This window comes from Hermetia illucens, chromosome 1, assembly GCF_905115235.1.
Source record: "Hermetia illucens chromosome 1, iHerIll2.2.curated.20191125, whole genome shotgun sequence".
Classification (NCBI taxonomy): Eukaryota; Metazoa; Arthropoda; class Insecta; order Diptera; family Stratiomyidae; genus Hermetia; species Hermetia illucens.
The window spans coordinates 185,593,708-185,665,796 of record NC_051849.1 but is presented as its reverse complement, the minus strand read 5'-3'; the positions used below and the strand labels follow the sequence as shown (position 1 = coordinate 185,665,796).

The following is a 72,089-nucleotide window of genomic DNA, read 5'->3' as shown; positions in this document are numbered from 1 at the left end:
TATTTCTTTCATAAAGAGATTTGAGTGTGCATTTGTCCCTAGCTAATAGTTAGCACGTAATATATGCATATATATCCACTTTGAAGTGATATTGACATTCAAAGTCTTGAATTTGCAGAGAAGCGACAGCTTTGACCTAGTATAACTTTGTTAGTAATAGTGCGATTTTCACTAATGTACTATTAGTAACTTTGTTTGAACAGGTATCGATATGGAGGGTATTTCGGAGCCTAGGCACCATATAGTGGCAGCCCCTGAATTTTTTCAAATTTTTCGGTTTGGTAGTTTCTGAGAATGGGTTCGTTACAAAAATGATCACTTTCAACACTATAGCACTCCCCAACTTTTCAACAAATGTCAAAACTAAGACCGGCTTCGAAAAGTATTAACAGAGACATGACCCCACATGACTATATTTGATGGAAAAAATATTTACACCCCCTTTTTGTATGTATGGGGACCCCCTCCCTTAAATTCGTCGTAAAAGGATGTAACACACTACATGCGTGAGCGTTCACAGTTCCCACCTTTCTACCAAATTTGGTCCAATCGCTATAACGGCCTCCGAGAAAAATGCGTGTGACGGACAGACAGACAGACAGACAGACGGACAGACAGACAGTAAACCGATTTTAATAAGGTTTTGTGTTTACACAAAACCTTAAAAAGAGCAACTGGACTGAAAATTATGGACGATACGAAAAGCCATGCTAGTACTCTATTGTCCCCTTATGTTATTAAAGTCTTCTTTCGAAGCCTCTGCAAAAATCCCGGCCCAATCAAAGTGTCCTGAAATACGTGACCTCCTATGGAGAAGAAGCTGTAGCGATGGTGTTTCCACCTTCGACAACAGATCAAAGTGTATGATCGTGACCAGCCTATTTATCGTGAAAAAAGTTGTGCAACTCAGATTTTCTGGTTTCGGTCAAGTAAGATTGAAGCTATCCACGCTGCCTAAGTAACTGGATTAGCTAATAATCAATCATCACGCCTCCTGCTAAACTACTGTCACTAAGTTGTGCGGTGCATCCAGTTCTTTATCCATTCTCTCAAGACTGCTGACATGCTCTTAGAGTAGGAACACTCCCTGAATAGTCTAGAGGATGAATATTATTTTTCAACATTGCAAGTACGTAGGTCATCTCATAAAACCACATTCCTTAGGTCAAATGTTATGAGGAACCCGGCTCCATCTCCAAACTTCGAAAGGGAGGGAAAAATGCCTGCTGCCAAACATATATTAGCCGTGCTGTGTAGCGTGTGTGACTTTTAGTTCTTTATTGATGACGCCTTCTTCTAGTTCCTCTAGTCTAAAGAGATAACAGTCTGTTGTACATCCCTTCTTCAATATCGTCAGCTGGGATGGAGTGGAGAGACAAAAACGTGTGCATCCTTCATCTTAGCTTCGATGGAACACGGTAATAGGTGAGCTGCGAGAATTTAGGTGGCTAACGCATATCCAATCCCTTATGGAGGCGTTGCAATGTGGAGTTGATTAGCTCAACCGCCTGAGTGGCTCGGCTACCCGTTAGTAGCACTTTGACAGCCACGAGGCCGCGGAGCAACAGAGAGAGAGATTAGTTTGCCGTGAGAAATAAGAACGACGAATTTCATTCTTTTCAAATTCAATGTTTTGTAAATTAAACTAATTAAGAAGTAAAATAGAACAGAAACGAATTAGTATAAATAAATGATTTGTTATTAAATCTAAACTAAAATGGTGACGCGGGCAGTTTGGATAGCAAGACAGACGTATTGAGTTCAACGCGGCAGAAGCAAAAAGGTTCCGGGGTCGCCGTTCCATAGATCCCGGTTAGTGCCTTGCAGCAACGCGTTTTGATTTCCATGCGGAGTTCAATCTTTGTGGCTTAGTATTGTCCAGATTTAAGGGTTCCTAAATATCTCGCACGCCAACCGATCCACCAAAATCTGGAGCAATTCTCTACAAATCGGAAATTTCTGTCGTCCCTTAGTACATAGACGACTTCCAATACAGAGATCTCCTCTTAGGCAACAAAATATCGCAGCAAGCTATTGTGATAACGGTCCTTTATTCGCTTCTGAGTCTAATGTCTTCGCTATTCCTTTCGAGATAGGTTCGTTGGGAGCTCCGGTGGCGGCTACCCAAAACGCAGCTTCACGCTGCTTAAAAATATATGATCCCTTTAGCAAGCGGCATTACTTAATCGACACAGTTGCAGACGTCTCAGTTTTCTCAGTATCGCGGAATCACAAACTGATTTCGTATCAACACAAACTAGCGGCGGCAAATTACTTAACTATACACAATTACGGCTACTAGCAGTAGACGTAAGTCTGGGACTTCAACGAACGTTTTCATGGTGTTTTGTTGTAGCAGATATTAGCAGTCCCATATTAGGAGCAAACTTTTTAGGCCACTATGGATTGCTAGTGGACCTGCAAAATATGTCTCTTATAGATCCCTTAAGATCGCTCAAATCCTCAGGAAAACTTGCCACCTGCTCTACTGTCAGTCTTTCAATCATTTTTGACGAAATAGCTAACCCTTGCATTCGTGCTTCTTCAAAAATACAGCAACATAACTACCGCATATAGTACTTCCATATCTTTTCGAAGGTGCATCCATTACCACCCAAAAACTGTTGCTAAGACAGAATTGGACACACTTTCAAAGCAGGGTACTTGCAAACCATCAAATAGCTGCTGGGCTTCTCCATTACATATGGTCTCAAAACCCAACGGTGAATGGAGACCATGTGGCGATTACAGACATATGGATTCTCAGACCATTCCAGACCGCTTTTGCATACCACTCATCCACGACTTTGCGCACAACCTCGCTAACTACTGTGTTCTCATGACCTTGGACTTAGCCAAGGCGTACCATCAAATCCCTGTAGCTCCAGAAGATATTTCGAAAACGGCAATATGCACACACATCGGACTCTTCGAGTTCATATGGATGTGGTGTGAACTTTTCAGAGGTTCATCCACCCTGTGCTGCGAAACCTTAACTTTTATTTCGTGAACTTGGAAAATGTTTCGGTCGCCTCTTCCTCTGAGTCTAAGCATTTAGATTATATCGAATGCATTTTTCAATGTCTCCTTGAGGCTTGTCTTGTACTTAACGGTGAAAAATGCAAGCCTCTTATCTTCGCTTTTAAGCAGAAGTCCGACGAAGCGTTGCCTCGCCAACTCTGGCAACTGAGCTTCATAAGCCAGTTTACTTCGGACATCCAGCACGTGTCCGTCAAGGATAATGTAGTTGCAGACGCTTCGTCACGCGTTTCAGAGGTTAAAATCCCAGCCATGGTCGATTTTTCGGCAATCGCCGAGGCACAGAAGGATGCCGTAGTGCTTCAGAGCCTCAAGGACAACTCCAAATACAAATTTTGAATGTTTCCCCTTTTCGGTTCAACTTCCGAAATGTTCTGCGAGACCTCTAAAAAGAGACCTTGGCCAGTGAATCGGGTACCAGAAGTGTAAATTCACCAAGCAGACTCCTGGGCTTCAAACGTCACTGAACGAGTGCGTATCACCCGCAATCCAATGGGATGCTGGAACGTTGGCATAAGGCACTGAAGGCCGTTTTAATGGCACAAGATGATTCCTCGTGGTCGCAAATGCTGACCTTCGTTTTTCTTGGCCTATGTAGGCCATCGTGAAGAGTTTGCTCCACCGAGTTAGTACACGGTGAGAATTTGAGACTCCCCAGCGATCCAGTGTTGGATACCAGGTCAGACCTTTCACCACTGGGCTTTTTCCTTTGCTCCGGGACCAAATTCAAATCACCCCCGCCATCCCGTCATTCTTCGACGGAGGCCAACACCCTCAAGCACTCAGATGTCATCTTAATTCGCGGGGATACTTCCCTGAAGTCCTTGCAGTCACCATATGAGGGCCCATATGAAGTGTTGAACAAAGAAGAGCACTCTCCGTGTCCAGGCTAAAGTCTTTTGTCCCCGGGGCTGATGTTTCAGGGAAGAAGGGTACACGACGCGTGAGATTCGATATATTCCCCTAAAATTAACGAACCAGGAACCGGGTTCTTTCGCTGTAACCCAGTATCAGCTGGATGTGGGATAATGTCTAGGGGTTGCAACATGGAGCCGATTAGCCGAGATTCGTCCGAGTTCCACACCAAAAAAGCGCAACTCAACACGAATCATAACTCACCCGCCAGTTAAATTTTAACTGAAATGGAATATTGAAAATATGATGAGATGGAAAGGAAAAATCTGAATTCGAAATGGAAAATTCCGAAATTTTCTTGGAAAAATCTGCAAGTAATGCAACAACTTTTATCTTATGTTGTATAGAGTGCCCAGATGCTCATGAGAAAATCAGGACCTTTTCAAATATCATAGTAGACCTATAAAATCCTGTCCCATTCTGATACTATAAACATATGAGCCGGTGACTGACCTGATCTATGTATATGGATTCTATCTACAAAAGAAATTTAGTCAATATTGACGTCTCAATACATTTAATTCAACCTAATGATGAATCTCCAGGCATACTTACCATCCCACTGTCACTTTTCACACCTCTGACAGATTTATTGCCTCCACTTCGGAAATCCCGACGAAAATCAATTACAGCCTAAGATGCAGTAACCCCTGTCGAATACTTGAATACTTGAGGTATTGAATTGAAATGAACGAACAAACATGCATTTTTCATATGAACACCCAATCTCGTCATGATGGATTAGCTATGCGGTTTCAAGAGATTATTTTCAGATTTTCCTGGATTTCGGAATGCCGCTATTTGGAAAATCGTACAATTGTATGTTGAGCATGTTTTCTATTCTCCTAAGGGTTAATAAGCTAAGTCAAGTCAAGCATTTCACGTAGCTGCTGGTTGTGGTATTGATAAGTTCCAGAGAATAGTTTCTTAAGTGATTTGCATTCTCCGGAATTTTACGACAACAGCTAACGAACCCAAGACATTCTTCCTGGATTTAATTAACTAAATGAAGTGAATCCAACTTAAAATGAACATGTGCAAGAAAGTTGAACTGAAATATAATTGAACCAAGTGGGGAACTACTTGGAAGGACATTTATTCTGGAATATGTTCACTGTTCCTAACTAAACTTATTAGCATCTAATGAATTACTGAATAGAAATTAAATGAGGGACCTGAACGCAAAATAAGCCAAAACGATGCCGGACGCAATTTCAATCAAAGCTCCTTTTTTCTATAGAAAGTAACCTAGGTTCCCGCGGTACTAAGGCAATAACACCGTGGCAAATATTATCTATGAAGACATTTAGCGATTTTACGATGGCTTTCCTATAATTTATGGTACTTCACTTTTCTCCTATGTCTTTACCTTCAAACGCTACTTAGTATGAAGGATAGAATGTATCTGGTAAACAGCTCGAATACTGTTAGGCGAACTTGACCACCCAGTAATGACGCATTTGCTCCCGCACGTAGTTAAGTATTTGAAATCATTCAAAGTTAGCCCTACTTCCTAGAGCAATCTGCGAACATACAGGATAGGGATTTCAATTTAAGTCTCTACATACCATCATTTACCATCCAAGCACTTCTTGAGCTCCTTCTCCTATCTCCACCGGAGGTAATTACCTAGCGTTTAAAGATCTTCAACCGTCCAATTCAGCAGGAGTAATAGCATTCAATTTCGATTTATTTAGAAAATTCCTCAACCAGGCTATTGCCTGTGAGCACGCATCTTGCGAAGAATGGTAGCTCGTTGTCTTCTTAAATGTTGGGGGAAGACCATGCAGCCTCCAAAGAGATTAACGGATAGAAAATTGCAAAGCGGTGTAACCGTTTAAGGTCCAAATCGATTATTTTGTTAGATAGTTAATTCAGCACGATATCGTTCTAGAGCGGGGCATTAATTTCGTTAAGTAGAGGAAAATCACACACGCCACAGCCGGAAGAAGAACATAAGTTGAGTGCACGCCTTGTCTTGGAAGCAATGTTACAATAATTAAGTGCTTCTCTTTAACGAATACCTGTTGAATGTTCTGCTCAACAGAGCCAAGTGCGGCAATAAAATATTTAAGATGATTATGAGCTACTACAATTCAATGAGCAATCAAAAGTGGATGCTTAGGGCAAACAATCTGATTTACTCTTGCATTTGAGGGGGAGCGTTCGTATTTTCAGGACGAATGCCTGGGATACTTTCCAGGTAGTTGTTACACGAAAATAGCAGAGGCGTACCTGGTGGGTTTTCCCCAAAACGTTGAGCAACTCATATTATTGAATAGAAATATTTCAAATATCCATAATTTGACAGCCGCTTGAAAAGCAAAAATTTGAACAAATTGACAGACCGGCAATCTACAGGAAAATATGATCGCGGTATATAAAAAGTTCCGCGCTCCTCAAAATAATAATTTAGAAAATATTATACAACTTCTTCTTCTTCTTTTTCTTCAGCCTTTGTCCCGTTCACAAGCGGGGTCGGCTCGTCGTGATCGGTTTCGTCATTTGGCTCTATCGAATGCCTGATCTGGGTGCAATCTCGAGGCTTTCAAATCCCATCTAGCGTATTAAGCCACCGTTGTTTAGGTCTGCCTTTTGGTCGTTTACCATCGACTTTGATGTTCAGACCAATCTTGGCAAGTGAATTCTCGTTAGCACGAATTGCGTGACCATACCATCGAAGACGCCTCTTTCGGAACTTTTCCACGATCCGTGCAACCCCATAACGATCGCGGATACCCTGATTTCGGATGTGATCTAAACGTGTGACGCCACTAGTTCAACGTAGCATCTTCGTCTCCATTACCGCAAGACGCCGTTCATTGAAAATACAACTATATTATGTTTTTTTTTGTCCGGGCACGGAGATGGAAAATCTTAGAAAGACACGTTCGATTCAGCTCCGTCGCACAGATGACACACGTGTGGATTCGCACACAAGAAAAAACACTCCTGATCTTTTCAGGGCTCGCTTTCCTTCTCAGTGCTCGGTTTAGCCTCCTCCTCTCCGTTGCGAACATTGGGCAGTGAAACATTACATGCTCTGCATCCTACGGTGTTCCACTGCACGCAAGACAATTCGGCGAATAAGCCATCACAAAGCAGTGTAGATGCCTGTAGCAACCACCGTGTTCCGTGAGGAACACGTTTCCGGTCAAACCATACTTTAATGTTGCGAATAAGCGTATGCGTCCTGGGATTCTTCATAAACTCGTCCCGTCTGCGTTGCCGGATATCAGGCAACGCTTACCTTGCTGTTTCCCGCCTTCCGTGTTGCCCTCCATACATCTTGCATGGTATAGCACACTCATTTCATTCGCCAGAATATCGACTGATCATGCCTGCCACCACCAGTACTATCTCAACCATCGAAGCTATCAGCTAATAAACTAAGTTCACCTGCTTCTGTCTTTGAGAATTTATGAGCCCCTCTACCAATACGGTGACGCGAAAAGCAGTATGGATCGCACCACTTCGGTTAAAAGCAGCCTTCTACCGTGCTTGCAACTACCGTGTTGGCGTTAGCTGCTTTTTGACATAAATTCTCTAGGTGCTCCTTAAAACTCAGGTCGGTGTCAATTATCACTCCCAGGTACTTCATAGCCGGCTTAGAGATGACCATATATCCACCGATTTCCGACATCGCTGTTTTTTCTACGATTCGATATTGAGACCGCTTCTGTTTTTTCATCTACCTCGGCCAATCTGTCCTTTTCTAGCCAGGTCTTTACCGCTCTAAACCTCCATATCTTCTGGGGGTTTTGCTGCAACAACAACATGACATCCCATAGTAAGGAACTCCCCCCTCGTCTCGTCAACTGAAAATGACGGACCCACACTGCCACCGCCAAGCATGGAAGGAACAGTCCGTGCAATTCATCGGTTTAATAAACCTAAGTCGGCAGGAGCCGATAGAATTACTGCCAAATTGGTGAAACACGGAGGCGACCAACTACACCAAGCGGTTCATCAACTTATTCTCAAGGTGTGGTACGACGAATTAAGCCTGATGACTGGCAATCAGGCATTATGTGTCCAATGCATAAAAAGGGGGGTATCACGATATTCATCAATTATAGAGGTATTTCGTTACTGAGTACCATCTATAAGATATTCTCCGCTATCTTGCTAGGCCGGATCGCCCGTTACGCCTAGAACATTGTCGGCCTATACCAAATAGGCTTCACTCTAGGCAAATCAGTCACAGGTCAGATTTTCTCTGTGCGGCAAGTGATGGAAAACTGTTGGAATATGGAGATCAGTTGCATCATCTTCTCATTAACTACAAAGCCACATATAATAGCATAGCCAGGATAAAACTGCACACGGTCTTGAGAGAATTCGGTATCTCGACGAAATTGATAAGACCCTGACCAATGTGCAAGGCCAGATAAAAGCAGCACGATCACTCTCAAGACCATTGAACATCAACAAAGGTCTAAGTCGACGAAATGCCTTATCATCATGCGGTCCCTTTAACCTGACCCTGAGGCACCATCCTTTTCATGTCCACTCAACTACTGGCATATGCTGATGATGTTGATATTATGGCGATGGCGTAGGTCGGGGCACCAGACAGCTTTCAAGGATATCGAATTGGTGGACCTCGGCGCAAAACCGGAATGTCTGGAGTTCCTTACTAAGGCAGGCCTAGACCGGATACCAGTTGTTCGGCCGTTGATGCTAATGATGAATTGCGTATATACATATGTGTATGCGTTACTTCCAAGAATATATTATATATCAGCATCTACTGAGGATGCATCGGCTTCAGAGAAAGCAGAAAGGGTATTTTCGAAATAGCAAGAACAGGATCTGAGGGCCACTCAATGGCACAGGAGTGTTCAGTTGCTTTAACCAGACACGTTTGCATTCAAAACTGCATAATAGTATGTATTATAATTCACGGTAAAAGTTTATCATTTCCAAAAAAAGCATTTTTACTGAAAAATGCACTACCAATGTTCTAGATATTCAAATTCTCCTAAGGCAGTGACTAGAATATCCGAAAAGTTGTGAAAATTGCTGATTTCGGAATGCCTTGGAGGGCATCAAGGATTTGATGGGAGACAGAAGACAGTCGCCACTTTATTAAGTTTCGCGCAAAGTCATACATAAAAGGTAATGGGTAGCGACATAAAATAATGGGAGCATTTAGTTTACGGTAGTCGTCGCAAAGTCTTTACTATCCATATGTAAAGCCAAAGAAAGACAGCTATTAGAAGGATGGTAAATGTCCTGTTGGAGTAAAAAATCAAATTCTTTCCGCACAACAGAACAGTTTTTCAGGGTATTAAAGGCCACAAATCATAATAAAATTGGAGGACCTGAATTCAATGACTGACTACGTTCAGTTGTAATAGTGCCTACTTCCGAAGAAATAAGTAAACCTTCATATTGAGGACAGCCTTAAATGTAGTGGAAAAAGCACTCTTTTGCAGGATAAAGCTTTCCTTGATGATTTCAATGTCTCTCAAGAAAAATAGTAGCACCAAAATATTTACAGCTGTTATGATGTCTACGACTGTGAGCTTCCTAAAAAATGTCGACTCAATCCTAAATCTAGTGATACCAGCTACATCTGTAATACCAGTTATCGTCGAGTTTGATACCTGTAGTGACTTGTTGACATTGGCCGATGGTGAAGAGCCATTCGAGTCGACTAGGAGGACAAAGCTACCCCAAAAGTCTAAAATGATAGCGCAATCGACCATAAAGGTCCGTCTGGAAATATCCAGGGAACTGCCCGGTCGACACACTCACGCACATCTCTGCGATAGCCAGGCTCGATAATGTAGAAGGTTTTTTTTTATATTTTGTGTCATTTTACTAGCCATCATGTGCCGTTTAATCGATCCGAAAAACCGCACTGGAGCCTGAAGGACAAACATTGGAATATCGTTGCGGCTTAAGCTAAAAATAAAAAAAATAGCGGCCCGACGGCGCAGGAAGAAGTCTCAACCAAATTTCCTGCGAACCGGTTTCTACATACATACATAACGTTTTGCATTGGTCGGAGACAAACGCGAAAAGTATATTTGGTAATATGCAACATGATCGAGCATACGTCCGAGCCAGACAATGCATGGGAAAAATAACAACAAAAAACCCGGTGAAGACCCCTTTTGAGTATTGGAAAATATCAGTGTTCCAATCCAAAACATTTAAGTGGATTTTATGATTTCCGAAAATGTAAAACTTCTGTTGTTTTAGAGTAGAAGAAAAAGGGAGACATTCACATTAGCTGGATTTAGAACTTTGTGAAATCCTTTAGAAGCTTCGAAATCATATAAGGGTATGCGATCCATAGGTTAGCCCAAGAATTTATGATGATATCAGCATATTGTTAGCTTCTCAAAAGCCTAGTGCAACTTTCTTGCAGAATGAAACTTCCATGATTCAGGCCAGGCTCGCCTTCTAATTCAAGTATTAGATCTCAACCTAGTCAATTTTTCAATTGACACATCTATGACCACAATTTTCTGTTTAAGTTACGCTGGTTCCCTGGTTACTACCGAAACCATCGCATCGAGATTTGTTAACAACTAAAATTGCATACCAGTATGCATAAGGACCTCAGTAAATTCACGTACGTATCAGCACCTGGTTGGCTAATTTCGCGTGATAGATGGAATTGTTATTGATCGTCCGAGAATAGATTTTCAACATATGATTGAATTTAGTTGACACACTTAATACCACTTGACTCTCGATGACACTCTCCTCTAGTCGCGAGTATGAATTCGTATCAAGTACATTTTCCGCAATTTTGGGCGTTCCCTGATCTAGGCCAGTCCCTGCGTGGCTGAGGCAGGTGATTCTTGGACAATACTCACAATCACATTCAGGCTTTTTCACCTAGGCAGTCGGGTTTGAGCGCCGTTTCAAGGCCTGAGTCAGTCAAAACAGAACCACATTTTTGTATTTGAATTAAGGAAGCCATGAGTTCACTTGATCGCGAACTAAGCCAATTGGGAAAGAACTTCCTCCCCCTCCGCTTTGAGCTAGCGCTTAATTTTTAAAAAGGAAGGTTTTCCCTCAGTTTTTCCGGTCCGACATCAAGTAAGTGATGGAAAGTTATATCCGGAGTTATTCGACGCATCCTAGTCAAAGAATTGGCAAAAAAGAAGATTGGGTAGATTAAGTATACCAACTTATACCTTTTCCGAACAACTATAATTTTCACAATTACATATGTAAGTCAGTTTTCTACCGGGATCATCATTTTATGATTTTGAAGATTCAAAATTCCCTACTGCGCCCGTTAATCGAAATTAGATATAATTTGCAAGAATTCTCTGCAACATTGTTCTAGTGACGAGTAAATTCCCCAAAATGTTACATTTCACAAGGGATCCAATTACCTCAGATTAGCCGCAGGCGCACATGCGTCACGCCCTAATTACGAAATCCACTTCATGCTGAGAATATGTACAATAGGTCATTATCATCACCTCACATGTTTGAATTTATCAGGCAAACACGGAAAAGTGGTGTAAGGAAACGCACCTACTGAGGAATAGTCAAAAATTTCCTGTATTTATAGTTTTGTGCCCCATAGAAGCAGGCTTGACGAAGGCGATGGAAAGAGGGCTTCCCCGGGCTCGAAGTTTTCTCCGGGGCCCAGAATAGAAATTTCAATGAAGAAGGGCTAATAAGGGGCCCGCATAATTTTCACCTCAAGCCCCTATTTTCTCTCAACGGCCCTATACTCCACAACTCCATACAATTTGCTGGTAGTATCTGCAGATCAGATTTAGTAAACAATTATAATGTCCTTATCATTTATCAACCCAAATTACGTCAAGCAACCCTACTCTCCCGTACAGGTCAAGCATAGCTGACCAAATCACTTCATGAGTCATCTCCAAACAGGATGTAAAATATTCTCATGCATATTGTTGTTGGCAATGTCCACCATCATCACGTCGTTACACTATACCCATATTGACCATCTTCAGTCAGTAATTGTTTTTCTTTTGCTCAGTTCCTTAAATAACTGTCAGAACTCGAGAGTTCTTCACGATTTCCATGTTTTTTCCCACTTGTTTTCCTAATACCCGTTGGGGACACGACAGTCAGCTCCTCCTCATGCAGTCTCGTTCAGACTCAACTTCAGATTCAGTTGTGCATATGAAATGAGGGAATGGTCAGAGCAGAGATGGCTTCACAGTTTTTAGTAGTTTATTTGATTTTCACGATAAGTGATTCAATTCACGCAATCAAGTGACAACATATGTGACTTCGGAACCGGAGTCATACAGCTGTGATTTAATATTTTGCCTGAGAAATGATGGGTTTCAGTTTAATGCCATTGTTTCAACACCTTCGTTTTACTGCACATAAACGCTGGATTTATAGTCTTTTATGTCTGTAAAAAAAGCGATTAAACCCTTTTCAACCTAAAAGCGAGAAAACTATCTATATTGTAAATAATTGTAATTCTAATCATCTTCAGTCCATACCATGTATATAGTTCTGTGGGATGAATACGGGAAACAACTCAAACATGGATGGCAAAATATGCTTTTCCGTCAATTTCAAAGCGCCTCTTCATCCAAGAATCCATTAAGAATAACTGCCAGTAATTACCGCTTTTGCCCTAAGTATTCTTAAAGAATCTCTCATCATCTACATATATTTTTACGACCCGTACATGTCAAGAGAAAGAAGTTATTATGTGGACAATGTAGAAGTTCCAGAAAAATTACAGCGTTGATAATCAGAACCGAGAGATTGTCCCGAGGAGAAAATTATGCTCTCCTCCAGATTATCCTCTTCCTTTATTTTAATTACATCTCGACAAAATTTTGGGCGTTGCCTACCTTCTCCGGATTAACCTAGACTTCATAGAGAGAAGGAGAAAATCATGTATCACAGAGACGACGCACACTCCATAATAACTACGCGAAATTTTTTACCCAGAAGTGATTGAAGAACATCGAACATGCGTGATGTTTTTCTTCCACCATACAAATTCAAGCAATTTGCCGACGAATCTGAATATGTATCTTTTTGAGTTAGACCCGTTAAGGCCGGTCCAAATGCGACGTTTTGTCTGCGCAGTCGTAAAACGTTGCAAATACGCCAGCATCCAGATGGTACAAATCGAATTTTTTGCCAGTTTTGGTAGCATCGACAATGGAAGAAGAACTCCTCTGCTCAATTTTTGCATGTTGTCTTGCAAAGAGGATAAAAGAACTGGAACGTTTGAAAAATACCCGGCGCTCAAAGTGGTCGAGAAACTGGCTTCTAAAAAGATAACACTTCGCGCTACTACTTGAGAATGGGCATAGAGACATATACTCATTTATTGGAATTAGTGAAACCGGACATAAAAAAGAAAATACTTTTATGAGAAAAGCAGTATCAGCACATGACAGGCTGACGGCAACTCTAGGATTCCTATCTAGCAATTGGCAGAAGCTATAAAGACCTAAAATTCTCAACACTTATTTCCAAATAATCATTAACTTAAATCATTCCAGAAATATGTGAAGCTATCTATAGGGTGCTGAAAAAAGAATATTTGAAGGTAAGCAACAACACTGTTTGGAGGTCAAAGGGTTGTATAGGTCCCAGGGCAAAACGTGGATTGGTACACACGATAGAGCATAAAACCTGGGAAATGCCTGCTGAACCAGCACTAACCGCTCTACTACCAAACCCTATCTCTACCTCCGCGTGGTGACCGCTGGGAGCTCTTTCTAAAAGAAAGTTTACAGACAGAGAAAGATAAAGGCGAGTCTCCCGTGCCTAAAAACGGGGCAAATTGTACCAACTGGTCAACCCTACCCAACCATAACCTGGAGGGTTGGGAAACCGACGTTACAAAGCCACAGAAGGAGCCTCAGATAGGGTAGACTTTACAACGACGAAACCGGCAACGATAACGGAATACCTATTTGCGTATTTTCTCATGCAAAATGATTCCTGTACAGAGATGGGGCTGCCAAGCATCTAGCCGATACCTTGTCTCAATATAGAGCTGATGTAACAGCGGTGCAGGAAATGCGTTGGACAGGGACCGGTTTTCTGGAAAAGAACCGCTACACCATATATTATAGTGGCCATCCAGTAAACCATGTGTTTGGAATAGGTTCCTTAATTAACCAAAAAATGAAACTCTTATGGGCTTTGAAAGTTTAAGCAAAAAGCTCTGCACTTGCGAGGCAAATTTAGAAATATAAGCCTTATAAACGTTCACGGCACTACAGAGGAGAAGGATACCTTCTACGAGGCAGTTGAGTGGACCCTGGAAGCCTGTTCCAAGTTTGATAACAAAATCATACTTGGAGATTTCAACAGTCAAGTAGGGACGGAGCCCGTATTCAGGCGATACACCGGCTGGTGTGAGAGGTGAGAGTGAATCCTGAAGCCATTCACAACACAGTCCTCCGTAACAAATGGATGCCGCTATAACCGCAGCTAACAAATGCCCTGGAGACGAAGCATCAACAAATGATCTTGACAATCACCTGAAGAGCGTTATCAATGATATGCCCACAAACATACGTGTCCCCAGCCCAGAAAATACGGAACGGCTGGTTCGGCGATGAATGTAAGCTAGCAATGGAACGGAAGAATGCTGCATACCAAGTAATGTTGCATTCTCAAAGAACGCACAGAGACCTACCAAGAACTCCGTTGAGCGGAAAAGCGACTTAACAGACGAAAGAAGGAAGCCTGGGAGAACCAACAGGTCTGTGAGCTTGAAAAGTAAAGGAAGCAACCGCACCAGCTGCGCAAGTTTTACCAACAAGTCAGCAAAATGAAGCCTTATACACCTCAATGCTCATCCCGCCGAGACAAAGAGGGAAATCTGATTTTCGACCGAATGGGCATATTGGAGCGATGGGTTGAGTATGTTGACTGCTCAACAACTAAAATATATTTTTCAATAATGTTGTAACTCCAGATGCTTTCGTGGCTAAACTTTCAAGATGTGGCAGATATTTTAGCGTAGGTTGCGAGTGTATGGTTTGTTCGCCAATCCTAATCTTCATCATCGTTTGCTTTCTATGTTTGGCCCAGACGTTGAAAAATTTGTCTGTCTGTCTGTAACATGTACTTTTCTCAGAAAACGCTATACCGATTATCACGAAATGAAATCTAAGAAAAAATCATGAAGCTGCCTCTATATGGTGTCCACTACATAGCATACTCCATATCAATATCTACTCAAATGACCCCCCCTTAAATTTATTCTAGATTTAAAAATTTTGCAGTAATATAGACTATAGTATGAGGCGTAATATTCCTAAGTTTGGTCGAAATCATACTATCACTGATAAAGTTACAGTAGCTCAAAGTTGTCTTTTCCGTGGAAATTTATTGCAACTCAAAATACTAAATATCAATATCACACTAAAGTGAGTAGTTTGACATGCTAAATACATATATATATTACAGGCTACGTACAAATGGGATATTTCTGCACTCAAATATACTTACAGAATTCACTTGCCAAAATTGGTCTGAACAACGAAGTCAAAATGCAGGCTGAAGCAACGGTGGTTTGATACGCTGGATGGGGATTTAAAAGCCTCGAGCTTGCTCCCAGATCAGTCATTCGATAGATAGATAGAATAGATAGATGGAATGGCGAAACCGATAGCGACGAGCCGGCCCCGGACAAAGGCAAGGACAAAGGCTGAAGAAAAAGAAGAAGAAATATACTTACAGAAGAAATAAACAAAACCTTTCATACCTGAAGCGTCAAGGTTCCTGTTTCTCGTCTTGTTAAAAAAATGCATTAAATTTGCTATTGCTTTTCTCTGGTCTTCATGAATACCTATAAATTTTCCATTGTGGAACTCTGCCTTAGAAGATCTACTATTATCTGAATAGCATACAAGTCCAAAGCCTAGGTAATGGAAGAACGAGGCAACGTACATGGTACAATCCTCAGTAATAAACAGCGGTGATCGGGGAAAGTGAGAAGAGAAGTAGAGCTGTTTTTGGGATAACTCCACCATACTACATCCTATCTTCGTCAAGGGGTCCTACTTTCGTTAAGGGGTCTAAAGCAATTGACCTGGTTCTCCAAGTTAGGGGTTTGGAACGATAGGCTAACTACCCGTCATCCACAAAAAAAAATCACGACCATGTTCAGAAATAGGATGAACAGCCTCGGAAACAGCCACTCAAAACAAATGACTGGCTACGTTCTTGGATCCTTTAATGATAGATCGCTAAAAAAAATCTCATGTTCCCACAGACCTTTTACAACAGACTCACGCTTCTAGCAGTGCAGAAAATGAACTGAAATGGTTGAAAGATAACTGACATGAGGTCCCACAAAATCTTCCAAAGTATCAGGGAAACGTGGGGTTGGAGTCGTTTTCATCGTAGATCGGGACTTTGAACCAATTTTTTTAAACTTCAGATCTATGTATACACGCAAGAGTATGTGAGCTTCGCATTAAAGCTAAGTTTTCAATATATTGCTTGTCAGCACACATGCCCAAACTGAAGAAAAAGCTAGTTTTACGATAGCCTGAAAAGATTATACAAATCATTGCCTCCCAATGTCAAGATATTGTACGGTGAATTCAACGCCAAAGTTGAGGAGGAGGAGGCACATCGAGGAACGACGGGGAGTACGGTTTCCGTGACATATTAAATGACAATCGCTAACATCTCATTGACATTGCAAATATCAGAAATGTAATTATAAAATCGATATGCTTCCCACTCAATTGCTTTTGCAAGAAGACAAGAGCCCCTTTAGATGGCATTACATCGTCGACGTGAGATCATATCGAGGGACAAACTGCGACTACTATATACTAAAAAGCGTTTATGGAGCACCTGGATGAAAGCTTCATCAGAGCAAAGGCGAAAGGAATTCATTTCTCAAACTACTATGGTCCACCCAGGCTTACAATGCCGAGTATGCTCTGGTTTCGGATGCAAAAGTACGTTAGCCGACCATCGTAGCAGATGATTTTAATGCGTGCGCTCATGAATGGGGCAGCGGACAACGAATATGAGAGAACGTATTCTCCTCGAAGCATTCGCGGAGCTAGATGTGGTACTCGTGAAGGCTGGGACCTCCTACACTTTCAGGGAAAGGTCGTGGGGTCTATAGTGGACCCGACATACGTAAGTGCGCTTTAGTCAGTAGTCGTTTGACAAGTCAGCGAGGAATACGCTCACAGTGACAACCAGGCAATCGACACAAATCGAGCTCGAAGAAGAGCTCTCGCAGAATAGCAGGTGGTTTGCTTGGTTGGACAGCGGAAGCTTTTAAGGGGGGACAGCGGGTCTCAAACCCGGCATATCCCTGGACTGTACGGGTGGAGAAAATGTCACCCAAGTCACCCGATGGGTGACGGAAGCATGTGATGCTACTATGACCCGGAAGATCCCAGTAGCCCGCCCAGGTACTGGTGGAAAACCAAAATCACTGCATGTTTCCGGACAAGGAGGCTGTACCAGAGGCTCACGCAAAAAAAAAGCCGGTAGCGACGGACGAGAGAAGATATACAGGCAACTGCGCGGCCGCTTAAGAGAAGTCATTTGGAGGGGTAAAATGAACTGCTTCAAGCAGCTGTGTGACTATGCCGATGTAAACTCTTGGGCGAGGATTACAGGATGGAAAATAAAAGGCTGCAAAGATTACCCCAGGTGACGTATCCGCGCCTGCAGTAAGAGATTGTTACCACTCCGTTTCGTAATGACGAAAATAACGGAAGGTAAACGGTTGTCCAGTTCAACGGGGGCATAATATAACAAGGCGGCAGGTTCGGATGCATCCCTAACCGAAGTTTGATGCTGGCAGTGTAGACTAAGCCCGACCTTTTTGCAAACACCTTCAAGGTCTAAAAGAAGGAATACTCCCTGTCCAATGGAAAAAGCAAAAGTTGGTGTTGCTTCACAAACCCAGCAAGCTACCTGGAGACCCAGCATCATATCACGTGATCTCTCTGTTGAATAAAATGGAGAAAATAATCCACAACAGACTCCTACCCATAATTGAAAACAACAATGTCTTGTCACAGCGCCAGTTTGGTCTCCGTCATGCTAACTCTACGATAGATACAATAAGCACGGTCATGAACCTGGCAGAAGGCGCACTCCCGGGTATTTTATCGAATCTGGTGGAAAATTACCTCTCAAAAAGGCCTCTCTTGTGCAGGACGGATGAAGGCCCTAAAGAGTACATTTTCAGAGCCAGGGTACAACGGAAATCGGTATTGGGTCCTCTCAATAACGAACCCCAGGAAAAAAAAACACTGTGAAAATGGAAGTCAGTAGATATACGGTCGTGTCGAAGCGTGCATTAAATACCTGGGGATGATAAATGACACCAAACTGAGCTTAAGGGAACACTCTCAGAATGCATGCCAAAAGGCAGCCAGTGCTACCACGGCACTTGTAAAAACTTTGCCGAATATTGATGGGTCAAAACATTGGAGGAGGTTGCTTCTAGCAGTGGTGAGTGGTGCGACCCACCCTGCTTTACTCGTCACCTGTGTGAACAGAGGTGCGTGCAATCTCACAGAAACGGAAGCAGGTGAGTTTGGTTTGCTCTCTGGTAACGCAGATCCAACGAGTTTATGAAGGGTCGGTGGACGCACAGACGCAGGGCTCATTTCCAGCATTAGGGAGTGGCTTGAGCGGAAACATGAGGACACCAACTACCACATTACCCACTTTCTCGCGGAACACGTTGGTTGTAACAGGCAGTACCTGTACCGCCGAAGGATCCAATGAATTTCACTTCCCAAGGATCGCAATGAAGAGGAGGACTCTAAGCCAAGGGTAGGGCAGGAACGTGAGCCCGGAGAACTTATTTACAGAGATGCTGACGACGAAGGAGAACTGGTTCACGGTTTCCTCCACAATGGTGAAAATATAGGAGGACTTGCTGAAGAAGAAAAGCTGAAAGGAGAGGGACGAGTGCTAAAAGTAAACCCATCCCGCAAAGTAACATCAACATGGTGGTCCTCTGGGGCTGCTGCTGAAGAGACTGGGAGTGGTTTTTAGTGGGTGCAAATGCCCGTTCTACCTCCGGTGCTGGTACTTTGGAGCTAGAGCGAACATTTTTTCTAAGCTTTTCCACCTCCGTGTACGCAAAAAAAAAATTATCATTAACCAACATTGACTGCTACTTGTACACTCCCATTTTGTTTAGCTTTTCAAGATGTTTGAACAGAACCGGTAAATTTAGAAATGTGATAATTTTAATAACAGAAGAAATACGCAGTAAAATGACGAGCATTTCTCGCCACTATTCTATAATAGTATTATAGAAATGGAACTCCAGAAAAATATGTGACCGTACCCCAATGTGGGCTAGATTTATTTTTTGCGACTATTAAATTAATATATTCTATATATATTTATTAAATAGCAAAAAAATATTAAATTTTGAACTTGGAACCGAAAGAACCCAGACTTACTGTCCCAGTTTCATCTGCTCCTCAGCAACAAACATTGCTTACTTCAAAACAGAATCAAAAGTAACATGTCATCTTAGGACAATGCTCCGAACAAAATCTATTCTTGGGGCTCTAGGCAGTGCAATTATGTAGTTATCGCAGTCCTTAGTTACTGAAGCTATTAGTTCAAATGCACATATATGAACATGCATACTATATATGGGTACATGTGTGCCATATTTTTAGAATCCCTTAAACGGATCTGAAGATAGCTCGAAACTGTTTTCGCATTGAGCAATTATTTTAATGAGATATTAGACGGAGATTTTACGATAATCATTTCTGCAAAATTTATGGGAAACTTGAAGGCAATAAAATTAGGACCTGCACGTAATCATCATCTGCAAACATGTATGTAAATTGAGGCAGCGAACAATCAACTGAGGCTTCCCTAATTGCTTTGCTCCTATAATGTTTAAATTAAAACTCCTTCTAATCACTGGTTAGGATTGTTATGAGGCAATAAAGATTAATAGAGAAAATGTTATATTTATCTGGAATTCTCACACATCTAACGCCCTCTTTTAAAGTTAGGTAACGTTATATTCCGGAAATATCTACGCAGGAATTAAGAGCATCCACATTTGCAGTGGGAAGGCTCCTTTTGAAGTTTAACGACTATATTAATATCTGGTTGAGACATGAAGCAAATCTGTGCCTGCATTTTTATCTAAATTTAATACGTTAACGGAAACCAGTTTCAAAGGTTAGTCTCTATTAATTGCTTGAATAAGCAAATCTTGAATGTCATGAGATCAGAAGAGATCACACCACTGTCAATGTTATTATTTACTCATTTCCCAGAGGTTTGTGCTCCATTAAATGAAATGCATGTAGATCCTTTTTGCTCATACAAGAATAATGGAAAATCAACCCAAAAACCATCTTTTGCGTCCTCATTTCTTTTGTAATCATTCAAGGTTTTGTCGGGACTTTTTTTTAATTTTCCTAATGTTCTTCACATATTGAGCATAAAATTCGCGCCCTTTGATGCATCTGCCTCTTCGCTCCGTTTGTTTGTTTCTATTTCTATTTGCATGCGACGAACGTGACAAACAAACACAAAACATATCATAAAGTTCTAAAAGATATTTTTTTTTTATTTTATAACATGAGCATGTCCACTGAAGGAGATATGAAGAAAAACAATAAAGTCAAAGGATAAAAGAAAATGTATACATAAGTCAAATATCTGAGTGTGTCGATGAATAGGAAGAGTCAACAACACCTTCTTTTTGGTGTGTAGACATTAAAAGATTTTTAGAAAGGAGGAAAATTTCGTTCTAAATATTTATGTTTGCGTTTTTGTAGAATATTTTCAAACAAGTGTTTAGAATACGCAGCCTGTTAAAGTAGCGAAAGCCGCGATTTGCCGGTGTACTACATTCGACTAGTCGGTGGATGGTGCATTTTGTATATTTATTGAAATTTTTCAAATTTTTCGAAAATGAAATAGGAGTATCTGGTAAAAAACGTTATATGAAGATATACTTTGATCACATCAGGGTATAAGTTATTGCAACATAATAATTGAAATATATGCACATGTGTATAGAAGGGAATATGTATTTACTATTAGATATCCCTTCATCACAAAATATGGACATCAAAGTCTTTGTGTCAGTGCGAAAAGTGAAATACCATTTCATCCTGATTGCATTCGGTACGTACATAGACAAAACTTAAATGTAAAAAAATCCATTTGGAAAACCTTTTCCAAAATGCTAGTGAGTACACGTGACCAAGTCTCGATAGCCCCTTCCTGATCATGTTGACGGTTTTGTGAATCTTCCATCATTATATGATCTATAGTGGATTATTGGAATGGAGCCCCGCACGTTTGGTATATCCCAATGATTCAACTGGTTTCACCTAAGATAAACATGAAGCCAAGCTGTTTTGTCATTATATACGAATTATCTGACACTGTACTGATCTAAGAATGATATCTTGGCTTAACTATTCATCACCATCATTAACGGTGCATCAACGACCGGTGTTCAGTCTAGACCTGCTTAAGTAAGGAACTCCAGACATACTCGCTTTGAGCCATGGTCCACTAATTCTACATCCGTAATAGATGTCTATCATCCTGACCCACCGTATAACTCTATCTGAGGTAGACAACCTATTGAACCAGACGACCATAACCGTTTGGTCGTTCGGCTCGCTCAATAACTTCATCATTATATAGGCTTCGGAATCATTCATCCCGCTGGCGGGGATCAAAAGTTGTTAGGAAGACTTTTCTCCGAGCACGAAAATAGGTCGCGATTTTTCTTGCTAAGAACCCAAGAGTCTGAAAAACGCATGACGACTGACAAGATAATTGATACACTAGATGCAGTAAGAGCTTTGACTAGATAGCGGGACGTTTCGAGCGAAACAGTTCTTGTAAAGCGATTCCTAGACGATCAATATATTACGCAATATTTTGCACATTAGTATTACTTGGCCAACTAACACGATGCAACCCTGCGACCATTACCTACCTTGTCTCGGTAAGGGAGCTTAGAGGTGACATCTGAAGCTAAGCGGTAATCAAAATCCCAAGCCAAGGTGTGATGACCGTGTCAAGTGCTGAATGGTCGCAGGAGTTAAGATGTGGCCGTGAACGGTGAACTCTGGGTACTACGCTACCCCCAGTTTCCACTAGCCTTGTCTCGACAAAAAGGGGCTCTACCGAGATTATTTTCCGCGGTAAAACAAAGGCTATGGTAGCCAATTATGACGAAACTAAAGACAAAAGAAATCAACAGCACTTTGATCACGACGATCCAATCCTGAGCGAAGAGCCAACCTTGAGCTCTTTGATGAAGAACCTAAGTCTAGATTCAGTTTTTCCACGTATGTAAGTGGGAATCGGCCATATTGCGACCCAGTCCTTAAGGGACGAGTCGAAGCAATCCCTTTCTGTCAGCATTCCTGACTCCGGGCTCCAATCGGCACAACCTGCTGAGGCTAAAGTCTTACCGACAGGCAAGCATCTGTCTTCAAACAGCAACCAGCCTCGGGCAAAACAATACCTCCGGGCAAAGTGCCTTCGGGTAAACCGTCTCCGGGCAAACTGCCTCTGGGCAAACCGGCTCTGGGCAAACCGGCTCCGGGAAGACCGCCTTCGGGCAAAAGACAACCCCCGGGTTGGGCCAATGTTGAAGGGAAATGATCGTCCCGACTCTCCTGCTCAAATGGCTATACAGAAGGCTAGACCGGCAACGGCTAAGTCTTCATTTGCAGCCAAGGTTATCGAAACCGATGGAGGGGGCTTGGACAACGACACCAATCCTTCCGGTTGCGAGTGTGAGCAGCTTGGGAGGAAACTCCTCCCAGCTGTAAGGACTGCATTCTTGTAAAGGATTACACTACGCTTTGTGTCGGTAGGTACATGCCATAAAATCTTACGAATAAACTTTGCCGATGAAAGCACGAACCAGTAGCTTACACAGTACTGCTCCTCCTTCAACGATGTGTCATACGGTGCGAAACTAACCCTGATGAGGGTTTTCGAGCTACCATCGTTTAGAAAGTACTTTCTCTGGCTTTTAGAAGAGGAACGTAATGGTGCTGTGATTCTGGAACAACTTGGAATCCAGAATAACCTCAACACCTCCATCTGAATGCAAAAAGGTAGCAAAGCAGGGAGAAGAGCCAACAGGCCGGGAACTTTCCTCACTATCCACGATCTTGAACTGGATATTAAGAAGGTTCGGGAACAAACGGGCTATCGGCTCTACTACAGGCATGGGATCGTCACATTACAAGTGTCTGCTCTTAAAACCATCGAGGGGGACGTGCAGCCTACGGCATCTTCATCTGAACCGTAGATCAGGTGCCATACCTCTCAGATAAATTTGCAGCATTGTAAAGAGGAGACTGCACTTATCAGTCGTCGGATCATTAGCTGCAACATATGTATATACCTCATACAAGAACCATTGGGTTTTGGTGGGGAGATTAGAGGCTTAAATTTCCGACATGCTGACTTGCTGTATGCCGATGAAAGTTATAGACCCCGCTCCTGCATGGTGCTTTCAAAAGACCTCCAACGTTAGTTAACGACGTATGTGATGGCGATACCACAAAGATCAAATTGACCATATAAAAGCCAACTAGGAGATAAGGAGATTCAATGGTGCTTTGGTTATTTTCCTTATGACGTAGACGAAGTTCCCATTGGAACATTCATCAAAGCTAACCAATATGCCAAAAATAAAGGCATAGGAATAATGGCAGGATGTGATGGTAACACCCACCATATATACTGTGGAGGTTCCAACTTCAACGCGAGAGAATCGAGACTACTGGAGTATCTGGTAGAAAACGAATTGCATCAATTTCTCCACTTTCTTCAACGTGGTCAGGCAGGTGGTTCTCACGGTGTTGCTTCGAGAGCACAGCGTGTATTGCGTCAGTAGCTCCGTACAACTTAAACCCATTGCTTCACCTTTACAAGTAAATTTTCTTTTTTTGCAAATAAGTACTTATTTCGGGAGCTACTCCATTCTTCTGTGTTTAGTTACTAATTCTCTGGCAAGAGTTTTTAGGCTTTTACAGAAAAATTGTAAGTGTAAAATAATAATAAGTAGGTAGGATCATTCGAGCCTAAACGCTTGGCACTTAGTGCTAGTATTAGGTAAGATCCGGCATTCGCTGAGATTGTGATAACTCGGAAAAACTTGATGTATCTTATATGTATCAAGTTTTTTCCGAGTTATCACCATCTCAGCGAATGCCAGATTTTACCTAATACTAGTACTAAGTGCCAAGCATTTAGGCTCGGATGATCCCACTTACTTAAAAATAAACGGGGCGCTAGTGGTGGTGACCGGTGGCAGGTTGGTGAGAGAATCGGTCGTGAACTCTCCACACCATTGAACACGCAAGCAGAATGATGTATTTCCGCATGGTTCGAACCACATTGTATTAGAATTTCAGGACATCAAGCGAGGGATTCTGGTACAACATCTGTAGCTGACAATGTTATCGGAACTACAACTACTTTCTCAAAACGTCAAATTTCTTTGATTTTCCGAGTCAGTGACTCGTAGTTCACCTTCTTCTAAAGGTATTTTCGTTCAATGTAGCAATTATGGGGGATAGCAATAATATACGGGCAGCGATCCGCCTTGTCAACTAACAGCACGTCAGGCTTGTTGTATGGTGTATAGTGACAGCTAGAACTCCGGTCCGGTCCCAAAACATGCTGCAAACAGAACAATCAAGTACTGCTTGCGGCTCATACCGGTAAACCGGAAATGTTCCCGTGATCAGCCCATGCTTGTATCCAAGATTTTGGTGAATCGCTTTCCATGCAGCGTTATGCTTGTTTGTGTATTACACCGGTGCCATTACAGTGGAGCCGGAAATGAGATGGTCCAACGTTTCTAACGCCGGATCACACATTCTGCACTGGTTCTCCACTCGCTCTTTCAATATGATTCAGCAAAGTGCTCCCCTGCACACAGCCATCTGTTCGTTAAATGCAAATGACCGTCAAAGACAATTCACGTGCTCACCGTGCATTGCGTACGACTTGCATTCATCGATCCGCTCTTGGTCTGACTTCTCCCCACTCAGCGGATTGAAAGTTGGATCCTTCAAGTTAGGTGGAGTGAGCCCGCGTCTGCCTTACAAACAACGGCATGCAAGGCACTCGCCTGCTCTTTGTTGTAGTGCCACTTATTAAGGGGGGTTCGTAAAAGAAAAATGCAAAACTTTTTTTTTTCACCGAATATGTCCATGCTTTGTATTACATGAAAGGTCTCTTAATAGATATTAGTTTTGACACCAGCTGCGAAGGGGAGAAATGCGAGGTACGAAGAAGATCAATTACCTCAAGAACACGTTCTGAGAAATAACCCAACCCTAGGGCTCTTGAAAAAAATTATGGCGGTCGGTGTGCATGTATCTAGGTAAAATACTCCCTGGTACGATGTTACGACATCCGCTCAAATAAAGTTAATTATAATATATTATTTTATTTTGAAAATTTACTGCGAACGCCTTTTAAGTTTTAGATCTTTGCAGTAAGCTAGACCTTGATAGGAAGAATCATACTGGAGAGTTTTGTGGAAATCCTATAGTATATATATATATAATTAACAATGTTGGCAGTAAAATGCCATCCCCAAGACTGCTATGGACCCCTTTGGCGATAGATGATAAATTGGTAAATCTGAATTGCACACTATTAGAATGCTTTGAAGAATCTTGTAAGGTGGGTAGTTGATAGGATCGAAATCTGCAAACTCAACCAGAGGACCTGTAGAGTGAGATGGTAAAAGCAACAAATGTGAAAACTGATTCAACTTTAGGCACTCACAGCGCCAGGCGGTGCAAAGTGCTTAAAGAGGATGAGTCGGCGGAGTTGGACTCTCTTAGGTAAGCCGATGGAAGTTTCACAAACTACAGAGTTGAGTCCGTGCAGATTTTCTTAGAAGTATACCATTTGGATGAACAAGTGACAAAAGTATGGGGAGTCAGTTGGCGGTTTCTGCAAATCTTTGAGGGAAAAGGAATTTCGATGCTGCAAAAGTGATCTTTACCAATGAAAAAGCGAGAGCTTCTGCACTGTTTTTGAACACTTCGAATCACCGTGCATAGATGGCATCTTTCCAAAGAGGGCGTAGAGTACCCAGAGCGAATACTAAGATATTTTTTTCTAGCATGAATTTTTGGCAAAAATAATTCCACTGCCATCAAAGAAGCCTTGACCATTATTGGATTGAAGGGATATCTTAGACATTGGATAGTATTCATGCTAGAAGCAAGATAATCCAGACGGATCTAGGAGGCCACTGGACCAGAACTGTAAACAGAGAACGTTGTAACGTGCAGTGCTGTCTGGCTACGTGAGTCCGGATGCTGGACAGCGAAGCCCTATGCCCATGCTTCCATGCTGTAAGACTACGGGCACTAGGTAAACCATTCTTTGAGGACCTCAGAGAGATGTATAGCTGCAGGGTAGGAGAGCTGCTTTCCTTCGTGCTACGGGCTGGCTCTGAAGATCTGAGGCGGCTTGACTTTGCCTCTTTGCGCTCGTAACATTAGTCATGGTCTCGAGAATTTGTGGTATCAAAACGGCACACCACAGCGCTAATTGGACTCCTCAGAGCGGCCACAGATACCTACCCACCCATGCATTTACTTCAATGGTTTGAGGTTGCATTCTAAGTACTTGATGCCTTTTTCGAAGAACTTAATAGGCCGTCCTTAATGCTGCTGGTAAAATCAGCTTCATGATGTCTCCCGCACTGGACCAATCTGTGCTATGAAATGACATACATATATACGAGTACATCTATGCTTCCGGGTCACTATTATTAAGTTTTTATTGAATTCCAAACTCTATTTTATGGTGAATGATTTCCTCAGATAATTAATATACTGCGTTGCTCATCTCATTCTCAACTTCCAATAATTATCATTTCATCTATTATTTCGATAAATTTTGAATAAGTCTTAACGCATTCATTCTTTTATTAGACTTACATTCATTGCGCAAATATTCATTTGGTCTATTCGTTAAAAGTACAATCCGTGAGATGAAAAGGAATGTTTTTCAGCATCGTCGGCCAAGAATTGTATATTGCCTATTAACACGGCACATTCACGCTCCAAGCATTATTTTTGAGATTTGGCCAAGTAGCAATTATTTTGAAATATTTGCGGATGTTGAAGAGTTGTTTGTTGTCAATAGGAAATATGCTCTAAGGGTGGTACACTCTAATAATTTTAGAAGTGCTATTAATAAGATATTTTGACGGCGAAATAATGATATTGATTAAAATAATTATTTATAGAAGGGTTGTAAGAAATAATTGTGATTTATTATGTGGATTAGATATGATTAAGCTGTATTTCTCATTCGGGTGGAAATGTCCGCATATGCATGTATCTAACATGAAATTATGCTGCTACTTATAAACGGAAATTAGTGAGTTCTGCTGTTAGTAAAACTAAACAAGATTGCGAAGACAAACTAAATCTCACAATTTTTCTTATTTAAACAGCTAAATCTAATTCTCTACCTTGCAGAAACCTAATCAATGAAATCATGTTTGTTTCTTGTTTTATTTTAAAGCAAACATTGTCAGTGCACGCTACAATATTCAAATGAGTTGTATGATTGCATTAACACTCGCGCTTCAGTATCTCTTTCCCTGCCATAAGCGCGGACCCCTTCCAGAAAATATGCACTTACTATATATCCTTGTACAGTCATTGCACCGCACACTTTACATTTCCACAATTTGAAAGTTTGTGGTTCTGAAATAATCGAATCAATAACCCCTAAATTCAGGATTTCCAATAAATTTGCAGACCGCCATTGTCAAGCCCCCAGAATAATAAAAATGCAGCGAATTGTTGTGCGCGTATAATATCGGAAGTGGAAAGCGAGGGTAACTGCGTCTAACACCCATTTAAGAAGGAACAAGTGTTCAAATTCGGAATTGCACAGAATTCGCGACATATGGGCCAATAGTTCCGTACACGTCGACCGTACCAATGTAATTTGTCATTTGACTTTCATCCCTAATCCCTTGATGATTGCACACCCCATTTTTTCGATCACTCTTCCTATAGATTATATGCAGCCGTGGTGGTTTTTCGCTGTCTCAATGTTAACCTTTGAATGGTAGCGAATTTGCCTTTCATAGTGACTATCCTGAATTTACGAATTTCTGGGAATATATAATTCCGTATTTTATTTGCCACATATTTATTATATTATTATTATATATTATTAATAGTATAATAGGTTACTAAACAAATTTTAGAAAATTAATAAAATTAGCAAGGATTATAATATTTTAAGAAATATTTTACATCTCTTTCTCAGCTGCTCCCCAACAGACAATCCAGCTACTGGTGAAACAAAGATATCACAAACCTGGCAAGCAAGGAATTGCAAGCCCAGTGAAAAGAGGTAATTCGAAGAAGCAGAAGAAACTGCTTCAAACACATCTGCGAGGATGAGGACGTTGTGTCGACGTTGATAGGTTGGTAATAAAAAGGATGCGATGATAAAAATCACCACTGGTAACCTGACTTCTCAAAGAAATAGTTAGTACTTTGATTTGACGAGTGTACGATGCTTCCGTTGTTATAAAACCGGCCAAAATAACAAGAGAGTTAACAGAGACTAATTTCGACCCAGGAACAACTTCTTCGAGGCGTACCTAGAAGAAGGCATGTTTCCTACACAGTCGAAAATCAAATATTCGTATTTGTGCTTAAACCCAATAAGCCAACGATCTACCTGCCAAATACAATGGGGAGGGCGGCAGAGAGAATATTTCTAAAGGAAAGCACTCAGCTATGGATGACTACGCAACGGAGACAGTGGAAGTGGTGAAATAGAGCTAGTGAAGCCTGGGCTGACCTTGGTTGATGAAAAAGCGGGAATGGACCATCGAAAATCGATGAACATCTAGTCGTCTCTATGCCGGCTATCAAGTACTTGGAAGTGGTGACCGACGCCAAAATTAATCTTTAGGCACATATCAAAAGCAGCCAGCTGATGCCACCGCAGCACTTGCCAAATGTGGACGGTCCTGTTTGTTCTAGCTGGAGTCCAGTACACGCCACTTGTGTAAGCGAAGGTACTTTCAAACTGGTAAAAGCGAAACTAGCTTAGTTAGGTTTACCTCCTGATGACTTTGAGCAGCACCTATAGAACCACATCAAATGGGGCAGCACGACAACTCGGAGTCATAACTAGCGTAATTTCTCCTTTTTTACGCATTTAACGCATTGCGGAGCCCCGGCAGAGCCGTATTTCTAAAATTGCATATTTAAAAAAAAAAATGCTGAATTGAAAACAATTGTTACCAAGCGACGGAAGTGGCCTCGGACTGCATTGACTGCACAAGAAGAGACCCAGGGAAGAAAACGGAGAAATAATTTACGGATTTTTTTCATGGAACGTGCGCTGCTATGCAACTATCTGACACCCTGTCACATCGTTACAAGAGATGTGCTGAGACCGGTTTTCTGAGAAAGAGCCATTATACCATGTATTATCGTGACCACCCAGTAAATAATGTGCACGGGATAAATTGTCTAGTTGTCAAAAGTGAAAGATGCTTTTATCGGCTTTCAAAACTTAAGGAACACAACACCTATACATTTTGCTTTTCCAAAGCAAATTTCAAAATTTACGACCCTTTAACGTTAACCTCCCTATAGATCTACAGAGTTGTAGGGAGAGTTCTACGAGGCAGTGGAACGAAGTCTGCCCTTAGTATGATACCAAAATTATACTTGACGATTTTTAACAGGCGGTCAAAGGGTAACATAGGTCCCAGGGCGAAACGTGAATTGGTACATAAAACCTGGGACACGCCTGCTGAACCAACACCAATAGCTCTCTTACCAAACCCTACCTCCACCTCCAAGTGGTGATCGCTTGGAGCTCTTTCTTAACGAAAAGCTACAGTCGAAGAAGGATGAAGGAGAGTCTCCCGCGCCTAAAACGGGACAAATTGTACCAATTGTACCTCCAGGTTGGGGGTTGGGTAGAGCTGGCAACCCTATACGGAAAACAGCTTGATACGAACCCACAACAGCACCCCAGGACTGGACGGATAACACAAAGACGAACCCGGCAACGACAAAGGAATAACGATTTGCCCATTTTCTCAAGAAACGTGCGCTCTATGTACAGATATGAAGCTGCCAAGCAGCTAGCCGCTACCCCGTTCCAATATAGAGCTGATGTAACAGCGTTACAGGACATACGTTGGACAGGGACCGGTTTCCTGGAAAAGAGTCGCTACACCATATATTATAGCGGCCATCCAGTAAATCATGTGCTCGGAGTACCTGCTGTGATCGGCTTTGAAAACATAAGCGAATGGGTATGCAGAAATATAAGCCTCATAAGCGTTCACACCCCTACAGAGGAGACCGCAGAGTCGGAGAAGGATACCTTCTGCGAGGCAGTTGAGCGGACCCTCGAAGCCTGTCCCAAGTGTGATATCAAAATCATACTTGGGGATATTAACAGTCAAGTAGGGAAGGAGCCCGTATTCAGGCGATACGTCGGCTCCCATCGTTTATATAGGGATACCAATGATAACGGGCTGCAGATCATTCAGTTAGCAGTAACGCATGAAATGGTTGTTGGAACTACCTGGTTTGCGCGGAAAGCGGTCCACAAACATGCCTGGGCCTCTCCACACATGACCACCACATCAAATTGACTACGTGCTGATTAAACGCCGCCACCTCTCAGCCTTGATGAATGTCAGAACATATAAGAGGGCCAAACAAGAATCGAATCAGTATTTCGTTAGGATGGTGCTCCGAGCTCAAATAACAACACCACCCAGAATCACCTCTAACAATCACTGAATACTGAAGCCATCCACAACACAGCCCTCCGTATCAGGAGGAAATGGATGCCGCAATAACCGAAGTCAAAAGAGATCCTGGAGATGAAGCATCAACAAATGATCTTCACAACCACCTGATGAACAAACATACTTGGCCCCAGCCGCATAAGGAGTCGGAACGGCTGGTTTGACGATGAATGTAAGCTAGCAACGGAACGGAAGAATGCCGCATACCGAGTAATGTTGCAATCTCAAAGAACGCGGGCAAGCGCAGAAATTTATCACGAACTCCGCCGAGCGGAGAAGCGACTTCACAGCCGGAAAAAGAAACTTGAAAGAACCAACAAATCTGTGAACTCGAAAAACACAGGGAGTAACCGCACCAGGCGCGGAAGTTTTACCAACAAGCCAGCACGAGGAAGCCTTACACATCCCGGTGCTCATCCTGCCGATATAAAGTGGGAAATCTGATTTCCGACAGAATGGGAATATTGGAGCGATGGGTTAAATATTTTCCTGAACTACTGAACAACCAGAACATCGGCGAATTAGAGGTCCCGTCAACGGAAGACGACGGATAAATGCTACCACCCCCAAGCATAGAAAATACAGTTCGTGCAATTCATTGGATTAAGTCATAAGCCGCCAGGATCCGATGAAATGACAGCCGAATTGGTTAAATATAGAGGCGACCAATTACACCAAGGGCAGCGAATCAATGCCTGATGACTGCCAATAAGGCATTATCTGTCCCATACGTAAAAAGGGGGACATCACGTAGAGCAGCAATTATAAAGGTATCACGTTGCTGAGTACCGTCTGTAAGATATTCTCCGCTATGTTGCTAGGCCGGATAACCCCATACGACCAGAACATCATTGACCTATACCAAAGAAGCTTCACTCGAGGTAAATCAACAACAGATCAGATTTTCTCTGTGCGGCAAGCGATGGTAAAACTGCTAGAATATGGCCACCACTTTTACCATCTTTTCATCAACTTTAAAGCCGTCTATGACAGTATACCCAGGGAGAAACTGTACACGGTCATGAGAGAATTCGATGTCCCGACGAAATTGATAAGACTGACTAGGCTGACCCTGACAAATGTGTCGAGCCAGATAAAAGCAATAGGATCACTCTTGAGACCGTCCAACATCAACAACTTTGTAAGACAAGGGGGTGCACTGTCCTGCGTCTTCTTTAACCTGGCCTTGGAGTCCACCCAACTACTGGCCTACGCTACGATATTGGCATCATGGGAAGAGCAACTCGAGATTTACGGTCTACCTTCATCCAGATCGAGTAGCCGGTGCGAGAAAATCACAACCGATAACAGCTATGACAATGAAATCCGCACACGGTTGTTGGCACCCAACAGAGTCTATTCCAGCTTATAAAAACTGTTTCGCTCTAGAAGTCTCACCTGACCCTATGGTGAGACGTTTCGAGCGAAACAGCCCTTACTGTACAAGGCAGTGATCTTGCCAGTCCTCATGTATTCCTCGGAGACTTGGGTTCTTAGCAAGAAAAATTACGAATTCTTGGGCGCGTTCGAGAGAAGAATCCTACGCTTTTAGGGATATCGAGTTGGTGTAGCTTGGGGAAAATCGGGGTTTCTGGAGTTCCTTATTAAGGCAGGCCTAGACCGGATACCGGTTGTTGATGATGATGATGATTCGAATGATATTGTGTAAAATTTTCATAAGGAAATATTAAAAAATATAGCAATGGCAGCAATTATTCGGAAGCTTCTCAGAAAAAAGTAAATTTGCGGTGCCACTCATAACTCGGTGCTGGATCATTCTGCTGGGAGGGTTTTTTTCGAAATTTCAATTTTGCACTTTTTGAGAACACTTTGAAGTGAAAAACGCGATTTTTGCGAAAAAACCAGCTAATTTATTATTTAAAAATAAAGGACGTTAACAAATTTGAGAAAAACTCCAGCTTTACCTCGCAAATTATGCACAGAAATAATGGTCGAAATTTCATAAGGATCGGTTCAGTGGTTTTGGAATTGTGAGGGGAAGCGACTTTTGAATTTTTGAACACTAAAAAAATGAAATAAAAAGTTCATAAGCAAGTTTTATCAGCTTAACTTACACTGACTCATCAGTGCTAGGTCCATAAAGGATGTTGATATTATCCATGATGTCTAGCGCACCTTTTCGTTCCTCCTATCTTCGACGAATCCTGCCTTTCGTGGGTGTTTGGTCCACTACTGATTCTCATGCCCCACATAAAGGTTAATAAAGCAGAAAAGAATATTTATTGAAATCACAGGTTGCCACATAAGCCACAATCTCAACGATGATAGAGGTTCCACTTAAGTGCTTTGGCCAGATTTTAAAAATAAGTTGGTTCGAACTGTCATTGTTATGCTGTCTAAAACCTCTGAAACATCGCTCCAGAAGGGCATCTTTGCTCAGATCATCATAGATTGGCTTGATAGCATCCAAAACATCCTTTTGAAGAACACCATATGTATGTATGGACGAATCCAATGGATTAGCAGTTGCAAGCTTTTACTATTCGACCCACGAGTCCGCGCTGAGTCATGTAGAAAAATTTTCACCCAATATTCCTGAAAAGTTCTCCAGAAAATCAAATAAGGAAATGGGAAAAAGAAGTGTAAAAACGCTACACATCTCCACCTACCCCCCCCCCCCCCTGCGCTATATACCTTCCTAAAATGACAAGCCCTACAAAGATGATTTCTGATTAAATATGCCAGCAGCAGGACGGAGCGAAAATCCACTGGAAACTGTAATATAGAATGAACACAAAGTAGGGGTTAATAAAAGCCAAAATGCACCCTATCCCCGAACAAAAACGTATTTTATGCAATATTTGCCATGAATCGAAGCCAAGCAGGCAGTTTTACTGATGCTATAATTTTGCAGTTGCTACACTTTAGTGCAATGAGTGGCGGTTTGCGTGTTCCCCCTCATCCCTTCAATTATATAAATGACATTATAACAAATTGCCTCGAAACAAAGTAACCAAACGCTACGATAGCCATTTATAATATACATAGTGAACCTCGGTAATCAATTGCCATTGTCTTTGGCATTCCGTGTAATTATTATTGTTTTAGATAAAACGACGACCACTAGTGGCTGCAGAAGACGAATAACCACCCGACAACCGCTATAATATCAAAAGGAATGAGCCAGTATTATTGAGGCCGGCATCAAATTCCCGTAATTTGATTCAATTACAAGTACGAGAGGGTGTCGATCGATTTTAATTGTCCATGTTAAAGGTCGACACTTTTCCGGTTGCATGTCGTTTGCGTTTGTTTCGGAATTTTCACTTTGAAGTCGGATGTTGGACTTGAAGAGAGAGGTGCCGGGATCGTTAAGAAATTTCAAAGATAGAAGATGAGGTCGAATATGGGGGTTGATATAAATCATATGAACGGGAAGTCACTTCATCTTATAAGTGGTGGAAGCCAATTTGATTCTGTACAGTGGAAGGACTATTTACCGCAAGGATTTCTGAATTGGTTGCAATATCTGAATCTCACCATGCAGTTTAGGTAATATGGTGATTTTTCTCTTCTCCCATTTAAAATATTTATATTTAATTAAAAAACGACACAAGATTGAGTATTTTTCCATACGGTTTCCTGGAAAATCAAGGAAAACTATTGTTAAGCATTGTAGGCACGAACGTTTCAAAACACATCAACCAATCTGGAAAAGTGTAAATGATATCCATCCCGAGTATCATAAAACCCAACGACAAACTCGTGCCACACGTTGAAACCGCTAATTATATAAAAACGACACCAGTCCATCTCTTATGAAATCTTGTCTATTGCTATCAAGCAATTAAAAGGAGATAAGTCAGAGAGCAGATTACCACATTGACCCACTTTACGACCAAGAAGCAGATCTAACCCGCCGCAAAAATTCTCGATTTTCCGCCAGTTGCATTGGATCGTCTCACATTTTCCTATCCGGCACTCTGTTAATAATCTAAGAAAATTCCAAGACATAAGATACAAGATGTCGAAGACATAACAGACATAACTGTCAAGCTAACGAGCGTCAACGCTTTACTCAGCACCATCTTGATCACTTGTCGGTCTATCAATTTGTCTCAGGTATTTTCCCTCTCTGAAAGACATCCGCGAGATGCGACTTTTCCGGCGTGGAAAAGTGCAGCAGACATAAGATCGGAGACCGCAGCATGCAGTTTCTTTGTGGCTGGGTAATAAGTAGCAAATAATCGTACGATCATATAAGCCCAGAACCAGGTGACGCCGAGATCGCACTTATGAAATAATCTATCCATGAGCAAAAATAAAACAGAGACTCGACTGTCTGTTTGCCTGTCTCCGTCCGTGTCTGTCTGCCTACCCAGCTGGAGTTACCATTCGCCATTAGATCACCTGTTACGTTACCTATTTCTATTAGCGGCGGTTGATAACAGGGAAAGATACTAACCGGTAACTCACATACGTAATTCAAAGCCTACGATCTATGGCCGTATCTAGATTTAAATCTTAACACCCAGGATTGGTATTCACATGAATTGGGTAGTTTGAAGGGAGGGATACAGGCATCAATCTTTCTTTGATTTGAGAACTGCTAACAAATCTTTCCATATAAGATCAAAAGAGTGCGTGAAAAGGGGAGGGGGATTTGACTTTGATTCTGTACTCGAACATTTGCCCATCAATTTCTATTGCGACAATTGGGGCACCGACTTGCCGAAATATTTGATTCGAAAAACATTGTATATGGAAATGAAATTTTCTAATAAAAGCGCTAATCACCTTAGAGCTAATTTCAAGGTAATTCTGGGTCTCAATATAGCCTATTAATACGGCAGTTTGTGTAACCGAGTTAAAGGTTAGAGACGCTGTCAAAAAACTGCACGTAAATCCTTAGGCTAGGAAGAAAGGACTGTATTTTACTTATTACTGGTCATGGTATATGGATCGTAGCTTTCATCCATCGAACAGTGCTTCCCCCAGTGTAAAGTAGGCACTGGAAGAGAACCCGAGGTAATCATGGTTTAGCTAGCTACCTTTAGTGAATCAACTCCTCATCGTCATCGAGGCTTTACAACTCACAGGACCTGGTCTCTTTACAGACCATGGCCTTCAAGATACTTTTCCTCTAATCATTTCCATCCATCGATCCCGTCCTTCAATTTCAAAATCCGGGCAACGATGCGCTATATTCGTCAATAGGATCTGTCCTACGCTTGCAGGGTTTTTGTTCTCCCAGCGAATACTCTTTTAGGTATCCGAGTGTCATCCATACCTTGAACGTGGCCAATTCATAATAACTTCCAAAGTTTAATTAACTCGGAGACTTCAGGCTCGTCAAAAATTTGCACAATTTCGACTCATTTGTCATTGGTCATCCTCCCGATTAGCTCCTATTATTCTCCTCAGGACCCTCCTTTCGAAGGTATTAATCAGTTTATCGGAAGTTTGTGTTACACATGTTTCAGACCCGTAGTATAGTGCCGGTCTTATTATCGTTTTGTATACTCTTTCCTTCCTTTGATTTCCTGTATATGCAGTCGACTTACAAGATTGACAGAACTGTTTGCGAGCTGAATTCAACGTTTTATTTCGTCAATTGCAATTCTATCTTTCGTCAGTTGTACACCTAAGTACATAAAATTGCTTACATTTTCTAAGTTTTACTCGCCAATGGGTATATTTTGTCTGGTGCTGCTTTGCCAATTTTGTTTTGTTGAAGAGCGCCATGATGTTTACACCGTATGCATATGCAGAGATTACAGAGCGAAGTGACTTTTGTGCCCACAGGCAAATTTCGTAGGACCTGCTGCAGTGCCAGATTGAACGCTAAGGTTGGCCGCCCATCTCATCATCATCATCAACGGAGTAACAACCGGCATCCGGTCTAGGCCTGCTTTAATAAGGAACTGGAGACATCACGGTTTTGCACCAAGATCCAACAATTCGATATCACCAAAATCTGTCTGGCGTTCTTTGTCCGGTATGTTGCATTCTTCCGTTCCGTTCCTAGCTTACATTGATAGTTGAACCAATCGTGCAGACTTGTTTTGCTGCATAGACCGAGTATGTTTGTGGCTGTATCAATGATAAAGTTCTTCAGCTGGTTGTCCTTTATTAATGCTCCAGTGTTGACTCTCACCTAATTGTCAGAAGGGATTCGAGGTAATGTTGTTATTCAAACTCGGAGCACCATAGCAACGAGATAGTGGTCCGAATCTCTATTAGCCCCCTTTTTGTTGTGACATTCATCTGTGTTAGCCCCCTTTATGTTGTGTTGAGAGGTGGCGGCTGTCGATTAACACGTAGTCAAATTGGCTACATGGCTGTTAACGTCTCCAAGTATGATATCATACCTGCTGTTGTTCTATTGCGTCGTAGAGGATATCTTTCTCCGATCCAGCATGAACGTTGATTCTAAATTTGCCTCGCATGCGCAGAGTACATAACCTTTCGCTTATGTTTCCAAAGCCGATTACAGCAGATTTCATATTTTGGCTGACTAAGAAACCCACTCCGACCAGATGGTTTACTGGGTGGCCACTATAATGTATGGTGTATGGCCACTATAAGTATGGTGTAGGGTTCCTACTTCTCCATCTGCAACTGTTCGTTAAGAAAGAACTAACACCGGTCACCACATGGAGATGGAGACAGGGTGTGATAGTGTGATAGTAGTGCAACGTCTGTTACATGGGGATCAGTCGTCAAAAATTTAGTTTTATTCAGATTCAATCTGAGACCGTGTTGCATGAGGTGATCATTCCATTTTTGGACAAGTTGCTCGATATCATTTTTGCTATTAGACGCTAGGAAAGCATTATCTGCGTAAAGCAGTGTATAAGGTGCTGGTCGTTTGATGTCCTGTGTCACGGTGTCCATAACAAGAACAAAGAGGAGTGTTGAGAGGGTGCTTCCTTGATAAACACCAACAAAGACAAGGAGATCTTTTCGGATCGTGGTAGAGCAATTGAACCTAGGACGCGAGTTCTTATGGTACTGAGTGTTGTCGTAGAGCACACCAGATGAGTTCGTGTGGCACACGGTCAAACGCTTTCTTTAGATGTTGAAATGCAATATAAAGAGGGCGATGCTTCTTACGATATTTCGCCATAAGTAACCGCGCAGCGTGTATTGCGTCAGTAGTTTCGCAGTTCTTGTCAAACCGGGCTTGATTCACGGTTATTTTAGCGATTTCGCGAATACGGTTGTTAATAATGCGTTCATAAATTTTCATGGTATAGGAAAGTAACCGGATTGGACGGTAATTTAAAGATTCTGCTGGACTACCTGGGCTTGTATGACGAAAGAGCTCAAGATTTCCCCTTTTAATGGTATGGGCTTCTTCAACTATGTGCGCTGCCACTGATGATCTTATGCACCACTTCTGTTTCCGAACACTACTTACCGCTTCCTTTATGTGTTCATTAAATGTAGTTGTTATCAGGCGTTTAGTCGGTCCTATGTATATCTTATTACAGTCACTGCACGTGATTCGGTAGATCCCGCTTTTTCCTCCGCTGCCAAAGAATCCTTGACGCTTCCCAGTAAATTACACAAATTGGACGATCGGCTCGAACCTACGACCTTCAGTTGAAACGTTTTTATCCGATTCCTTATATTGTTAAATAGGTAGGAATACTTCCGTCTCGAGGTCTCCTTATCCTGCGAGAATAGTGTTGCATAGGCATACCTATTATGTTGATTAATTTTCCTTACGATCAGCTTCTCAATTGGCTGAGGATTACACCCGTTCTCAAGAGCAGTGCCAATAATATACTGTCATTCCTTATTGAAGCCATATTCCGAAAGAAGGTATGTCATCAGTCGGTGAATCATGCAATTATAGCCTATTTGAAATAATAAAAACCTGTTTTTCCTGCTGCAAGGAGCAGACTTATTAGCACTGATGAAGGGAACAAGTGGTTCCCCATTTTTTGGCAAAATTTGTGGTGCGAAGTTGCTGGTATCGTTCTCTTCGTTTCTGTAGGCTTAGGGTCTACCTTGAACTTAAGCTTCCCGCTAGAGTTGACGACATTCAGAACCCAGCCCCAACCTTTTCTACCTACGCCTGGCAAGATTTGTATAGATTCCACCTCTTCATCTCCATTCCGGACCAGATCCAAACTGGCTCAGCTATCTCTCGAGTAAGTTGCTCCCGAAATATATATTTACATTGAAAACTAAAAATTGTAGTTTAGAGGAAGCTACCCCTTGTCTTTCATTATAAATGATAATACAAAGTACGTTGCCTTAAATCCTCCTCCTTTACCTGGGTTTGGGACCAGAATGCTATGTTAATAGAATACCGGAGTTAGGTTTTATGCTCCGTCAAATCCAGGTATCGCCCTGCTCACTTTAAAAAAATTAATATTATTGACATTGCTCGGGAAAATCATGTCTTCATTGTATGTCTGCCTCCATATTGTACCCATAAAATGCAACCTAAGGACCTAAGGTTCATACACCCCCACAAAACATATCCTTCGGTTATTGAAAACTGGCCAAGGAATCACATCGGAAGAACAGTTACAAATAGTTATGTTGAAATATTGTTTGAAGAGGCTTCTAAGAAAGCTGCCAGTAGGGAATGATTCCTTTCGAAAGGGCAGATCTCTTTCCAGCAATAGAAATATCTTCAGAGAAGTAAGAAAATTGACCATAATTATGACCATTTTCATCACAGATATTAAAGATAGAGATATTCCACAAACCGTAGAAGACCTCTTGCTTGACCTCATAAAGTTTTTTTGCCTTGTTACGTGCTACGATGCGTTAGTCGTGTTCCTGCTAGGAAAAATGACATCTTTCCAGGCTCGTTGAGCGAATTTAATCAGGTCTTCACCATGCAAAAAAAAAAAAATACCGAATTCAACCAGACAAAAATTAGAACTCGGTCTTATCGATTTTAAAAGCCAGCATACATAGGAAAGCAAAGTTCCGAGTATACAAAACGAGAATAAGACCTGTGTCATGCTACGGATTTTGAAATCTAACTTTAACACAAACTTACCAGAAAACTGGTAAATAACTTCGAGAGGAGAATGTTGAGAAGAATAATAGGAAGTCTCCAGATCAATCAAACTACAATGGGCTGGCCATATTCATCGTATGAATAACGCTCGGATACCTAACAGGGTATTGGAAGGGAGAACAAAAGGGCGAAGACCGGTAGATAAACCCCGAAAGCGCTGAGCAGATTCTGTTGACGAAGACACCGCACTACTCGAATTTCGAAATTGAAAAGCGCGAGCGATGAATCGAGCTAGCTGGAGGAAAGACATCTTGAAGGGCAAGGTCCGAAATGGACTGTAGAGCCTGGGCGCCGACAACAAGGAGAGAGGAATAAAAGTAAGGGAGTGAAAAGAGGAGTTCTCGAAGAATCTTTAATATCCAGTGGACATGAGACAAACAAGATTCAAATGTCATCACCGCGCTGGAGGATGAAACGCCAAATGCCCATCAACTAGCTAAGGGTGTACGAAACCATAGTGCATCAATTCGGATTTCCGATGGCATGAGATTCAGAAAGAAGAAGAGGAGTTTCATCCTAATAAAGCATGGTATCAAAATGTGCGCTCTAAAAAACAATTGCTATGCTATTACCGAAACAATTGAACAAGTCTCATATTCCCAAATCCAGACTAGCTTTCTCAAAGAAGTCCAACGTGTATGACTCTACATAAGTGAATAATCTGTATCAACCTAAGCCAGAAATGTGAATTTCTTTAGGACAGTCTGTCTGTCTGCTATAAGCGCAAACGCATTATGCGTGAAGTAGTTACGTATGCAGTTCAACTGCACAAGACTTGCTTTATTGCATAACACAATCGAAGTAGAAGCATAAACACACTATTCGAAATTCTATTCAATCTTATCCGGGTCTTTTACGAATGCAACGGATCGCTTATCGTCCCGATAGGTATGCACTCCAGCACATCGATACAGGTAGGACGCAGAGAGCAAGTTGATATATGTACTTGTGCATTTAGAGTAGTACAGTAGGTTTACTGCAACGGTCTATGCAGTCGATCAGTTGCACTTTACCGAATATGTTGCAGCTTTCCCGTAATGCAACAGTAAATGAAAAGATGAGTTTTTCTTCGAAACCCGTTTGTTTATCTTGAGAAAATGAAAAATGGAAAAAAAAATCAGAGAAACAGATCAAGAACATTTTTTCTTTATTGTGATGATCCGTTTAGGCTTAATTGCAATGGGAGTATAATAGGAAATGGCATGGAAAACTGTGTTGAGTCTTCGGTCATCTGCTTGTATACCAGGGCATCAAATAGTTGATAAACAACGTTACAATCAGATAATATCCGCTTCAAAGCAGAGAATTTTCAAGCTACAATGTATACATTGTATTTCCAACAATTCCAAAGATTATACATTGTTTTCTTTTTAGGAAACTGGGTTACTTCTTAAGCTTCATTGGGACGCCTTATGGAAGTCTGGTGCGTGGGGGCATAGAATATCACAGTGAACCTAGTAACTCAGGGAACAACGCTTCATCATATTGTATCTTCCTAGCAGGAGTGTGAACCTAGATACATAGATCGATAGAGTAGCAATTCTACTCTTCCTCCTTTGTCTGTCAATTCATACTCTTCTTGGAATTTTATGCTAATGCTGAAGCTTCACAGGTGTCCACTTGTAGGCGCTTGTAGATTACGCGTATAAAGTGCAGCGCAATGACATTGTTTTTATATCATCTATGTATATTCACAGCCCGCATATATTATTCTGCAGCTCCTTTAAATTCTGTAAGCCCAAAAAACCATACACTATACCCTGGATGTGTATCCACGGCAGGATACCTCTTCTAAATGTACATATATAAATTGAAAATCACACATGTCGGCTATAATGATATGACGGAAACTAATGTCCTCTTTAAATCGACAAAGCCGACCAATTCCAAGAACACATGGTTACGGAAATCACACAACACAAAAGGATAAGGATAACCACTGAACATTTTTTAGTAAATTCCACCCCGAGGGATTGGAACATCTTAATGATGTTCAGCACAATCTGATCTTGGTATCATATCTTCCTTTCTTTCTAGACAACCAAAACGTACAATATAAATATATACACGTATTTTCATATACATATATATTACCCATAAGAAAGCAATGGATTTAAAAGATCCGTTATCTGTGGAACATCTTTGGGCTGAAATTCAATATAGGGCCCCGGAAAATATCTGAAATGATTTTCATGAACTGATTGTCTCTGTCGGGTATAGCCAAAGAAGTTCAGTATCTTTTCTAAATAAATTTATACCTTTTCTAATGCAATCCATGCCCAAACTAGTAATTATCATTGGAGGGCAGTAATTAAGGGCTATAAGTCGATTTTACTTGGATAGTTCTTAAAGGTTTAATGGATTTTTAATTTCTAATGCTATAGAATTGATCTAAAATAAAGAAAATATTGAAGAGCTTGATTGTTAACCTAAAAACTAAATGTAACCCAATATATATTTTATCAATTATAGTTGATATGTATAGTGCGTAGTTGGAGTATAATTAGGGCAGTTTTGATTGATGGTTCTACCAAACTTTTTAAGCATGGTAAATCAAATTTTTTAGCTGACTTTGAAAGTGGACTGTTTTGGAGTGATACCTAGAGAAATCCATTCCGTTATGAAAATTTGAAAACCATTAAAAGATGGTTATGGTTAGATGAAAATGGAATGTTTACTAAGGATTTAATGACTTTATGAAAAACAATTCAAATATTTAAGGACTAAAAAAAAAGAAGCATTTTTTATATCACAAATATCACTTCTCTGAAGTCAGCTCCTGTAAGCTCTGCGATTCTCTAAGATCCTGAAATACAGTATATTCGAAATAAATAACAGTTTAATCAACATTGCGAACATCTTCAATTTATCTAAGTGTAATCTTGCGGTGTAGCTAACGATGTCATTGATGTATTTGAAATAATTATACACGTCCATGTAGCAATGATTAAGGGAATAAATGGTTCCCGAAATACCTGTATACAACAAAAACCGTCTATTTATTTTAAATCTTTTATTTGTTATATTTAATTTCGAAATATTTGAGGATTTGGAGATTATTATCTTTTGACGGCGCGATTGTTAAAGGGATAGAGTGACTGCCAGGATACTGTACCCCTAGGAGCAGCTTTCGTAGTAACGTACTATCATATTCTGTGAATGGTCTTATCTCGCTCAAATATGCTGATCATCATCATCAACGGCGCAACAACCGGTATCCGGTCTAGGCCTGCCTTAATAAGGAACTCCAGACATCCCGGTTTTGCGCCGAGGTCCACCAATTCGATATCCCTAAAAGCTGTCTGGCGTCCTGGCCCACGCCATCGCTCCATCTTAGGCAGGGTCTGCCTCGTCTTCTTTTCCTACCATAGATATTGCCCTTATAGACTTTCCGGGTGGGATCATCTTCATCCATACGGATTAAGTGACCCGCCCACCGTAACCTATTGAGCCGGATTTTATCCACAACCGGACGGTCATGGTATCGCTCATAGATTTCGTCATTGTGTAGGCTACGGAATCGTCCATCCTCATGCAGGCGGCCAAAAATTCTTCGGAGGATTCTTCTCTCGAACGCGGCCAAGAGTTCGCAATTTTTCTTGCTAAGAACCCAAGTTTCCGAGGAATACATGAGGACTGGCAAGATCATAGTCTTGTACAGTAAGAGCTTTGACCCTATGGTGAGACGTTTCGGGCGGAACAGTCTTTGTAAGCTAAAATAGGCTCTGTTGGCTGACAACAACGCGGATTTCATCATCGTAGTTGTTATCGGTTGTGATTTTCGACCCTTGATAGGAGAAATTGTCAACGGTCTCAAAATTGTATTCCCCTATCCTTATTCTTGTTCGTGCTTGTGTTTGACCAGTGCGGTTTGATGTTGTTGGTTGATTCGTCTTCGGTGCTAACGTTGCCACCATGTATTTTGTCTTGCCTCCATTGATGTGCAGCCCAAGATCTCGCGCCGCCTGCTCGATCTGGATGAAGGCAGTTTGAACGTCTCGAGTGGTTCTTCCCATGATGTCGATATCGTCAGCATAGGCCAGTAGTTGGGTGGACTTGAAGAGGAGCGTACCTCTTGCATTCACCTCAGCATCACGGATCACCTTCTCGAGGGCCAGGTTAAAGAGGACGCATGATAGCGCATCCCCTTGTCGTAGACCGTTGTTGATGTGGAATGGTCTTGAGAGTGATCCTGCTGCTTTTATCTGGCCTCGCACATTGGTCAGGGTCAGCCTAGTCAGCCTTATTAATTTCGTCGGGATACCGAATTCTCTCATGACCGTGTACAGTTTTACCCTGGCTATGCTATCATAGGCGGCTTTAAAGTCGATGAACAGATGGTGCAACTGTTGTCCATATTCCAACAGTTTTTCCATCGCCTGCCGCAGAGAGAAAATCTGATCTGTTGCTGATTTGCCTGGAGTGAAGCCTCTTTGGTACGGGCCAATGATGTTCTGGGCGTATGGGGCTATCCGGCCTAGCAAGATAGTGGAGAATATCTTATAGATGGTACTCAGCAACGTGATACCTCTATAATTGCTGCACTGTGTGATATCTCCCTTTTTATGTATGAGACAGATTATGCCTCGCTGCCAATCGTCAGGCATTGATTCGCTGTCCCATACCTTGAGCACAAGTTGATGAACCACTTGGTGTAACTGGTCGCCTCCATATTTAACCAATTCGGCTGTAATTCCATCGGCTCCTGGCGACTTATGATTTTTTAGCCGATGAATTGCACGGACTGTTTCTCCTAAACTTGGTGGTGGCAGTATTTGTCCGTCGTCTTCAGTTGGCGGGACCTCCAACTCGCCGATGTTCTGGTTGTTCAGTAGCTCATCAAAGTACTCAACCCATCGCTCTAATATGCCCATTCTGTCGGAAATCAGATTTCCCTCTTTGTCTCGGCAGGATGAGCATTGAGGTGTATAAGGCTTCATCCTGCTGACTTGTTGGTAAAACTTCCGCCTTTTCTGCCTGGTGCGGTTGCTCCCTGTACTTTTCTAGTTCACAGACTTGTTGGTTCTCCCAGGCTTCCTTTTTCCGTCTGTGAACTCGCTTCTCCGCTCGACGGAGTTCGTGATAAGTCTCTGCGCGTGCCCGCGTTCTTTGAGAATGCAACATTACTCGGTATGCGGCATTCTTCCGTTCCGTTGCTAGCTTACATTCATCGTCAAACCAGCCGTTCCGACTCCTTTTGCGGCTGGGGCCAAGTATATTTGTGGCCGTATCCATGATAACGTTCTTCAGGTGGTTGTGAAGATCATTAGTTGATGTTTCATCTCCAGGTCCTCTATTGACTGCGGTTATTGCGGCATCCATTTCCCTTTTATAGGTGTCGCGGAGGGTTGTGTTGTGGATGGCTTCAGTGTTCACTCTCACCTGATTGTCAGAGGGGATTCTAGGTGGTATTGTTATTCGAGCTCGGAGCACCATGCCAACGAGATAGTGATCCGAGTCTATATTGGCCCCCCTATATGTTCTGACATTCATCAAGGCTGAGAGGTGGCGGCGTTTGATCAACACGTGGTCAATTTGGTTGAAAGTGGTCCCGTCTGGAGAGGCCCACGTATGTTTGTGGACCGCTTTCCGCGCAAACCAGGTACTTCGAACAACCATTTCGTGTGACCCTGCTAATTGAATAGTCCGCAGTCCGTTATCATTTGTTTTTTCGTGTAAGCTATGGGAGCCAACGTATCGCCTGAATACGGGCTCCTTCCCTACTTGGCTGTTAAAATCCCCAAGTATGATTTTGATATCATATCTGGGACAGGCTTCGAGGGTTCTTTCTACTGCCTCGTAGAAGGTATCCTTCTCCGACTCTGCAGTCTCCTCTGTAGGGGCGTGAACGTTTATGAGGCTTATATTTCTAAACTTGCCTCGCAAGCGCAGAGTGCATAGCCGTTCGCTTATACTTTCAAAGCCGATAACAGCAGGTTTCATTTTTTAGCTGACTAAGAAACCTACTCCGAGCACATGGTTTACTGGATGGCCGCTATAATATATGGTGTAGTGGCTCTTCTCCAGGAAACCGGTCCCTGTCCATCGCATCTCTTGCAGCGCTGTTACATCAGCCCTATATTGGGACAGGGTATCGACTAGCTGCTTATCAACTTCATCTCTGTACAGGGAGCGCACGTTCCATGAGAAAATGCGCAAATCGTTGTTCCTTTGTCCTTGCCGGGTCCGTCGTTTTAAAATCCGTCCTATCCGAGGCTCCTGTTGTGGCTTCGTAACAGGTTGTTTCCCGTGTAGGGTTGTCAGCCCTACCCAACTCCCAACCTGGAGGACCAGTTGGTACAATTTGTCCCGTTTTTAGGCGCGGGAGACTCGCCTTCATCCTTCTCCGTCTGCAGCTTTTCGTCAAGAAAGAGCTCGCAGCGGTCACCACGTGGAGGTGGAGATAAGGTTTGGTAGTAGAGCTGTTGGTGTTGGTTCAGCAGGCATTTCCCAGGTTTTATGCTCCATCGTGGGTACCAATCCACGTTTCGCCCCGGACCTATACTACCCTTTGACCACCAAATATGCTGATACAACCTGAAATATCCAGATGTAATAAATCCTGACTGCTGTCACGCTTCCCTCTGTCCATCATATATCTGCATGTACAAAATGTAAGGCCATCAAACTATTAGTTTACGAACCTATATAACGATGTTAGGAGCTTCGTCTCAATTATGACTGATTGAATATGAAGTATTGTAATATTTATCTCCGGCTGATGCACCAACCAACCTGACAGTCAAAACGTGGGATAGGTCCCAGGGCGAAACGTGGATTGGTACCCACGATGTTTATGGTCCATGAGAAATGCCTACTGAACCAACACCAACTGCTCTACTACTAAACCCTATCTCCACCTCCACGTGGTGATCGCTGAGAGTTCTTTCTTAATGAAAAACTGCAGACGAAGAAGGATGATGGCGAGTCTCCCGCGCCTAAAGACGGGACAAATTGTACCAATTGGACCTACAACCTGGGGACAGGAGCTTTGGACTGGATTGACAACGCAACGACGAGCCTGTCAACGAAAACGGAATAACGATTTACGCATTTTCGTATAGAACGTCCTCTCCCTGTACAGATCTTAAGCTGGTGAGCAGCTAGCTGATACCCTGTCCCAATATAAGGCTGATATTACAGCATTGCACGAGACGCGTTGGACAGGGACCGGTTTCCACGAGAAGAGACACCACACCATATATTATAGCGGTCAACCAGTAAACCCCGGAGAAGTTTTCCTAGTCAGTCAAAAAATGAAACCGACTATTATCGTCTATGAAAACATAACAGAAAGGCAATGCACTGTGCTATTGCGCAGCAAATTCCGAAATACAAGCTCATTCACGTTCACGCCCCTAAAGAGGAAACTGCAAAGTGGGAGAAGGATAGTTTCTACGAGGCAATTGAGCCGAACCTCGAAGCCGGTCCCAACTATGATATCAAAATCATACTTAGAAATTTTAACAGCCAAATAGGGACGGAGTTGGATTGTTGGAAGTACCAGGTTTGCGCGGAAAGCGGTCCACAAATATACACAGGCCTCTTCAAACAAGGCCACTTTCAATCACATTGGCCGCCACCTCTGAGTGTCAGAACATATAAGTGGGACCAACATAGACTCAGATCACTAATCTCATTTCCATAGTGCTCCAGATTGAGATAGCAACAACGTCCAGAATCTCCTATGACAATCAAGTGAGAGTTAATATTGAAGATATTCACAACAACGCCCTACGTAACACTTATAAAGGGGAAGAGGATGCCACAATAACCGCAGTCAACAGATTTCCTGGAAATGAACCATCGATAAATAATTTTCAAAACCACTTGAAGAACGTTATCATTGAAACGGCTACTTGGCTACAGTCTCAAAAAAATTCGGAGCGGCTGGTTCGGTGTTGAAATTAAATTAACAACGGAACGGAAGAATGCAGCATACCGGGCAGTGCTACACTCTAGAAAACGCGGGCGCGCACGAACTTCGTCGAGTGGAGAAGCAACTTAAGAGACAGAAAAAGGAAGCCTGGGAGAACCAACAAGTCTGTGAACTCGAGAAGGTCAGGGAGCTACCGCACCAGACACAGAAGCCTTACCAACAAGTCAGCAGGATGATAGCCTTACACACCTCGATGGTCATCCTGCCGAGAAAAAGAAGGAGATCTGATTTCCAACAGAATGAGCATATTGTAGTGATGGGTTGAGTATTTTGCTGAACTGGTGAACAACCAGAACATCGGCGAGTTGAAGGTCCCGCCAACTGAAGACGACGGGCAAATGCCGCCACCACCAATCATGGAAGAAACAGTCCGTGCAATTCATCGGCTTCAAAACCATAAGTCGCCAGGAGCCAATGGAATTACAGCAAAATTAATTAAATATGAAGGCACCAAACTACACCAAGCAGTTCATCAACTTATAGTCAAGGTCTAGGTCAAGGTCATGCCTGACAACTGGCATCGAGGCATTATTAGTCCCAAACACAAGAAGTCACTTAGCACAGAAATTATTGGGGTATCACATTGCTGAGTATCATCTATAAGACATTCTCCGCTATCTTGCTAGGCTCCGCCCATAACATCATCGGCCCGTACCAAAGAGGCTTCACTCCAGGCAAATCAGCAACAGGTCAGACTTTCTCTCTACGGCAAGCGATGGAAATACTGCTGGAATATAACCATCATTTGCACCATCTTTTCATCGACTTTAAGGGGGTCATCCCGTGTGAAGTCCGTTTCTTTTGGCTTTATTTAGAAATTTTTTGTGAAGAACTGGAGAAAGTTACAAATTTTTCACCATAGATTTACTAATATATTGGACGTGCATAGTAACTTTTCCAGCCCGATCACATAGTTCGTTATTGAACTACAGAGCATTTTATACACCCGTCCCCAAAAAAGGTGTTTTTCCGGGACCACGCGCTGCGATCACCTTAAAGAAAAAAGGTAAATGGCATTTTAACGTGCAGACTTAACTACAGCCCGCAAACAAGGATTATTAAAAAATATTAAAAACTACATTTTTGGTGCCGTGTTAAACTTTTTTTTTGAATTCTGGTGTTTTTTTACGGTTTCTTCAATGAATAAAAAAACTACTGAATGAATCTCAATTATCCTAGTTTGCAGACCACAGAAATATGTTCTGAATAAGTCGTGAAAATTTCAAAGAATTTCGTTGGATAGATTTTGCGCTATGGTGGCCGCCGATTTGCAACATGCAGTTTCGAGAAAAACACATTTAAAAAGTAGAGTGTGATTTTTAGCATAAAAACTTAACTGACCATTAATCTGCTATACGTAGTCCATAAACCTTTTCTTGAAGAAACACATCTACGGTCTTGACTTCAATTTTGTCCTTTTAGTGGTCCTTTTAGGTCCGACGTTTCCTCGTCTTTTCTGCTGCTAGCTTTTGGTTTGCAGCCTCCTTGTCTTTGAGCAGACGGGTCCCTGCCGATTTATTCAGTTGTTCCCGTTTATCCTTCTTCGTCTTCTTTCTTTCGGACCTGCAAATTACTTTAATAAAGTCTCCTTCACCTACGTCGTCCACTTTCCGCTTTTTCCCCACTTCACTTTGAAGTGGGCTATCTGCTGTCCGTTTGGCGCCAGCAGGGTTCTCAGCGGGAAGTGCGGCTGATTTTCAATCTTCTTCCGCTGTTCTCTACCTTCTCCTGTAGAAGGAGATGCAGTCCAATAATTCCTCCAGTTCCATCAGCCCGTTTTTGACACCTTTGCTGACGTTCCTCTGGTGGACCGTTGCCGCCCGCATACGCTTCACCACTGCCGTGCATTTCCTGAAGAGCCTTTCCTCTTCGACTCTAGCTAGGACGGTCGACTGCACTTCCCTTTGGTTTGTATCCGCTTTCACCCGCTCAGGACTAGCGATTCTGACTGGGCTTTTTTTCCAGAACAGGGGCACTACAGGGTATTGGAGTTGCCTTCCCGGACCGCCGGCCTCGCTACTTGGTAAGGCTTCCTCTTTATTTGGGCGTTCTGGTATCACATCATGTATGTCGGCTTTCGCTGATCGCTGCGGTGAACGACGCATTGTTGTGATGGGCCCAAACCCACTCAACTCTTCCTTCTTCCCTTGCATTTCATCGATTTTAGGTTTTGGTTGGTTTATTATCTATGAAAAACTCACCAGCGCATCGTGTGCAAGGGGGCGGGCCACAATAGTCAGGAGCGGGTGTACCCTCGGTGACACAGCCACTACCCCAGTGTCCTGAGGCCTGACCTACGGTTATAGCTGATCCCGGAATTCACGGACGAATCAGCGCTCGCTCGGGGCAACGCGGTTTACTAACACCGATTCAATGTACACTACCTGACCAGAGTCCCGAAGGGGCTAGCTCCTGATACACATCACAACTACCACCTTAACAGAGCTAGGCTCACATCACCCCATCGACGTTGGCAGAGAGCTGTCGGCGGCTCCGGGGACTCCCAGTGTGTCCTGACGTGTACCGATCATTCGCGGTTCACTCTTCACCGGCTACATAAGGTTACTACCTAGGACGCAGGTATACTGCCAGCTAGGGGGTCAGAACTACTTACTCGGGCACCTCGGGGACATCACCATCCGTACCGTAAGGTCGCTGACGACCCCTGAAGGTATTGTCTTATTTAATGGCATAGACAAAAAGATGCTGTTTGGAAATTCGTCTGAGGCTTAAGGTGCTCAAACGCAGAAAGGTTTAATTTCTTTTGGATCGATTTCAGCATTTTCAATATGGGCTAAATGTAAAATGAGTCCGTGTTTGTTCCTCAATAGAACTAGTTGTATTTGTTTTACCCCAGATGCCTTTTCTTACGACTTCACTTGGAAAAATATAGTTTTTCATTAATTATGGTTTTTTTTCGCCAGTCGTTTCAAGGATCAAGGGGTACCTGGTGCTGTTTCATTGTACCGCGGACACATGATTATGCTTGACCCATTTCTTACATAGACTAGATCCTAAGGAAAAAATGAAAAGTTGAAAAGAAAAGTCTCATGTGGGGTGCTATTAGTAAAACCAAATTTTGTGCTGCTCCTCTAATTTACATGAAAAGTTGAGAGTACGTTACAAGCAAGGATAAATGGATCAACAAGGTTAAATGATAAGAAATGCGGTGAGTGAGTGAGTAAATACAAACAGATGACGAGCCAGTTTTCATAATTATTTAGGTTTTTACATCAACTTTTAGCATGATAACGGTTAGAATTATTCAAGATACTTCGTCGTATTCCAAGAAGTCGATACAAGTTTTGTCTAATATTATAAAACCTACTAGGTGTAAGAAATTACTAAAAACTGAACTGGATTTCTGCGAAGGAGTTAATTGACTTACATCTGCATAGTCGTTTGAATCCACGGCGAGTGTTTAGTTATAAATATATCTCGGGGAAATACATTCCTGAGTCAGATAAATTCCAATTACCACGTTCACAGAATCTTCAAGTTCTGCTTCTGTCTACAACACAATCTTCTCGGAAACCGATACTACGACAAGGAAAGTACCCCAACAATATATCAATCATAGTAATTATTATTCGCAACCAAAACAAATTTCCCATATCAGAAAACCAGTATCTCAATACAGATACAAAGTTTCCGACTTACTTATGTCTTCCGTAAAACCCCAGTTAGTGTTATCGGTTCTGCGGAAAAATACGATTATATAACAGATACAGATCATGCATGCATGCGAACAGAGATACATCCGATCTTGTAATAAAACTATCATATAAAAGGCTACTCTTCAAAAAGATATTGCTTCATGGAATTATAATGAGATCCAGTTGATATATGGAAATTTATCTGAGCTTTCGAAATTCTCGAGAATTTCCTAGGTGGATTGCGAAGGCGTATAAGCTGGTTTGATTCTTAGCACGTTTCTTGCTTCTGTGTATCGTCTTCAGTGCCGCCATTTAACAAAATCTCGTAAGGTAAGATTCACTATCTTTCCATCGAAAAAAGTTTTAATTGCGTCTAGTGGGAGACGCAGTATCTGCGCCTTACTGAGCCTATATTTCCTACGAAAGCAGGTGTAACTCGTAAAACAAAATCAATTGAAATTACTTCCAAATACCCCGGTCTTATCTAATCGAGTGACGTGCGCTTAATAGGAAATTTTCTTGGATAGGTGCCCTCTAGACCATAAGGCGGCCGAATAATCCAAAGAGTCAGGCGCATTCCATGCTATCAAACGTATATTCTTGGGCTCATAACTGAAATGTGATTCGGTAAAGAGAAGGAGATGTAATAGATATTTTGTAATCATGTAACTACTAAGCATGCCTCATACCTTCCTTATTAGTCTTATCAGGTGTTACAAAATTTAATTCTTATTTTTACTCATCGATCATTCTGAATAAATAATGACTGTAATGATCGTGAGATAGCCAGCAAAAGCACATGGTTCACGGTGAGGTCGTTAACTCTAAATGCCTAACAAATTGTAAATAAATAATGCAAATGCTCGACAGAATAGATTTTTATCTAGACTCCAGAACTTAATCATTGCATACCAATCAGCAAAAGTTAAGTATGTGTGTGAATATTTATGTGGATATAAAAGTAAGATACGAGTCATACATGGAGTTTTAACTGATGATTATCATGACTTGAAAGCTATGCTTCGTTAAGCTTATAATGACTACAAGATTCGCATTAGTTTGCAAATTGTGGTTAATAACAATCAAGAGGAGAAAATAAACAATAATTGCACTTGAAGACTGTTGTCAATTGAATCTGCATATCATTGGGTTCGGAAAGTCATCATTCGGATTTTATGAGGCGTTGAAATACATACCAGAGTCCGTGCGTTGCCTTTTTATGCACGAGGTGTCGCAAAACTCAACTCAGCCAAATATCGAATAACAGGCACTGTCGATGTAAGGTACTGACTTTCGCGAGATATTGTCTCAGATACATTATTTAGTCTCCCTAGCCTTAGAACATTTCGTATGCGAAGTTAGAACAGCTTTTTCGCACGGAAAAAGTGTATTGTCATCATTATAAACGTAACAACCGGTATCCGGTCTAGGCCTGCCTTAATAAGGAGCTCCAGACATCCCGATTTTGCGTCGAGGTCCACCAATTTGATATCCCTAAAAGCTGTCTGGCGTCCTAACCTACGCCATCGTTCCATCTCAACAGGGTCTGCCTCATCTTCTTTTTCCACCATAGATATTGCCCTTATAGACTTTCCGGGCTGGATAATCCTCATCCATACGCATTAAGTGACCCGCCCACCGTAACCTGTTGAGCCGTATTTTATCCACAACAAGACGGTTGCGGTGTCGCTCATAGATTTCGTCGTTACGTAGGCTACGAAATCGTCCATCCTCATGTAGGGGGCCGAAAATTCTTCGGAGGATTCTTCTCTCGAATTCGGCCAAGAGTTCGCAATTTTTCTTGCTAAGAACCCAAATTTCCGAGGAATAAATGAGGACTGGCAAAATTGTTGTCTTGTACGGTAAGAGCTTTAACCCCATGGTGAGACGTTTCGAGCGGAACAGTTTTTGTAAGCTGAAATAGGCTCTGTTGGCTGACAACAACCGTGCGCGGATTTCATCGTCGTAGCTGTTATCGGTTGTGATTTTCGACCCTAGATAGGAGAAATTTCTCCTCTCAAAGTTGTAGTCTCCTATCTTCATTGTTTTCGTTTGACCAGTGCGATTCGATGTTGTTCGTTCTTTGGCTTTGGGCGCTGAGGTTGCCGTCATGTACTTCGCCTAGCCTTCATTAATGTGCAGGCCGAGATCTCGCACTGTCTGCTCGATCTGGATGAAAGTAGACTGTACAGCATAATGCATAATGTCAATATCGTCAGCGTAGGCCAGTAGTTGGGTAGACTTGAAGAGGATGGTACCTCTCGCGTCAATGTCTGCATCGCGAATCACTTTCTCGAGGCTCAGATTGAAGAGGACGCATTACAGGGGAAACCCCTTGTCTTAGACCGTTGTTGATGTTGAATGATCTCCTGAGTGATCCTGCTGCTTTTATTTGGCCTGGTACATGAGTCAAGTTTAGCCTAGTCAGTCTTATTAATTTCGCCGGGATACCGAATTGTCTCATAGCCGCGTTCAGTTTTACCCTGGCTATACTGTCATAGGCGGCTATAAAATCGATGAAAAGATGGTGCAACTGGTGGCCATATTCCAGAAGTGTATTATGCAACACATAAATTGGCTTTTCTGGACATTATTTCAGTCAGCTCATTTTCAAAACCGATTGTCAAGGAAGTTCAGCCCCCCGCTGAAGAATTAGTAGGAAGGAATCCAATTTAAAAACTTAGAGCACGTTATCCTAAAGGTGAGATTGATATAACGGAATCAATTTTCATCTTTAAATCCCAGCCGCAGTGGCTGTTGAGCCATTCATAGAAGGTTCAGTTCTTAAGGAAAGACACCAGTGAGCTAACCTCCAGCTAGAATTTTTGAGCTTCACTTTAATCCATTATATCACTAAACAAGTCGGGATAACGGAAACTAGCCGCTTCGGATGTAAAGGTTTGTGTTGATCTTATGTGGGAAACTCTCCATGCATGATTTTCCATTTGCACGTAGCTAAGAATACAAAATACTCCGTTATATTTTGCCAAACGCTAAGGTACACATATGTACATACAAATCAGCGTCATAAATACTGTTTACATACGTACATTTATGACAACATCATAAATACATAAAACGTTCCCATTGACCCCGCGGTTCACATTAGTTCACTTTATATGATGATGACGTCATACTTGCCTTGGGTGCCATAAATTTACGTGAAATGCGAAACTTTGATCTTCTTTAACTTTGTTAATAATAGTTGGATTGCCTCCAACTTTTCGGAATTATGTCTTGCATAATCGTCTTTGCGACGTCATAGACCGCTTTGCGGTAAATTTCTAAAACATGGTAATATACCATTATTAGCTTTATTTGTGCAGATATCGGAATTGGATATATTTTGATACCTAGATTCCATATAGTTGCATTGCTGTGATTTTTTTCAGATTTTTCGGTTAGGTAAGTTCTGAGAACGAGACCTGTTTCACTTTTTAGGGCCCATATTTTTTAGCCCAAAAGTGCTAATTGAGCCCTGATACCCCATATGACCATGTTCTGTGAAAAAAATTACACCCTCCTTTCACATATATGTGGAGCCCCCCTTAAAATTCAACACAAAATTCCGCCATCGCTGTATGTAATGGGACATATAGACCACGTGTTCTCCCCAAATTTCGTAGCAATCGGTTTAGCCGTTTCTAAGTAAATCGGGTGTGACAGACAGACGAACAGACACTGAACCGATTTTAATAAGGTTTTGTTTCACACAAAACCTTAAAAAACAGAAGCAGGCCATAATTAAAGTCAAAAAGAGCTAACAGAAAGATTATGTAAAACAACAACTTATTAAAATCGGTTCATTGTCTGCCATTCGGTTTCTCTTTCTGCCTGTCACACATACTTTTCTTAGAAGCGGTTATACCTATTGACATGAAATTTGGTGGGAAGGTTGGACCCATGAAAGCCCTGATATGTACTGAATAGCATCGTTGTATGTCGAGCTTACGCGAGGTAACCATACATGCAAATTTGAGATATGGAATTTTTTTCACCGAATCTAGTCATATGGGGTACCAAACGAAAACTATTGACTAGTACTTTGTGAAGGTAGTCGCTTATTTGACAGGGCCAGTCTCAAAAATTATCCAACCACCAAATCTGAAAAAATCACAAATCATCATACCGGTATCTGCTCAAATAATAAGTATATAACTAGATTTTTGTTGAAAATTGAGTGAAAATACTCTTTAACTTCATCCTAGGATAATAAAATTGTAAAAACATAGGCTATAATATAAAACATGGTAAAAAGTTTGGTGAAAATCGCACTATTACTGACAAAGTTACAGTAGTTGAAAGTTGTCCATATCCTCCGAAAGTAATATGTTCAGTCGACAAGCTTGAAGCTATAAAGGTACATGCGTGTTCGCGATGGCGATGGCATACTATGCCTCATTAAGCTTTATACGTTTGGTAACAAGCTCTTAAAATAAAATGTCGTTTGAGCATTGTTGCGAATATATAGCTCGTTCGCCAATTCTGACCTTTATAGATGTTCCTCCGTTTTATACTCTGGAAGTGCAAGACCAGCGTCTTCAAGTCTTCATATCCTTAAAATATTGTTTGATTTTATTGCCATCCCGATGTCATATGTGAAGTCAATAGCTATTATTTCTGCGGAGAACTGAAACATTCAAAAGGACTTTCGTTACTCATAAAACCCCACAAGCTGGCCGATTGATTTTATGTGGATCATCCGAATTTTCTAGCAATTCGCACCAGCTATTTCTTAGTGCTTCTCTTCACTTTGAAAGTATCTACCACGCGAGATTTATTGCTGTCTCTGTCTGTCTCTGATTTTCGTTGCCCTACGCATGGACTGTAGGTCTTGCTTGAATCGGGGCTACCTATGCGAGAAACCACCTTTCGACCGCCATAAGCGTATTGTACATATTTAGTTTGAATAATTTATGATGAAAGATGGCCCGAGACTTATCCGACTCTATCTATCTTTTTTTATTTGGACTTTGCTGGAAAACTCAACTTTTTCAAGCACGCGGTAAATGTTTGAACAAGCCAGTTTGGAACTGTCTTAAAAGCCACTAGCAGACCCTTATTCGATATGCTTAGTTTTATTTTCGATAATCTCACTTCGCGCCCTCTCAGTTTTACTTCTCGAAATGACCGCAAGCAGCAAGTAACAACGCAATTGATTTCAGTTCAGCTTTAGAAAATTCATTTATGGGGAGCTAAAATCGACTCCTTTAACGCCGGACATCTAGTATTGCTTGTGGTATTGTCGATACTTTCTTTTGCCATTTGTACTAGAAGCGCTATTGCGGTAATCAGAGAACCACCATCACCATCTTATCACAAGCAGGCTCACGTATCGAATGTAACTCCAGTTGAATCTTCAACGCCTTGCAGATATCCGGTTTTGTGTCCTTGCCCTAATATTTGCGGGTCCTTGCCCTAATGTCTGCCTGTTTGTCTCTCTGTCTGTCTGGCCGGTCTGTCCGCAATTCGCAGCTTGGCAGACATATGGAAACTATGAAATCCCCAGCATGCAGTGAATGGCATCAATCTGTGTGGGACTTAATGGAGGATTCTTCACGGATACGGACATTTTTTTTCTCCAAAAGGGGGGACAGGCCAACAGTCTCAATAATTATTAAAGGGGCAAAACTAGAAAAATAAAACGGGACAGAACTGATTTTAGGAAACTAGCTAACCGAAAAATCTGAGAAGATTTACAATGTTGCGTTTATCTGAAATCTGGGCTCTAAGGTACATCCCATTTCATTCAAATTCAAAGATGCCACTACTGTATACTATTTTATTATCACATTTTTGTAAATTTTCTATTATTTCAGATGATTGACTGATATATTTTTAACCACATACGCATGTCACAGAGGTCGACCAGATGCCGGGTGGTAAACATGTTCTAGATTTTGCGAATTTAGGCGACTTTATTTATGTCAGCACATGGTTTATTGAGCCGTTGTCTCATCTTCCCGGATGTTATAGAAGGAATACTACGACTAGAATCGATTATTCATATTTTCATAAGCGGCCAGCATAAGACTGTTGTACCTCAACATCGGCCTTTATAGGTTAAGCCACCGTTCACATTATATGAAGAGCGCACTGGTTCATCCCGAATCAAATAATGGCGATTTTGTGAAAAAACAGAAGAAATGGTTTCGCTCAGTCGACTTCCAACTGCGGCCATAATGGGTTCACTAACCGATCTACTAGCTTTATACAACGCAAATTCACCCGGACCCTCTTTTACAAAAAGAACCTTCCACGGGTTGATTATCCATCACGACATCGCCCCCTCAATCTCCCCTTCCTACAGCAACGCCGAATCTTCCTTGATATGTGTATTCTTTTCAAACTTTGCAATTATCTGATGGACTGCTCCGCCAACTCGGATATTACTTTCCGTATCGCCTCGTCTCATAACAGAAGTAATGCGGACATTTTTTATGTATTCTTCGCGGAGCACGAGATTTACTTCCACTCTCCGATCCCGTGGTTATGCCGGTCCTACAACGCCCTACAGCTAGGGTCCTTTGACTCTGTCTCCTTTTCTAGTTTTAAGCGTAAAATAAGCCATTTACTTGCTCCTCCCTCTGAGGACAATATGTAATAAGGAATTTGTTTTCTGTATATTGTCCTCATTAAATAAGTAAAGAAACAAATGCCAATAAAAGACCATGAGAAAAAACGCCTTTATCATAAGTCTTTAGGTTCTAAATGGTTGCTCAATGCAAAAATCTTTACGATAAACTGGATACTCGGAACAGCAAGAAAGATCTGCATTGATTTGCCACAAATCGACACCACGCCACACAAGATATCGAACACTTCTGTAATGTTAATGATAAGAAAGCACTCCGTTGCTTACACTGCTTACCAACCATCGAGCTACAATGGACAGTTGGTGGAAATACTTCCAGCAGATTTTAACGGAAAAACTTGCTAACCCACCACTACCAAAATCTCTCAGAGTTAACAGAAGTCATCCTAGAAAGAAGAGCTATTCCAAAAACTTGTGAAGGTCCGCCCGCAAACACTGACACTCCACTGAAGAGTACCGCTGATACATGCTTCCACACTTGTGTTGTATCCTCGAACTGGTGGTTGGGACTGTTGAAATATTATCTTTCACATTTCATACAAAAACTAATTCTTTTCTACTTTTATTACTGTACCCTAATAAACCTTTTTCTTAGAAAAGAGATAAAGTCCGGAACTCATTCTTTTACTGTTTATACAAGTGTGCATGTAAAATGAGTTAGATAAATGCTTGTGGTACATATAGTTACATATCTGCTAATTTTGTTCAATAAGTACAGTCTTCGATAGACCTTTTTCAAGTTAGTTAGTCACTCCTTGCTTAATAGAAAAGAATAATAAAATTAATAATAGAAGAGAACAATTGTGCTTTCATTTAAATAGATTCTGTGCCAATATTTCAATAGGTTATGGGCCCAGTACACGTTGTGAATTAGTTTCGGTTTTGAAAAGTAATTTTGAACAATACAAAGACAGTGAAGAATAGTGGATTCTGTTAAAATTGAAAAACAACAAAATATAGGTAGTTATGGACCGTGTTAGTGCGAAAAGAAACATTAAACCCTTTGACGCTGAAAAATATAGTGTCTGGAAATTTCGAATTCGCGCCTTATTAACCGAATTAAATGTTGTGCATTACCAGATGATAGCTTAAGTCTAGCTTTCGTTAAAACACGACTGTTGGACCATGAAGTTAAATTAACGAATGAGGGACGAAATTTATGTGAATAAGTGCTCCATGTTGAAAATGTGTCATACAATAAAAAGAAATTTAAGCAAAAAGGTGCTATGAATAAAAGCGACTTTAACAGACATAATAATAAAATTAATAAATTAAAATTCCCTAAAAATACAAGAAAAATTGAATGTCACCATTGTGGAAGGAAAGGGCACATCAAAAAGGACTGCTATTATTATAAAAACTCTAAATCGAAGTTCGATAAAAAGAATGAAACTATGGATAAGAAAAGTGAATCATCAGCAAAGAATGCTTACGCTTCGGGATTCGCATTTATGATTGGTGATAATTATGAGAGTGTCCACGTGAAGAATGAAATAGAATTTGTCATCGATTCTGGTGCATCCGACCACATAATATCATAAATAGAGAGGATTTAGCAAAAGACTTTGAGCATCTTCAACATCCGTTGAAATTATCTGTGGCAAAGACTGGATCATTTATAACAGCAACTAAGAGAGGCAAACTGAACGTAATCAGCAAAATAGGGATACAAGGAGAATTAAAGGATGTTTTGTACTGCTCGGAAGTTCCATACAATCTATTATCTGTAACAAAAATGCAAGCAGCTGGAATGACGATAATTTTTAATGAACGTGGTGTCGTTGTTCAAAAAGGTGGTAAGACCTTGATGACAGGTGAGCATTTTAACAGTATTTTGAAATTGAATTTTAAAGTTGGAATTTGTAAGACAGAAAATATTGATCGCGCTTTCAATGTTACAAAAGTCAATTATAGCCTGTGGCATTAACGATTAGGACATATAGGCAAACAAAAGTTTATAGAATTGAAAAATAAACAAATGATTTATGATTTAGATCAAATTTGTAACATAAATCCTAGTGATGACTTGTGTGAAGCTTGCATTAAAGGTAAGCAAGCTAAGCTACCATTTAATAAAGAAAAGGATAAAAGTCATGTAAAAGGACCATTGTTTATTATTCATTCTGATGTTTGCGGTCCAATATCTCCTACGGCTATAAACAACAAAAATTATTTTGTGTTATTTGTTGATGAATATACACATTATTGTGTGTCATATACGAATGCACATAAATCCGACGTTTTCCTGGTTTTTAAAGACTTTGTGGCAAAAAGTGAAGCACATTTTGATTTAAAAGTAGTAAATTTATATAGTGATAATGGAGGAGAATATCTATCAAATAAAATGAAGGACTATTGTTGTGAAAAAGGTATTACTTTTCATTTGACAGTTCCGCGAACGCCACAGTTGAATGGTGTTTCGGAACGAATGGTAAGAACGATAACCGAAAAGGCTCGATCCATGATAATTAGTGCTTGTATGGATAAAATTTTCTGGGGTGATGCAGTTCTCACTGCTACCTATTTAATAAATATCACTCCAACTAGAGCCCTAAAACAAACCAAGACACCATATGAAATGTGGCATGGTAAAAAGCCACAAATAATATATCTGAAGATATTTGGTTCTACTGTTTTTTACATAACAAAAACAGTAGAACAAAGTTTGACGATAAGTCTTGGAAGGAAATATTAGTTGGATACGAGCCAAATGGTTACAAAGTATGGGATGTTGAAAGAGAAAAGTATGCAATAGTAAGAGATGTAATTGTTGATGAACTTGATTTTATAAGATCAAGACCTATTGCGAAATGTGAAGGAGTTAATAAAAGAAACTCTGAAGTTAAAACTGATGTTTCTGACAAAAAGTCAAAATCAGTAGAAGGTCAAGTATCTGAAAATATATCAGATAAAAATAATGTGCAAGTAGAAACTGATTCCGCTGGTATTCAGTCAAAATCAGTAGTTGACCGTGAAAAATCTGATAATAGTAAATCAGATGTGACAGATCCCATGAGTGAAAAAAATGAAAATGAACTTCTGTAAAAGAGAATAATAGTCCGAATTCATCTGATAGTGATAAAAAAATTTCCTAATGAACCAAGGAGAAGTGATCGAATTAAGTGTAAGCCATTGGTAAATTATAACGAAGATAATATAAATGATGATCATATTTTATGTGCTCAATCAATAATTTGCAAAATTCCAACTTCATATAATCAAATTAAAGATAGTGATGATAAAGATAAATGGGAAGAAGCAATCAGGGAAGAACTAAATTCTCTTTCAATTAATAAAACTTGGACTTTAGTACCAAGACCAGAAAATAAAAATATTATTGATTGTAAATGGGTTTTTACAATAAAAAATGACGAATTTGGAAATCCATTAAAATATAAAGCACGCCTTGTTGCAAAAGGTTTTAGTCAGCAATACTTGGTAGATTATAATGAAACCTTCGCACCTGTTGCAAGAATTTCTAATTTCCGATTCATGATTGCATTCGCCAATCAATTTAATCTACTAATTCATCATATGGATGTAAAGACAGCCTTCTTAAATGGCAAATTAAAAGAAGAAATTTATATGAAAGTTCCACAAGGAATATCATGTAAAGAGAATTTAGTTTGTAAACTGAATAAATCCCTATACGGTTTGAAACAAGCAGCAAGAAGCTGGTTTGAAGAGTTCGATCTTGCTTTAAAAGATAGAGGTTTTCGTAGTTCACCTGTTGATAGGTGTATTTATATTTTAGACAAAAAAGATATTTCGAAAAATATATATGTAGTACTTTATGTTGACGATCTTGTGATTGTGACTGCTGATATTGATACATTAAATAATTTTAAAACTTATTTGATGAATAGATTCTCAATGGTTGATTTGAAAGAAATAAAGTTATTTTTGGGAATAAAAGTTACTAGGAATGGTGAAGAAATTACTTTAGATCAGAGTGCATATATAGAAACAATTCTAAAGAAATTTAATATGCAAGATTGTAAAGCGGTTTCCACTCCACTCGAAAGTAAATTAAACTATGATGCTCTTAGTTTAGAAGAGAACCACAATGTACCTTCTAGAAATCTAATTGGATGCTTAATGTATGTAATGGTATGTACACGACCTGACTTGTGTGTAGCTGTTAATATTTTGAGCAGATACATGAATAACAATAATCAAGAGTTGTAGAAATATTTGAAGAGAGTATTAAGATATTTAAGAGGGTCCACTAACATTAAATTAACATATACAAGAAACAATTATACTAATATATTAATAGGGTTTGTAGATTCTGATTGGGGTGGAGATGCTAATACAGATAGAAAAAGTACCACTGGATATCTATTCAAATTATTTGAAAATTGTACAATAGCGTGGAATACTAGAAGAAAAAAATCAGTAGCAGCTTCTTCTACAGAAGCAGAGTATATGGCTTTATTCGAAGCAGTTAGAGAAGCATTATGGTTGAAATCTTTATCAGAAAGTATCAATCTCCATATCCCAGAACCAATTATAATATATGAAGATAATGTTAATTGTATCAGCATAGCAAATAATTCGACCAATCACAAGAGATCGAAACACATTGATATTAAGTATCATTTTTCTAGGGAACAAATAGAAAGAAAAATAATCAAAGTTAGTTATATTTCAACAGATAATCAGCAGGCAGATATTCTAACGAAGCCCGTATCAGCAATCAAGTTTAAGGAGCTCAGAACCGCGATCGGCTTGGAGTAATATAAGGTACTTTAAGTGAGTGGTCTGATTAGGTTTTGACTGGGTTTTCCTAATCCTTGCAACAAATGTTGGACTACAGGTATTTTGTAATTTTCCCAGAACGAACATACAAAGGAGTGACTCTAGCATTTTTGATATGATAAATTCTTAGAATTTAAAACATTACATTTCACACGATTAATTTTTGAGGGTCAGTGTTGAAATATTATCTTTTACATTTCATACAAAAACTAATTCTTTTCTACTTTTATTACTGTACCCTAATAAACCTTTTTCTTAGAAAAGAGATAAAGTCCGGAATTCATTCTTTTACTGTTTATACAAGTGTGCATGTAAAATGAGTTAGATAAATGCTTGTGGTACATATAGTTACATATCTGCTAGTTTTGTTCAATAAGTACAGTCTTCGATAGACCTTTTTCAAGTTAGTTAGTCACTCCTTGCTTAATAGAAAAGAATAATAAAATTAATAATAGAAGAGAACAATTGTGCTTTCATTTAAATAGATTCTGTGCCAATATTTCAATAGGGACCTCATCGGACCCTGAAATATTAACGAAGGGAACGTCACGTAAACCTATCGAAAAATACGAGCAAAGCCAAAATAAAAATAAAAATAAGTAGACAACCAAAAGCCCACAGTTCAAATTGAAAGGATTTGTAAGTGTATTTCAGTGAACATTTGTATCAATAATAGCTCGTGATGTTTATTTATTTGATATGTCATGCTATTCACTTTAGTGTCATGCTAACAAACTCGTCTAGGATACAGTAAATTTGCCCAAAAACAACTTTATTATATTTATATTTATTAACCTAATTTTGGACTTGTTAGCACTGATGAAGGGAACAAGTGGTTACCGAAATATCAGTGTTTACAACCTTAATAAATATCACTAGCGAATAGAAAAAGCAAGTCTTAAATATTTCAAATTATTAACCTTGTTTGAGTATATATCGCCATGAGGGTATTTCAGAGCCAAAAAACTGCCGTCGTGATTTTTTCAGATTTTTCGGATGAGTAATTCTGAGAATCGGTTCGTGGCAGGAAGGGGGCACTGCCCAGCCCCCACACACCCCCTTTTTATATCAAATGTCAGAACTGAGCTTCAAAAACCAATCAAGTCCTCAAATTTGATATCGCACACCTTTTTTTGCATATATGTGAGAAATACTGCATGCGAGGGATTCACAATTGCCACTTTCTCATCAAATTTGATACCAGTAGGAAAAACCGTTTCTGCGGAAAGGGTGTTTGACAGACAGTAAACGCCAGTTGTGGTAAACTGTTGTGTAAACACCTTAAAAATATATTGGCTTGACCACGCACGTGCTGCCGTTGAACTGAAGAACCTAGCGTCGCGACCGTAAGGAAAGACCCATGACAAGTAATATACTCAAGCGATGCTGCCTCACATATCCATGAAACACGGTCTTTAGGGTTCCTTCCCGCCTGTAACACCTTCAGGCCACGAAAATGGAAGCGGCCCCTTTTGATTAGCATGAGTTCGCCTACGTAGGAGAAGTGAAAGGGCGAGCCGTCAAATCAAAAACTATGCTCTGTGTGATCTTAATTTAATCAAATGTAACTCAATAATGAAACTTCACAACCGAAAAAGTTAAAAAGAAGATAAGTAAAGAAAATAGGAAATCCAAAAAAAAATGCAGAAATTGAAAAATAGGAAAAATAATGTATAACTACATACATTCAGCAAGAAAAACTGATTAAAAACGAAAAGAAACAAATGAAACCCAGTAATCATACCCCCCAATTGCACCCATTGGCAGATTTGGAAAACTAGAACCAAAAGAATCGGATAATGGTTGTCACATTATGCGTATATATACATATATTATATTATAGGCAAATCTTAGAACAGTAAGTGCAAGGAAACTGACAACTAGAAAGGTTTCATCAGCTCTGGGTTGAGTTCCTTTTTGTGACACGAAAACAGATTCAGATGATACCGTAAAAGATATTCGCAGAACCAAAGATGTCACTTGGTCTATCGCCTGGAAGTCCCAAGTCTTTTCAAAAATTATTATGTTAGAGTGGAAAGAACTTATGGTGTTGCTACGATGCCGGCTTCCGTTTATAAATGAGATGTTTCGCATATTTTTCAAACTAGTTGCCAAAGATTCTAACGCGGTTCAAGTAACTCGAATTTATTCATCACACCATTTCCCCAAAACACGAAGAATCACAACGAGGATGACTAAAAACCTCATTCCCCGTTTCTTCACCCCTCCAAGAATCAAGAAAGTCTTCCTCAAATTTCTCAAGAGCCCAAATTGCAAAATTAAACTTGTAGTTTCGTCCAGGGCAGAGGCAACTCATCAGAGGCTGCCTCACCTCTACCCTGGGAGTAATCTTCTATCTGCTATAATATGGAAATTTCAGACAAGAATTCGAGATGCAATTCTGGTCTGAAATTTCTTCAGTATACTCTTAACATATTGTGCTTTCAAAATGTGTATAAAACAATCGATTTCTGGAAGGCTTCATATAGGAAAACCCCTTAAATTAGTTGCAAGGTTTCAGGATATTTAAAAGGTGGCAGGATTTTATGATCAACATTTCCAAGACATAATTAAAATGATCATTTTCAAATTAATATTTTAAAATATACTGCGAAATCACGAGCACTACAATGTTTAAATTATCATCCGATTCGATTGTTATTGCAACTGGCCCATGAAATCCACAACTGGTATCTTTTATGGCCGATGCATTAACGAACGCTTCAAATCTAAAATCTAAAACAGCGTCGTTCTCCGTGTCGCCCTCTATGGTTCCGAGTGCTAGCTGAATACCGATATCAACGAACACCGCCTCCTAGTACTGAAAACAAAGATGCTGCATGGGACCAGTGGGGCAAGATACCATGATAACGTCCGAAATGAGAACATCCGCGACCGATATGGAGTTGCGCCTGTCACAAGCAAGCGGTTGACAAGAACTCACTTGATAAGGTTGGCCTGAACATCCAAGCGAATGGGAAACTACCCAAAGGCCGACCGAAACAACATGGTGTACTAGATAGTGATTTGAGAACCTTTCCATTCCACCTAGACCTAGGCTATGACTGGGGGAATAGCAAATGTGACGCTACTATTGAGAAGAACAATTATAACGATAAATTCCATTTGGCAAAATTTCGTGTTTGACATATCAACTGACCATCTTTGATCACAGTTCGGGATTGATAAACAGGAAAGAAGATTGATCATGACAACGACAAACAGGTACATCTTCGAGACTCAGGAATTAAATTCGAAAGATCTTGAATGGCCAGTTTAGATGCATCCCCCCCCCCCTCTGATGTTGCATCGTGAGATTATCCCCCTTGAACTGAAGAAAGGAACAAGTTTTTCACAAAATACCGGTATATGCGTTAATAAAAAATTTACTAGCAACGGAAATAGCATCTACAATTTAATTTCTTTATTTTCTTCACATTAATGCTAAACACAGTTAATTGACACTAAGTTTGACTTTTATAACGAGGCCTTGAAAAAAAGATACAAACCCCCTTTTCCAATCCCTCAGAGAATAAGACACGAAAGGAAAATTGTTTATTTCTTAAATACCAATTACAAACGGAAATAAATATATCACCAAATCATGCTCCCTGAATTGCACATTTTCGAAAAGGAACGCATTAAAATAGCGATTAAGGCATTCCATTACGAAATCAACGATAATTAAGAAATTACAAAATATTCAAGAAAACTACAAAAGTTTCCTGAATGTAGTTCCACCAATTTACAAAATTAGTGACTGTGACCCATAAATTTCCTTAGTGTAATCCTGAATGAGATTTTATGAGTGCCTACGAAAATCTCTGTAAAAGTTATGTGCTTTCCTTGCAGGAACCCATAGTGTTTATTCTTCAATATGTAAGACAGTGCTTAGACGATCTTAAGGTCGATTGAAAATGTGTGGTGATTTGGGTTTAGCGTAGATTAGCAATTGACTTCGATTGCAAAAGGAAGTGGTATTTAGTCGTGATTATTCATCCTGGCAAGGAAATAGTGACGCTTTTTAAAAAAAAGGAAAATATATTTAATGCGATAAATATTTGTGTGCAAGAAGCTGATATTGTCGAAAAAAGTCAGAGAGACTTCAACCCAATCCCTTTTGAAAAATTTCAACATCTTCTGCTTTTTATCAGTTATCTTGATGTCATTCTCATTCTCCTGAATAATGAGTGTCCCAAACGGCCACACCATATGTACATAACAAACCAGACTTTTGAATTTATTGCCTGCGATCCAAATATAACTTTCCCTCGTATTCTGATGGTTGCTGGGGGTCGATTTTCCAGATCTATGTGGATGGTTTTTATCCTTAGATAATTTTAGTGAATACCCCACACGATATGCGTGATTTTAACAAGCGTATAAGCAAACCTCTTCAGACACATCCTTAATCAAACTATTTGACTTACGGAGGACGTAATGGATTATGAGGCTAGGAATTTTTAACTTAGGGAGTCGGAAGCACGTGACCCGCACACGATTTATAGGAGGGTGGAGAAAAACGCACATTTTGAAACATTTTACTGAGTCACGTAGGGTTGATCAGGACAAATATATGATGAATTCAATTTGATAACACTGAGTTTCGGCTAAATTTAAGGTTCACAAACGTCTAATGTGTCATAAATTCAATCTCCTATCTGCATCTCCCAAACCAAACCCCTGCACCCGAAAATAATTTCCGATGGATAACTTTCAAATTAAGCCTCTCCAGAGCAAAAATCATGAAGATCATTTGGAAAGAGTTCGGAAGCGATCAAATTAATTGAATTGAAATCAGGGCTCAGACAAGCATGCGACCGGCATCGCATAACGTTCATGAAGACACAACGCAACGTCCCCGTCCATCAATTTAGGAAGAGAAGAATCTTGGAGCAATTGGCACCAACATCTGAATCAATTGGAACAATTAAGCATTTGATTGGTATTAAATGATTGCAATGAAATTGTAATAACTTCCCATCGTTTGTTAGTTCAACACAAAACGATGGAATAGGCAATGGCAGCGGGTTAAATAAATCCGTGGACATTTTTCGAAATTAGGACAAATATGTAAGCAGTAATTGCCTGCATGTCTTTAATTGTTGATGCGACGAAACATTGGACGCGTGTTTGTTTATGGACGTTGACATGAAATCACGGAAGTATTGTCATTAGTATTGGCTATGGGTTTTCTTGGGAATGGGGATGATGATATTGATATTTGAGAACTGTGGAATGCTTAAAGTTGATTGATGCAATTGAAGGCAAAGGGGAAAGTTCACGTATTGTGCTGCTTCCTTAACATATGGTTAATATTTCTTCATAAAATATAATACTCTGAATTCAACCATTTCCTCCTGCCTCTCATTGCTGTCTGTTCGGACGTAGCGAAGAATGGAGACATTTTCACCTATAAAGGATACTGGACATCACTAAGCTCTTCTCATCTTGCTTGTACCCCAATAGTGAGAACGTATTCTGTCCTGACAATGTACATATGTAGGTTAGTCAATCCCGAACTCTAATATAACTAAAATTAAAGAACTTATCAGGTAAAACCATCTTAACGCCAAAATGAACAACCTTGGAATACGAAATCTCACTATGTAGCAGAAGCCAGGTGCCATGAAATGAATTATTAAGCGGCGAAAATGCGTCATTGTCTAGAGTTGGAATAATTCACAAAGAACCAGCTTTATGCTTTTGAACATCAGAAATCACACAGCTAAGGAAAAGCTGCCTGCAAAAAGAATAACAACAGGATTTCCACCAAACTTTCCGTGATTCCTCTCCATATTATGGGTTATACTATTGTAAGGCCTTATTGTCTATATTAGGATGAATTTAAATTATTGGGATTGATAGTAATTTGAAGCTTAAATGTCATATACAGTCACCATGAGTTTCCTGATTTCTCAGTTAGGTCCTTAAAATAAACGATCACTTTCTAACCAACCGTTCCCCCAATTTCCACAAAAAGTAATACCTGCTTCGAAAAGTACTAATCGAAATCTTTCATTCCATATGCGACACACCAATATTTCAAGAAAGAAAAATTTGCACCCCCCTTTCAGAAACATGGGGAGTGTCTTAAAATCAACGGAGAACAATGTCATCCGCTGCATGCGTGCAGTTTCACAATTCCAATATTCCAATTTTCGAGTAATAGGTATGTGGCAGTGCCAATTAGTTCCCTTTCTTTCTAATCTACGTCCTAAAGGTTAGCTAATTGCTAGGTTAAGTAGAGCAGTCCCTCAGTGGAAGAGTCAGTCTACTCACAGCTCTCACCTTGTGAATGTCGATTCTGCTTCTCATTGTGGTGAGACTGCGACCGCGGTAAACTAGGTACCAAGTATTCCAGACTTCAATCCCCACGACCCTGAGACTTGGTTTAAAATAGTGGAGGCAAGCTTTGTGAGGTACAACATAAAAGACCCACGGCAGTAACATTTGCAAGTCATAGGGGTGCTGCCACTGCGATATGTCACCGAAGCCGGCTACATAATTACGAAGTCTGTGACATACAGCTCGTATAACGGCTTACGCGAGCAATTAGTAAAGCAGTTGTGTGCCAGCTAGGAGGAGAAAATGAGACAGGTCATGAAGGACACGTCTGCAGTATCTCGGCGATACTACAGTTCCGGAGCCGCTGATGAGAAGTCTATGGTTAAGACACCCGCGATCTGATCAGCCGATTATAACAGCAATGGATGGTCAGCCACTACAAACTGCAAGTGATATAGCTGATAAGGTCTACGTGACACTTCCGTCAAGAATCGCAGAAACAACATTCTCGCCTTCAGCAGCGGAAACGAGTTTAACGCAGCTGGTCTAGCTATTATCAAGTCAGATTTCAGAGCTGTGAACGAAACTACACACGGTCAAACAGCAGTCCTAACCAGAGAATTTATTCGGACATAAACGATCCGGAAGTCTTTTTCCCCAAAAAATACACTGGTATCATTGGAGACTTAATGCCGAAGCTACCAAATGTGTGAAACTGGACTTCGGGAAACGTAATCGAAAGCCATTAAAGATAACAAACGGCCCGGTTTCATCGTCTTCATGCCGCCTGTTCATGTCCGACAAAAATACGAGAACTCGGTTCCTCATAGACAACAGGTGCTCGGTTCGAGCTTTCGGTCGCCAACGGAACACCAATTGATATATATGAAATCGCTAACTTCACACTTAACCTCGGCCTTCGACGAGATTTCCTATGGAGATTTATTATAGCAGACGCTTCTTAACCCATACTTGAAGCAAATTTTTTAATACATTACGGACTCCTTCCAGATTTTCAGCACGGTTGTCTTCGCGATCCAATAAGTCACCTTACCAGCCAAGGAGAGATGGTAGAATGTTCAATCCCGACCATCACAACAATTACTGGAGGAACCCCTTACCATGATATCCTACATGAATTTCCAGAAATAATTCGTCCGGACCGAAACTGGAAAAATGTCATGTCACCGAACCAAGGGTCATATACTCACAATGCCAGGACCGCCAGTTGCTTAAAACCCAGACGAATAGCTTCGGACAAGCTAAAACTCGTGAAGAAGGAATATCATGATCCAGCTAGATTGGCGCGTCCATCAAATAATCGGTGGGCTACACCCTTGCATATGGTACCTAAAAAGAATAACGAGTGGACACCGTGCGGAAATTATCGCGCACTCAACGCCAGGACTTCCGGCAACTAGTACCCAGTTCCACCCAGTACCACAATGAGAAGCAGGATGGACATTGGATTTAAATAAACCAAACAAAAATATAGAGACAGGCTTTCGTTCAACTTCCGCTAACAACCTAACCTAGCAATTCTCAAAAGTATAACCGCCGATTTTAATAAGAGTTTGTTTTCCACAAACCTTTAATTCGATGAACTCCGGATGAACCGGAACCGAAAGGATGGGCAGATTATATATCCAAACTGAATGTTGATAAACATCCAAGGACGGAACTATTCACCCGCTTCCCTGCAGTAAATTTAGCAGAAGAGGAAAATGAAAATCAGAGAGACTGACAATGCTGAAATTAAAAAAGTAAAAACTCAATCGCAAGCCCGGAGCTAAATTGTTTGTAACTCAGATGCGATTATTATGAGGAAAAAATCGATGACCGATTGCATTCTTGCCATTATTCTTCTATTACCTTTAATAGCCTGAGTTACTTTCCTTTCCTCGGCATCTTCACTGGGACAATGCTGTCAGAAAATGCCTTCAAATAGAAATAGAGAATCGAATTTCAAAAGCTGTGGCAGGCAGGCTACAATTAAAGTGATGTCATCATGGGCTAGAAAAGGTCGTTAGTTCCTTCAATTATCTAAATGACTTGCATCAACCGTTTGGATTGGCCACAGCAGCAGTGACAAAATGGTGGGGTTAATACGGTTCAGTGATGCGTGATGCTTATACTGTCGTAAGGGTCTAAAGGATTTTCAATGTGCGGCTGATTTAAGCTAGAAATAGAGCCAGCCCCTAAAGGTGTTAGTTGGAAAAGGTAGTACATCTGGTAAAATTGTCTAAAGATTCACACAACAGTGTAAGTGATATCCCCAAGAAACTTACAACATGCGTTGAATCTGCAGTCAAAAAGGTGATGGGTAGCAGAGATTAACAACTATTTGACCTGGCCGAGGATATGCATCACGTTGTAGTGCTCGAGCTTTGCAGCATCATTTCATTCGTTCATAGCCTACAGCGGGCTGATGCACGATTTATTTTTTTTAAGCGTTTTTTCCTTTACCTCATTTCCTTCGGTATCTCCCTTACACTCATTTCAATTTCCTACCTGCAGTCCCGACATTCACCTATTTCAAAATATTAATTTAAAAATCATTTTCATTCTTCATACTTCTTTTATTTTTCTTTTTATAATTCTGTTTACAAAATCCTATCACTTTGTAACTTCCCCAAAACCCTGACATTCATTCAACTATTTGAAATTTTATTGTAAGAATTTTCTAATAGACCTGCTGATGCTGCATATTATTAAATGCATTTTTAACATTTGTTTGTGGCATAAGTCGAAATCTTATGCATGCAAATGCTAATAATGCTAGGGATTCTGCGAAGGTTTGGTTTTTGTATTGAGGTCAGTTCGAGATCGCACAATTTCCTGCGAATGATGAAAAAACGCGAGGCAGCTTTTATTGTGGACACAACAGGTGAGGGAGTTTATGCTGCGGGGTTTTCGTTGTAGATGATAGTGCGAATTTTTCTTTAGGATGAATTACAAATCATAGCATGTAAAAAGATTGCAGATTCTGGAACTAATTTTATTCTTCTGTGTTTCAAAGATTTAGTTTTGGGAGTTAAGTTGGAAGTGACAAAAATAACGAAAAAGAGAAG

General features: G+C 40.8%; 1 protein-coding gene across 1 annotated transcript; it reads left to right on the top strand.

The window, feature by feature from the left end:
- The first annotated feature begins 50,882 nt into the window (after window positions 1–50,882).
- LOC119646999 lies at window positions 50,883–62,877 on the top strand. Its single transcript, XM_038047728.1, has 4 exons — window positions 50,883–50,887; window positions 59,515–59,783; window positions 62,627–62,673; window positions 62,716–62,877. The coding sequence occupies exons 1-4, from the start codon at window positions 50,883–50,885 to the stop codon at window positions 62,722–62,724; spliced, it is 330 nt and encodes a 109-aa protein (XP_037903656.1). The 3' UTR covers window positions 62,725–62,877.
- The last annotated feature ends 9,212 nt before the right edge of the window (window positions 62,878–72,089 follow it).

Bases quoted from the DNA above. Each gene is read 5' to 3' on its own strand.
- LOC119646999 (XM_038047728.1), top strand. The intron at 59,784-62,626 runs GTGAGCATTTTA...ATATTTCAACAG, and splicing joins TGGTAAGACCTTGATGACAG to ATAATCAGCAGGCAGATATT.